The following is a 60948-nucleotide window of genomic DNA, read 5'->3' as shown; positions in this document are numbered from 1 at the left end:
GGGGCGGGGTGGGGTGGGGTAGAGGGCGCCCGACCCGCGTGCAGTGCGCCCCGGTCGGCCTCACTCCGCTGGTAGATGACGCCAGCGCCCGAGCCGGGGGCGGGGCTTCTTGGAGGCGTGGCCTCTGGTGGGCGGGGCGCCACACCTGAGCAGGCTGCGCTTGCGCGGCAGGGCCGCGGGGCGGTGGCTGCGGGCCTGGCGCGGCGGGGCACCCTGCGGGCCCTGCGTGCCGACCGCCGTGGCGTAGTCCCCGCCTCTCTCCGCTCCCCGCGCCTGTGTGGGCCGGGCCGGGAGGATGGCCGCGGAGATGGAGTCGTCGCTGGAGACCAGCTTCTCGTCCAGCTGCGTGGTGTCCGGGGCCTCCGGGCTCCTGCCGCCCGCGCGCTCACGCATCTTCAAGATCATCGTGATCGGAGACTCCAACGTGGGCAAGACGTGCCTGACCTACCGCTTCTGCGCCGGCCGCTTCCCAGACCGCACCGAGGCCACGATCGGTGTGGACTTCCGAGAACGGGCGGTGGAGATCGACGGGGAGCGCATCAAGGTGAGCCGACGGGGGCTGGGCTTGGCCGGATGTCCAGGGAATGTCCGATGGTGTGTGTGGGGGGCTGTCCCGACGGAGGGGACAGTCGGCTGGAGGAAGAACCCCCTCCCACCCCCGGCAGGACACCGCCGCGGGCTCCCTTCTGGCCCTGAGCGGGGCATGGGCCTGGGCAACTTGTTAGTGTTCCCCCAACTTTCATGGACGTGAACTCTCCCTGGGACGGTGCAGATGGTGCAGGTAAGCGGGGAGCGGAGCGCGGCCAGGGGCCACCCGGCAGAACGCCTCCAGTGAGTGTCCCCAGCGATCTTCCCTTCGGCCCAGCGAAAGCCTGGTGCTCCCCGGGGAGCACCTTGCGTGGCTGTGCATTTCATTGGCGTGCTCGGAAAAAATGTTTCCCACCAAAGCATTTCCTGCATGATGAGTTCTAACCGGGTTGTCAAAAGCCTCTTCCTTTCCTTTTCCTTTTCTTTTTTGTGCCGGTCCTGGGACTTGAACTCAGTACCTGAGCACTGTCCTCTAGCTTTTTGACTACCACTAGAGCCACACCTCCACTTCCAGTTTTTTGGTGGTTAGTTGGAGATAAGAGTCTCACTGTGGGGGCTGACTTAGAACCGGGACTCTCAGCCTTCTGAGAGCACAGATCCTGTACTAGTTCCTTCATTCCTTAGTCTTACTGGTGGGTTCTCAGCGTGAACACTGACAAATAGCTGGGACAGTAGGTGGCCAGAGCAGGGGTGCTGAGCACTTGGAGGTTGGAAGGGGGGCCTTGCAGAAGGGAAATCTTAAGCTTCAAGTCTTAGAAGCTTCAGCTGCCTCCAGGTATCACTTCTTAAACTTGAGCCTGGCCTGCTGTTGATCTTTACCACCACCTGCTCGAGGGCAGGGATGGGTGAGAAAGGCCCTACCCTTAAGTCCTTCTGTCCCTATCACTGCCTGAGTATGTAGTAAAGTGCTTGCCTAACATTCATGAAGCCCTGGGTTCATTTCCTTGGTACCACATATACAGAAAAGGTGGGAAGTGGTGCTGTGGCTCATGTTGTAAAATACTAGCCTTGAGCACAAAGTGGCTCAGGGACCGTGCCCAGGCCCTGAGTTCAAGCCCCAAGACTGGCAAAAAAAAAAAAATCTGTCCCACCTAGAGCCTTTCTTTGCTTGTCAATTTTATGCTTTAATTTTTCCGTGGTTCAAGCTTCCTGTCCTTGTTCCCTGGGAGCACTGTATTAGGAAGTTAAGAGAGATTTGTAGAGTTAGCTGTGTAGCTCAGGGGTAGAGGGTATACCTTAGCATGCACGAGGCCCTGGGCTTGATCTCCAGCAGCAAAAAATGGGGTGTGGGGGGGAGTTATATAGATATGGATTTGTATACACTGCAGGGGTAAAAGTAGAATAAGAGCAGGCTGAACTTTTTTTTTTTTTTTTTTGTCAGTCTCTTGAACTCAAGGCCTAGGCACTGTCCCTGAGCTCTTTTAGTTCAAGGCCAGCACTCTACCACTTTGAGCCAAAGTACCTCTTTCTGTTTTCTGGTGGTTAGTTTGAAATAAGAGTCTCACAGACTTTCCTGCCTGGGCTGGCTTTGAACTGGGATTCTCAGGTCTCAGCCTCTTGAGTAGCTAGGATTACAAGCGTCTACCACCAGCACCTAGCAGGCTAAACGTTTTATAAACATCAAAATTAGGTTATGCCCAGAGGCTTGGGAGGGAGAAAGATAAAGGGGCCTCTGAGGTTTGAAAGTTTAGCCTGGGATGAGCAGGAGTTCTGGGGGGAAATGAACAGACTTTGGAGCGCCGCTGACCCAGGTTCACATGTGAACTTGTGAAGGTCTAAGGGCAGGGCTGTGTTTGCGCCTGTTCCCCATGTTCATGGGTTGGAACTTCATCCCTCACTTCGTATGTTAATGCGTGTGGGGGTAGGGTCTTGGGAGCGATTGGATCTTGAGGTTTTATCCTCACAGAAGGGTTAATTCACTTGTAGATTGATTTAACTCATCCTTGGATTAGTGGGTCACCATAACGTGGCCTTTCCTCGTGACACCCTCTGCCATGGTAGGCTGCAGCAAGTGTCTATCTATCACATGCTGAGCAAAGCTGATTCCACGCCTCCAGAACTGTTAGCCAAACAAACCTCCATTGCTTCTAAGTCACTGTGTCTTAGGAGGTGTTCGGCTGTAGTAGCAGAACACACTGAGAACCTCAGTTTTGTCTGAGACTATACAGGTTTCAAGCCAGAGACCCTGGGGTGGTTGAGCACCCTGACTTTCTCACACCCGCAGAGGCTGTTTGTTGTTCTGAAATTTTGGGAGTGTAGTCCCTTACCTGTCAGGTTGGTAGAATTAGATAGGAATGTATGTGTGTACTTGGTACCCTTAAAAAGTCTGTTTGCTTTTCCTGATGGCTGTAACATTGTTTTTGTCCTCATCACTGTTGGTCTTGAGCTGTGTGCCCCAAGAACAAAACAGACATAGAGGAGGGCTTGAGTAGAAAATGAAGTGAAGGAAACTCCCAGTACAGCAGGAGTGGGAAGTGGACCACAGGTGAATCACGTGCAGTCTTAAGAGATTGTCATGTTGAAGGACAGCATACCACTGTCCAGTGTGCAAAGCCAGATGCGTGACTCTGGTGAGGGCTGGAGGGGTCAGTGACCACAGCCACAGGGTGGGGATCTGAGGACTCTGGGTGGATTCTGCTGGTTCAGAAAAATAGAAATTACAGCCCACGCCTGTAATCCTAGCTACTCAGGAGGCTGAGATCTGAGGATCACGGTTGGAAGACTAGCCCAGGCAAAAAAGTCCCTGTGAGACTCTTTTTTTTTTTTTTTTTGTCGGTCGTGGGGCTTGAACTCTGGGCCTGGGCGCTGTCCCTCAGCTCTTCAGCTCAAGGCGAGCGCTCTACCACTTGAGCTACAGTGCCACTTCCGGTTTTCTGGTGGTTTATTGGAGATAGGAGTCTCACGGTCTCTCCTGCCCGGGCTGGCTTTGAACCGCGATCCTCAGATCTCAGCCTCCTGAGTAGCTAGGATTACAGGCGTGAGCCACCAGCGCCCGGCTCCTGTGAGACTCTTATCTCCAATTAACCACTCAAAAACTGGAAGTGGCACTATGGCTCAATTGGTGGAGCGCTAGCTTTGAGCACAAAGAGGCCCAGGGATGGTGCCCAGGCCCTGAGTTCAAGCCTTACAACTGACAAAAACAACAACAACCACAACCACAACCACAACCCCAAACCAGAAAGCCTTTGTTCTGGGCTCCTTCCTCCTGTATTGGAGTCTCCATTGTCCTGAGACCCTGTCCTCCGCACGTTCTCCCCTGTCTTATGCCTCTCTGGCTTGAGATTTTTGTGGTTGAAACTATAGAAATATTCTCAGACTTCTGGATTAGAAAATACAACTGTGGGGGCTGGGAAGGTGGCTCAGTGGTAGAGCGCTTGCCTTGCATGCCTGAGGCCCTGGGTTCGATTCCCAGCACCACATAAGCAAAAAGAAAAAAAGCCGGAAGTGTTGCTGTGGCTCAAGTGGTGAGTGCTAGCCTTGAGCTGAAGAGCTGAGGGACAGCACCCAGGCCCGGAGTTCAGGCCCCACAACCGGACCCAAAAAAAAAAACAAAACAAAAAAAAAAAAGGAAAGAAAATACAACTGTGTTAGAAATGTAAAAGAAGAGGGCTGGGAAGGTGGCTCAGTCAGTGCTTTCCTTGCATGCGTGAAGCTCTGGGTTCGATTCACCAGCACCACATAAGCAGAAAAAGTCAGAAGTGGCACTGTGGCTCAAGAGGTAGAGCGCTAGCCTTGAGCTGAAGAGCTGAGGGTCAGCCCCCAGACTCAGAGTTCAGGCCCCATGACTGACAAAAAAAAAAAAGGAAATTTAAAAGAAGAAATTCTAAGCCCAGCCATGGTGGCTCATGCTTGTAATCCTAGCTACTCAAGCTAAGATCTTAGGATCTTGGTTCAAAGCCAGCCCGGGCAGCAAAGTCCGGGAGACTCTTATCTCCAATAAACCACTCGAAAATGGAAATGGTGTTGTGGCTCAAGCGGTAGAGCACTCGCCTTGAGCTGAAGAGCACAGGGACAGCGCCCAAGCCCAGAGTTCAAGCCCCACGACCGACAAAAAGAAGAAATTCTAAACTTTGTCTTCCTTTTATTGGCAATACTTGGGTTTAATTCAGAGCCTTGTGCTTTTTACTCAAGTGCTTTGCCACTTGAGCCATGCCCCCAGCCAGAAACCTTTAGTGTCTTTTTTTTTTCTTGTCAGTCAGCCTCCTGAGTAGCTGGGATGACAGTCCTGAGCCACGGGGACCTGGCTTGTCTTTTTGTGACTAGAAATGATATGAAAGAGCTTGTTTCCACTGCCGCTAACTTGCCATACAGCTTGTGTACTGTTGAACTGTTCCTGTCCTTTGGCATTATTCCTGTGGAAAGCTCAGAGCCTCATCTGAAAGTGACATTTCTGACAGTTTTTTGTCTTAAAGCTGGAAAACTGTGCATTATTAATAAAGTAATGTTCTAAGTCAGGCCTTGTAATACCAGCACTTAAGAGGTGGTGACAGGCCGAGCATGAGGCCTGGCCAGCTTGGACTGCATGGAAAGACCCTATCTCAAAACAAACCCCTTCCCTGAAAACATGCTAGACATGCTAGACATTATTGTGTCGTACTTGTGAAACTAGACATTCCTGAAACCCTGATTACAGTACTGTCTGTAGGACTAGTTAAAATTTCAGGACATGCTTCCTGAAATGTGAGAAGTCAGTGCTTGCTAATCTATTTTAAGTGCTATGTATGTATCACTGCAAGGAAAATCTGGTGTGCAGGAATTTGGAAATGGAATAGAATTATAAATTTGACTTTGAAATTGAATCTCCTGGCTTTGGTCCCTATGCTTTTTCCTTGCACGTCCAGCGTGTTGCACACCCACCGGCATGCTCAATGGCTACCAGTCAGCTTCAGCTCAAACATCTCCAAAGCTCACTTGCTTATATAGCGAGAAGTGAAGTTTTACCCTATTAAATCTAAGGTGTTAATTAAGGGAAAGTAATAGCTCTCCCCCTTCTTGTATGGCCTCCCTGAAGCTCCTTCTCTCCAGATCTTCAGAGCAGACACATTTGACTAACTGAAACATAGAAAATCTAGGTGAAACTGCTTCTGGTCCTGTGTTACTGTGATTATGAGGTCATGATCACGCTCCTGAGGTGCAGATTCGTGGATAGAGCTGCAGAGGCAGTGTGGAAGAGCAGCCCCGGTGTCCTCCCGGGGAGAAGTACTGCAGACCATGCAGGGGTGCGTAAGTCGCTCTGTGTGTGATGGAATGACATTCTCAGTTTTCTGTTCACCTTCAGATCCAGCTATGGGACACGGCAGGACAGGAGCGCTTCCGGAAGAGCATGGTGCAGCATTACTATCGGAATGTGCATGCTGTGGTCTTCGTGTATGACATGACCAACATGGCCAGCTTCCACAGCCTGCCCCTGTGGATCGAGGAGTGCAAACAACACCTACTGGCCAGCGACATACCCCGGGTCCTCGTCGGAAATAAATGTGACTTGGGAAGCGCCATTCAGGTGCCTACGGACGTGGCACAAAAGTTTGCTGATACCCACAGTATGCCTTTGTTTGAAACGTCTGCCAAAAACCCCAATGACAACGACCACGTGGAAGCGATATTTATGACGTTGGCACATAAGCTGAAGAGCCACAAGCCCCTCATGCTTAGCCAGCCCCCCGAGAATGGAGTTGTCTTGAAGCCCGAAGCAAAGCCGTCTGTGACGTGTTGGTGCTAGGTGAAGGTCTTACATGGTCTTGTCTGGTCTAAAAGACATTGGAAGGTGGGCACTGATAAGTCATAAGATTTCATCTTAAACAGGGGGACCTGGCACTTTGCTGTCTATCATCTGCTTACTTTTGTATTTTGTAGTAAGTTTGTCTGGACAAGTGGAAAGTGAAGAGAGGCTGACTTGTGAGAGTGCGGAGGAGGAGGAGGAGGCTGGAGTGAGCGAGGGGGAACTGCCAGTCACTAACTTCTGTCCAAGGGGTGGACTGACCAAAGACACTGCTTAATACACACTTAGCTATCTGTCAGCCAGATTGAGAGGAAGGGGCTTTGCATTTCACTGTGGTTTCTAAAAAATAGATGCAAAGAATCTATGGTTGGGATTGGCAAATGTGGGTTTCTGGCAATCCTTTCTCTCCCCATCCACTCTGTTTACTATGGATGCAGTGCTGGACTATGTCAGTTTTCGTGTAGTAGCTCCAAGGGCCCACCAACTCTACTTGTGACCCCCCTATGCACTTCTGTATTATCCACTTTTTTTTTGGTGGTGGTAGTACTGGGACTTGAACTCAGGACCTCATTCCTGCTTAGCAGGTGCTCTAACACTTCAGCTATGTCCTTGCTCCTTTTTGCTTTACATTTTCATTTTTGCCTGGGCTGGCCTCAGACCAAATGCTTCTCACATAGCTGAGTGCCACCATACCTGGATTATGTTGTTAAGATGAGGGTCTCACTATCTTTGAGAAGACCTGGTTGCCTTGTACTTCAACCATCAACCTGCTCCCCAAGTAGGTGGATTATAGGTATGAGCCTCTGTGCTCAGCTTCAGTTTTTATGATGTATATACATTTTATAATCAAACAGACTATTCCTGTATAAATTAGCTACTGAAAAAATACCTTGTATTTCCCTCAGTGATTCAAAGACTGTTTTAATTCTAACTCCTTAGAAGGCTGTGACCTGAGGGTCAGAGTTCAAAGACACCCTGGGCAGGGAAAGCCCATTAAACTCTTATCTACAGTTAACCAGCAAAAAGCGAGAATTGGAGGTGCGGCTCAAGTGGTAAAGTGCCAGCCTTGAGTGAAAAGCTGGAGAACACCCAGGCCCTGAGTTCAAGTCTCAATACTGGCACACAAAAAAATTAGGCCCTAGACTTTGCACAAAAATTGTGTACATGGGATGTCAAGCCACACACTTTAACGGAAGTTGACATGTTTTCTGGTGCTGGATATTTTTAAGAAAATGAGGCTAAAAGATGCGTGTTTTCAATATTTTCAGGCTGTAGAAAGATGAACTGAACACGTAATCTAATCTAGTTTTCGTTTAATCAATAAGGTGGTCCTACCTGGATAATTTAGTTCTAAAACCAAGGTAATTCTATTAAATGAGCTAACTAAAAGTAATAGTTGCAAAAAAGTATGCAGTTTGAACTATTAGAGCTCAAATTTGCTTTGTTTGCGCAAACAAACAAATTTAATTTTTCTTAAGTATGCTAGAATATAAAGATTAGAAATTGTTTTACTTTAAATTAATGTGAATTTGTAACTATTTTTATAATACAATGAGACAGCTTAGTAATTGATGGTGTCCTCGGTTAAAGAAGGGAGTCTATTCATTGCTTTTTAAAGCATTTTCTAAAATAAGGGAAAGTTTATAGACTCCAAGATCATCTATGAATTTTAGTACAGCTATGATTTTCTAAAAGCAGCAATTTAGCTATTTCTTTGGGTTTGAACTTACTTATCCTTTACAGGTCTGTGAGAGGACTTATTTTTTCACTTTAGTATTTATTTAAAAATATTTGTATCTCATTTGCAACAATTTTCCACTTTACTATTTAGTGTGTATGTTTTTAATTTTTAAAAGATACTTATCAGATGAGGGGGAATAAAGCTTTTAGGTAGATTCTGGATGTTTATAAACCTTTAATCTACTGTTGAAACCACTTTCAAATTGGTGGTTATCTAACAGCTAATTAATTAGTTTTTAAGTGTAAGTCACACATTTTGTAAATCTGTGAATTTAACTATGAGCTTTAATCAGATATGTTTCAGAAAAAAAAAAAAATCTAAATTTGCAACCCCAGAAGGAAAGTGTGAGGGCTAACAGAGCCAGTGCGTCCCAAGCGTCCCCTCTGCCACGTGTCCTCAGGCAGCCCCAGCTAAGCTGGAACCGTGCTCCCGTCCCGCCCCTATGAAGAAATAAGTCATCTGTGCTACCAAGAAACACTGTTTGGTTTTCTTTGTTAATGGGTTGATAGAAAAAAAAAATCCCTCCTTCCTGGTTCCCAGGTAACATATACGAGTTGAGAGTCCTTAAAACCCCAAATCTGAAACTAAAATTTCTGGATTTGGGATTAGGGATGCACAACCAGTAAAGTCTATGCAGATAGTGGGGTGGGGGGCGGGGGAGCAAAAAAGCAAGGTGCTGGTGGCTCACACCTAGCTATTCAGGCGTCTGAGACCTGAGAATCTTGGTTCAAAGCCAGCCTGGGCAGGAAAGTCTGTGAGATTCTTACCTCCACCTAACCACCATAAAGCCAGAAGTGGAGCTGTCTCAAGTGGTGGAGTGCTAGCCTTGCACAAAAAGGCTCAGGGACCGTGCCTAGACTCTGAGGGCAAGAGCAGGCCTGGCACACGCATACACTCACACACGCACACACCAATCCCCCAGTCCAGTGCAGCCTGCGAGTGTGGGTGGAGGGCATCTAGGCAAGGGGAGGGCAGTCTCCTGTTGGTGAGCGGAAGGCATCTGAGCACCTTTGAGGCCAGGGACTTGAGTTGGGGTGGCTCTTCAACTAAAGTAGAGGGGCCGGACACTGAAAGAAGCTAGCAAGGTAGGTTGTGTCTCAGCTTAGGTTTCAGCTCAGCGTAAACCCGGTCTGTCTCCTTAGACTCCAAGAGCTGGAGTGGAGCAGTGCGTTTCCCCAACCCGGGCCTAGCTTAGCTTCTCTGCATATCTTGTCTGTCTTACCATTGTTGTGCTTCACTTTTTAGAAAACCAGCCACTGCCGTCTGCTTCTGAACTTTCAGATCTGCAGCTCTCCAGAGAGGCTAGCATTGTATGGCCTGAGCCATAGGTCCACTTCCCATTTTTGAGTGGTTTATTGGAGATAAGAGTTTCATGGGGACTTTTCTGCCCGGGCTGGCTTCACACCATGATCCTCAGATCTCAGTCCCAAGATGCAGCATCTAGGATGAACATACCTGGCTTGGCAGCTGTCAAATGCCCGCCCAGACCCAACAGCCAGAAAGGTTAACCAGGTAGTCTCCAAATTTGGGGGAGAAGTAGTTTTGGAGAAAGGGAGCAGAAAACAAGATAGCTGCTCTAGCCCTCGCTATTAGATGAGTATTAACAAGACTGATTCTGCAAGAAGTACCAGCCGTGGGCTGTGGGAGGCTGTGGGAATGGTCTTGGAGACAGCTAGCTGTAATAGCCCGGAAGAGAAAGCTTGAGCTGTGACACTATGATACAGATTTGGGATTTTGCAGAGTTAAAATCCCAACTGAAGGCATCGCTTAGCGTGAGCACCTGCTTAGCGTGCATAGGCACACTGGATTTGATGTCTATCACGTGTGTACACACACACACACAGCCTCAGGAGTTGAAGATAGATTGAATATAAAGGGATGGGCAAATGGAATAATCCCATGATCTAGTTCTCTGTCTCTCTCTCTCTCTCTGCTATATTGGGGCTTGAACTCGGGGTGTGGGTCTGTCCCTAAGCATGTGTCTTCTGAAAAGTCACATAAAAGTAAAAGAAAAGACTCTGCTTTTAACTTCTTTGCTAAGCTTATCAAAGCAGCACAGCATTTCTTCATTAATGAAGACAACAAAGGTTGTTGGGGTAACACCTGCCTGTAATCCCAGAGTTTGGGAAGCTGTAAAGCAAGAGAATTGAAAGTAGAGGCCAGCCAGAACCTCCTAGTATCTCAAAGTAAATTTTAAAAATAATAAAAAGATAATGAACTTAAAATGTAGATTTGCTTAATTTATTTACACTGGTACCAAGGCTAGAAATCTGAGTTTCAGTCTTGCATGGCTTGCTTGTTCACGGCTGGCACTCTTATTACCTGAGCCATACTAATGAACAGAATGAACACCCTAGCTTGTGTGTGTGTGTGTGTATGTTGGTCATGAGGCTTGAACTCAGGGCCTGGGTGCTATCCATGAGTTGCTTTGTGCTCAAGACTAGTGTTCTACCACTTGAGCCATACGTAGTGCCACTTCCCATTTTGGGGGACTTTTCTGCTTGGGCTGGCTTTGAACTGTGATCCTCAGATCTCAGCCTCCTGAGTAGCTAGGATGACAGTGTGAGCCACTGGCACCTGGCCTTTTTTTTTTTTTTTTCTTTTTCTTTTTTTGTTGAGGGATCGAACCCAGGGCCTCATGCATGCTATGTAAACACACTGCCACTAAGCCACATTCCCAGCTCCCAGCCTAGCTTTGTTGCTGGTTATTTTGTAGGTTGTTAAGCTGCAGTTGCTTTTTGTCTCAGAACTCGCTAAGGCTTCTCAAGATGGCGGCTCTGTGATATGTGTGCACACTGGGTGTCCTAGTTCCTCCTGTCCAGCCTCTCAAGCAGATGTCACTTCTTTCCTGTTCCCTCCGCTACTGATAAGGTTTGCAGTTTGTGTGCTTTTCCTAAAGCTGGATTTGTTGATATCTTGGGATTGTCTGATTTTCCCTGGTGTAAATCAGTCAGAAACCCAGTGTTGTCACAAGAAGTGGAGAACATGATGGCCCCAAGACTAAGGAGCTGTCCAGACCTGATTCTGTCTTTCTCCCTGCCAGGCAGGGACTTGCTTCCTGAATAGAGACTTAGAACAGGGTTTTCATCCATCTAAATGTAATGGCATCTCCATTTCACAGTGGGGATGAGATGCAAGCAGGCCCAAGACTTTCTAGGAAGGCACTTTCTTAAAATTATGACACGAATGCTTGCTTTTGTGACTCTCCTTTCATAAGTTGATAGCTAATCATCTGTGGAGTTTAAACTTTTTTTTCTTTTTGTTGGTCATAGAGCTTGAACACTGTCCCTGAGCACTTTTGCTCAAGGCTAGCATTCTACCACTTTAAGCCGCAGCACTGTATCAGGTTTTCTGTTGGGTAATTGGAGATAGGAGTCTCATGGACTTTCCTGCCCAGGCTGGCTTCAAACCCTGATCCTCAGATCTCAGCTTCCAGAGTAGCTAGGATTATAGGCACAAGCCACCAGTGTCAGGCTATTTTTCTAAATTCTTTATTGCAGAGGCTTGAAAACAGGAAAGCAGTGTAAGATAATGAACACTTGGTTCCCATCAACCAGCGTCTACTATATGACAACCACTTCCCCCACTTCCAGCATTATTTTGAAGACAATTCCACACATCCTGATGGCCTGTAAAGATATTTTACCTTATCTAGTCCTACTGGTTTCTATGTGTTTGTTGTTATTCTTGTTCTCTGTTGACTTTAGCTATTTCAGCTCCCAGATTAAAATGGCTTCCTGAGCAGTTTTAACTTCTTGGGGAATCTCCGTCACGTTTTGACAGCAATTAGCATTATCACCAGGCAGAGCCCTTCCTACTTATTTTACCTTTTTTTTTTTTTTTTGCCAATGGGGATTGAACTTGGACTGGGAGCTGTCCTTCAGCTCTTCAGCTCGAGGCTAGCGCTCTGCCACTTGAGCCACAGCACCGCTTCAGGTTTTGTTTATTGGCAATAACAGTCTCACAAACTTTCCTTCCCCGGGCTAGCTCTGAACCAAGATCCTCAAGTCTCAGCCTCCTGAGTAGCTAGGATTATAGGCATGAGCCACCATGCCTGGCTACCTTTTTTTAATTACCTGGGACATCATTGCAAAGCAAACCCATCCAGCCAGGAGCTCAGTGCAGACATCATGGTCTCTGGGGGAGTTGTCAAGAATCAGACCAAGCAGACTCCCCAGTGCAGGGTGAGGGGAAAAGGACCCACAGACATTGCTTACTAGAATGTAAATGCCTGGAGTTGCCATGGAAAAGCCTAATGGAGGTCCTTAAAAAAACCAAACATCAGGGTGTGAAAGAGTGTGTGTGTAAACGTGTGGAGACTGAACAGTGGGATCCCACCCTGCACAACTGAGACAAGCATAAAACAAAAAATCAACTTCCGTTTCTAAAGGGTGAACCGACCCTGGTTTCATCTACTGCGGGCTCCCAACGCGCTGCACGTTAGCCCTTCTGAAATTCTGCCTTCTTTAAAAAGTGAAAAAAACCTGGGAAATGGTGTCTTCATTCAGCCGTGTGAATCTCAGCTGGATGGTAGAAAAGAGCAGGAGTCAAGGACTTCATTTTTGCTTTTGCTGGAAGGGAACTGAACCCCAGGGCTCCCACGCTAAGCATGCGACCCACAGCCCTTCAAGGGTTCCATGATCCTTGGTTTTGCATCTTCTTATTATAATAGATTCCGCCACAAGAGGGAGCTGAGCTGTGAAAACATTCACAGCTTGTTTTGGAGAGCGCCTGTGACTGGCTGGAGAGGAACTCCAGTGTTCACAGGGAGGGAGTCTTTTTTCCTTTTTCTAAGTGATCGTATATGCGATATACTCGATATAGTATAGAGTAATTGTACAAGATAATGGGTTTCATGTAACAGCTTCATATTCATCTTTCATTATCCTCTCTCGTTTCTTCCCCTTTCTCCCTGCTGAGGTCTCCTTCTACTTTCATGTCTTTTTTTTAAATGAAGAGTCTATGGAAGAGAGAAGATAAATGCATTTGTCTCGCTGAACATGACAATGATTTCCAGTTCTGCCCATCTTCCTGTGAGTGACATAGTTTTGCCTTTTTTAAGAAAAAAAAAACAAAAAACCCCTCTTGTTTACATTTCAATTCTGCTCTTTTCTAACGACTGAATAAAACTCCGTTTTGTACACATGCAACATTTATCCAGTGACGGGCATCCAAACTGATTGCATGACTTGTTAAAGTTGGATGTTTGGGGGGTCTCTACTGTGTGTGGGCTCCTCTCCTTTCACATATCTATCTGCCCACAAGTGGTATTTGATGGGTCATAAGGGAGATCTAATGTGTTGGTTTTTTTGTACTAGTCCTAGGGCTTACAATGAACACTATCCCTGAGCTTTTGTGTTCAAGGCTGGTACTCCACCACTTGAGCCACAGCTCTGCTTCTGGCCTTTTGATGGTTATTGGAGGTAAGAGTCTCATTCACTTTCCTGTCTGCCATGGCTCCACACCACGATCCTCAGCTCTCAGCTTCCTGAGTAGCTAGGATTAGAGGCGTGAGCCCGGGTGCTGGGTTTCTATCTAGGCTTCTTCAGCAAGCCAGGCTAGCCCTCTACCACTTGAGCCGTTCTAGTTCCCTTGACCCTTTGCTTTTGATTGAGTTTCAGATTCTTAAAATTACTTCAACTCAGTTTGTACAATTTTTTTTTTAAAGCCCATACTGCTCTTCTTGTGAGGAAGAATATTAGTAGTTTGGCCGAATCTGGTCATATACAGATCTATGTTGGGCAGCAGGGGAACTGCCTCATACCAGTTTGGAATAAGTCCCTTGCTTCAGTTCCTTTCCTTCCATGGAAGGAAGACTGATAAGATGGAGGACTGGGTAACAGGAGGTGAAACGAACAGGAGGTCTGGAGGCCACTGAGGCTCCCGCATCGGCTGGCTCTTCTGACACAGACCCCAACGCTGGTCACGCCAGAGCTGGACTGCTGCCTGACACAGGCCCTGAGCAAGCCACGCTTTCACCTGTCCTCGCCGCTTTGCGTTCTGCAGCGTCTGTAGAGGAAGGCTGGGGGTGGATGAGGACTGATTTGGGAGGAGTAAGACTTGGCTCAGATGTTCCCTAAGATCACCAACACTTTACCCCACTGTTGTACCAAGCCTCTGTTTTCTTTGACTCTTGCATTTAAGTTCTTATCTTTCAGAATTTCCTTAACATGATGATAGTCACCGTTCAATGTAGCAAATGACCCTAGATTCATGTCACATCTCCCTGGCTCTTAAAACAATGCCTTGAACATGGTGAATAGCTAGGAATATTTTTAAACAGCTCACAATGTCAAGTGCATTTAGTAATTTAAATATACACATAATCGTGTTGTAAGAAAATCATGACTACTTTTCTTCCCTCATTGGCTAAAGAAGACAACCACAAATGATTGTATATTTTGTTTAATACTTGCATTGTTTCTAAAGCGCGATTATAGCGATCTTTAAATTGACTTTTCATTACAAATATTTGTCAAGTTTTGTTTCAGAAACATTTTTCCTACTCTCTTGCACATGCGCCCAGACATACTACAAAAAAATTCATTCGTAACACAGGAAGGGCAAACATGACTCATGTAAACATCTTCCATAGTTTCCCATAATTTAAAAAAAGCATAGAATTCTTAGATATTGAATAAGGCTCATAGATTTAGTTCAGATTTCACAAAAGACCCGAAGTGCTTGGTAACTCGAAGGGGTTAACTTCTGGTTGAGATCAATGCTGACTGTGTTCCCCTGCGCCCCACTCCACGGACACACCTCACAACCCAATAAACGCATTTCAGGATCAGAGGAGAACAGAGAAAACCCAAGAGGAGAAACATTTGAGATAGGGAGCCAGGATCATGGACGTAACTTTCTCATAGGATCAGCAAGCACACTGTAGTCCCTGTAGTTTTCCCATCCAGGAATCAGGATGAATTAGAGTAACCCAAAATGTAACCAACATAGGTAGGGTTGGGTACAGTGGCAGATGTGTTCATATTGCTAGCATACACAGTGAAAATTTGTCACTTGATGTTTTATTATGTCCAGGACTAAAGAGGGAAAATCCCCACTCAGTCAAATTCATGATAGAGGAGGTTATTATTAATTTGTTCCTCTCTCTTTTTTTTTTTCCCCTGTAGCTCAAGGTTAGGCATTGGGAGGTATGTCTTAGGAGATGGGTGACGGGTCTTGATGTTAAAATGACCTCTAAGGGCTGCGTGCAAGGTCACAGATAGGAAGCCGGGGTTCTGCAATCCAGGACATGTCTCTCTCTCTGGCTAGAAGTTGGGTCTGAGGTTCATAGTCTTCCAGAGCTGAGACAGGAAATGGACTGTGCTGAGAATGGGGTCTCTGCCCGGGGGGAGGGGGAGCTGCCCCCCTCTTTAGGAGACAGAGATGGCTGGAGAATCTGACACCCCGCCCGGGTCTGTGCCCTGCAGCAGCACCCTGAACTTGGGCCCTGACAGTGAGGGAGTGCGGGGATGGTGGCTGGGGAACGGAGGTCACGGCCAAGTCTGGCTTCGGATTCTGTTGCCCTGCAAAGAAATTGTGCTCCGGATAACTGCACCGTGTCTCTAATGCCTCGGATTCGCTCTCGGGCCCCGGGCCCTCGGGAATCCCTAAAAGGTAAACACACTTCCGTTAGCACCGAACTTACCACCCGCAAGCAAGCGGCTGAGGCACTGGGAGCCTACGGGGCCCCTTGACACACACAGCGCCCAGAGGAATCTGTAGGCTTTGAGTTTAAAAATCAAAATTGATCTGCATTATATCTCAGTAGACTCAGAATTCTCACCAAAAAAAAATTTTTTTTGTCATGTGTTTAAATAGCACTGGAATAAGTCAACTTCATTTAAATATAGTCATTCAACCATGAAAATATTTCATACAAACATCTATTTACATACAAACACATTAAAATTTGTGAAAGGGGTTTCTACCCCCTGTGGTTGTATGGCTTGAAATAGTTTCATTGCTTTGAATATAGACGCACACATTTGGCAAAAGAAAACTTGTAAAATTTAGTATTTTAAAAACAAGAACAAAAACAAAACAAAACCCCTGGCATGGAGGTTCCAAATTCCTGAAGGGAAAAAGTCAAGGAAAAAAAAAACCCCAACCCCCCAACCCCCAAACAAAACCAGCCCCCAAACACAATCTATCAAGATACCTCAAGTACATGTAAATTTAATATATTTTGTCAACCTCTGATCTGTGGCAAAGAAACATGGAAACTACCTGTTTGGCGAGGTAGTTCTGCTTGTTTTTCTAAAAGACAAGATGTCTGGATTCTATATCACTATGAAGACAGAATTGGAGGCAGCTCCTTGAAAGAAAATAGAAAACCTATCTACCTTCTTAGAAGAATGCGTTTTTCGGTGAGTGATTGAAGTTTTTTATGCCTAGTAAACGAAAGGTACTAAAAGTGCCACACGTTCACTGTCCACAAAACCCTTGAACCTGCTGTTGGGGCATGTTTGTGTTTTGACTTGCTGGGGTGAAAGCCAGGCCAGGTACCACACTGGCACCAGCCTGACGCACGTTTACGATATCACTTAAATATTGCAGATGACATTTGGCTGTGCTGGCTTTTTTGGGGAGAAGGGGGGAGGACTGTTGGTGAGAAGGAAATAGTTTTTCAAGTGTAATGAACCCCAGAGTGCAAAGAGGGTGAACTCTAGTCCCACATGGGTTCAAAAAGATCTTGAAAAACAACTTTCCTTCTTGGATGCTCAGAGAGATCCAGGGGGAGGCAGGGTCACCTAAAAACGGGGTCTGCAAACCTCTCCAGTCCTTCTTGTGTGCGGTCTGTGGATGTCCTCAATGCTGGCTGGAAGCACCATCTTTCCGGTGACTTCTGGGAGTCTGAACCAGTGCCTGCTGGGACCTGCTCCTAACTAATACAGGATAGTATCTTGTCACAGGAAAGATGCGACGGGAAGGTCTGCTCACACGGGAGGGGATGCAGGCGGCTCTGAGGGAGCCCCATGGAAGACATGCACGTGCAGGCGCCCGCTGCTCTGCGGGAGTGCGAGGTGCGTCTGTATTCCCTGGATGCCTGGGCTCAGCCGTGTTTTTTGTTGTGATGACAATGCCATTGCAGTGACCAGATGCAGCTGCTTCCTGCCCATTTCCTTCCACAGCCTCTGTGTGTGTGTGTGTGTGTGTGTGTGTGTGTGTGGAGAGAGAGAGAGGTGGAATAATTCATCAAGGGCTTTTCTGCTTTAGGTCAAAACACTCTTCCACAGCAGTTAATTCCCACCCTATTTCTCTATCTAGAACTGAACTTCCAGCCTCTCTCTCTCGTGATGAAGTTGTGGGGGGGGGCTGGAGGGGGAATAGCAGTTAGCGATGTATGTGGATGTGTGTATGTCTTTATGTGAGAGAGAAACAGAGCAGGAAGGAAGTAGGAAAGACAGTGGACAGATGTGTGTGGGAAAGCAGGAGGACAGAGGCAGACAGACAGACAAGAGCGCTGGAGTCAGTGCCGAGGGACAGGGGCCCAGGGGAGGGCCTGAAAGACATGCAGAGAGCCCGCGGGGGAGAGGCCGGCACTGCAGGAGAGGAGCTCAGAGCCCAGACAATGGAGTGCTGGGCTGGGCTGGTTCCCGTGGACCCCCAGGCCCCGGCTCTCCTCTGAGTGCAGAAGAGGAAAGGGATTGCTGGAAGACACAGGGAGTGTGCAGAGTGTCCCGGGGAAGCCAGGGGGAGCTTGGCTGGGTGTGTGGTTCCCAAGGGGTCTGAGGGTGGCTGGGTTCAAGCCAGCATGCTGTCCTATGGCGTCACGGGAGTGCTAGCATTCAGTGTCACCAGCATGCCATCACTCAGTGTCTACTCACTGGCCAAATCTCCACTTACAATTCATCCACCCCTTTTATGGAAACATTCAACTTGGCTCCAATGGGAGAGTGCAGTAGCTCTTTAGGACAGAAACCGGGCCCTGCTGGAGTCATGAGCAGCCGCTGTGGTCCAGGAAAGCCAGCCGGCCGCAGCCTGTGGTTGGAGGGACTGGCAGCTGCTCCCGCCTCCCTGCCCCACTCCCTGCCCAGCTCCAAAGCCCAGCTGACTAGATCCGATGAGAGCCAACTTTCTCCTGGAGACAGCCATCCACCTCTGCCACGTTTCCATGAACCCTCATGTGTCAAACACCCATGAGAACACACTGCAACACATTTCAGTGGACTGTCATATGTGAGCACACACAAGGCTCCGGCTCATCCAACAGAGGGTCTCTTTCCAAAGAACAGAAGTAACCCTGTCTTCCTAACTCTTGATGTGAAACCTCTACTCAGTTCCTTTCGTGGGACATCTTTCTGGAAATCCTGACCAGCTGCTCTCCCGGGAAGAGCTTAAGCTTCCAAACAGATCCAAGTGCTTCTCTTAGAAACCACCACAGCTGCAGTGCCAAGGGGCCTGGGACAGACGGGAGGTCGGCGGTACTGGGCTTGTCCTGAGGGCTGCGTCCTCCATCTGGGGACTGCCCGACTGGTCACTGTGAGCAGCTGGCCAGAGGAGGGGGCAAGGAGGACGGAGCACTTTCACGAGAGCCTCGCTACGAACCCAGCTCAGTGTGACCCAGCTGACAGCCAACTTCCTGCTGTCCGAGGCCTTACATTTCCTCTACACCCGCAGCATCCCTCAGCTGGCTTGCTAACTCCTCGAAACTTGCAAGGACTCAGCTCTCAAGACTGAACTACTCAGGCGAGGCAGAGCAGTGGCTTACAGGGCCACACCCTCCTGCCCCCCCTTCTCCCCCCTCCTGCCCCTCCTCCAAGCAGCAGGAGCAGACAGCGCATGGGCATGTGCTGAGCGTACTTAGGAAAGCCCCAACTCTCAGAATTCATTCGGAGCCTTTCCAGTAAATCACAGATCTAATGTGCTGGCCTAAAACACAAGGGCTTTCCTCCCGCTTTCTGAAGTTGGAATCTCACCGGGCTTGCGAAATGGCCAAAATGCTACGGATGCTGTTGCTTTGAAACTGCACAGGTGTGAACTCAGCTAAGGATGCTTCGAAGCAATAAGAGCTTTGAAATGACCATGATGAACAGTTTTTAGCATTAAGTTTTGCTTTGTAACTGACAGTCAGTATGTCTGCCTTCATTGTACTGATTTCAAAGAAATTCTTGAATTCTAATGCAGAATTCAAGGTTTGCTATTTGACTTTTTAATTCAATGACATGTCACAAGCCAGACTGCGCTAGGTTTATGTACATGTAATGTGTACCCAAGAAGAAAGAAACTTACTAGCATTATCAAAGATACTGGAAAAGTGCCACAATTGCTGCCTAGAAATACTAATTGTCCTTTCTTCCTTCTTAAAATATACATATATATATATGTGTGTGTGTGTGTGTGTATATATATATATATGTATATATATAAAACTCCTCCATAACAATGCAAACAAAGTAAATTCACTTCTTCTCACATCTGAAAGCAAAGATATCTTTGTTTACATGCGAGAATAATAATTCTATAATAATACCCTGGCCCTAAGAGCCAGTACTTGATATTAGGACATAAGACTGAAATGATGGTATAGAAACAAAATCAGAGATGCAAGCCCACTCAGGAGTTTTCTCATTCCAGGATATCTAGGCGAGGGAGTGGGTCCCAGCAGAAAGTGGCTTCTTTCTGCCTACTAGAGGGGGAAAAATCCCCAAACCAAAGCCATTCTAGTATAAAATACAGATCAAAGGTTAAAAGGCAAACTACCATGTTTAGAGAGTGAAGATCTAATCGTTTTCTCTACCCTCCACAGGGCACATGTGCAAATGTGTCACACATTTTACACTGGCCATAGGAAAAAAAAAAACATGGAAAAACCAACAACAGGATGGAACACATACCCCTTTCTTCCTTTAGTCTGATTATTTGGCATCTCCAAAGGTGGTCCAGATTTAGACCCAAACCGCTCAAGAGCATCATGCTATCTTACGTCAAGTGCTCCCAATACCTCTCAGCGGGACACCGTGGTGAAGCTACCTAATGTTAAGTCGGGTATGAGTAATACAGTCAAACCTAGTTAGTATGCGCGAGGAAGTGGTGCTAACTCGGGAGGAGGGGCTGAAGTCACAGCGAGAGCCATCCCCGGTCGTCCTGTTGCGGATGAAAGGAGTGCATAGATCCAAGTCTCTTCCGGGCGTCTGGCCCCAAGGCCCGGCCGCTCACTTCTGCTGGGTGGCCTGGAAGGCCTTCAGCCCCACCCGGTACCACTCGGGGGCTTCGGGCCCGCTCTTCCCTGGGGGGCTGTGCTCATAGCCGTAGGCCACCGTGAGCTCCTCCTCCGCCTCTACAGCTCGCAGGGTGCGGATGCATTTGATGGGCCCAAACCGCGGGTGGACAAACCTGGGTGTCAAGACGCACGAGGTCACGGGCCAGCAGCTCTGGCCTCAGCCAGGAGCACCCTGCACACAACACCTCAGCCCCGCCCGGCTGCGTGTTAGAATTTAGATTTAACAACACCCGGCCAGGCATGGCCTGCTCACGGTCTAGATGCACTGCTCTGCCTTCCTTTCCCAGCATATCTGACATTCTGTCTCTCTCCTTTTCCTCCCTCCCTACCTTTCTTTCTGGGCTGGTACTGGGGCCTGGGCGCTCAAGGCTAGTGCTCTACCGCTTGAGCCACAGCTCCACTTCCAGCTTTTTGGTGCTTAATTCGAGACAAGAGTTCTCACAGACTTGCTTGGCTGGGCTGGCTTCAAACCTCAATCCTCCCATCTCAGCCTCCTGAGTAGCTAGGATGACAGGCTTCAGCCACCAGTGCCTGGCCATTCTATTCTTTCTGGATTGGAGCTTTCAGCCCACTGCGGAGGCCTATGGCCCGGCTTCTTGGCACATCCTGGGGGAGCAGCCATCTCTGAGACCTAGGAACACCTTTCCAGGCCCTTCCTAACCCCAAGCCCCGAGGCGTCAACCGGCCCTGCTGCCGCCGAGCGTCACTTACGTGTCGTAGATGCAGTTTGGAGTGAAGGAGTGGTTTGCCTTGTGGCCCAGGGAGGCACAGTACCTGGTCACGTGGTTGTAGGGCTCAGGCACGTCGATGACCGTCTCCTCGTCCAGAGAGAGGGTGTTGCCGTTGAGAGCCCAGTCCCTGCTGTCCACCTGCGGACACAAGGCACGTGTTGGGGGCCGCCCGCTCTCAGAGGGGCAGAGGTCCGCCGACGCATCAACATTCACCCGCCGCTTCACGGCGCCAGCCCGCCAGCCCTCCGCACACGGATGGAGTAACACACCGCGCAGCTACTAGCTGGGCTTCCTTATTCTACCCAGAAAAGGGAGGCTCCTATTCCTTATAAGGACACACAAAAATGCAAGCAAAGAGCTCCGTCTAAAAGGAGACCCAGAAGAGGCGAAAGGAGAGAACAGAAAGGGAGGCAGGAATGCGCAGGGGGCCGTGTGTACTCCAGGAAAAGGCCTGTCCCGGCCCCAGGGCTTCCACCGTGAGCAGCCGCCAGCCACCAAGACAGTGGACGTTCCCACCCATGACCAGACCCATCATCCACAACCCTCCAACACACCTGGTGAGGCCTCTCAGCTGGGCACCGGTGGTTTACACCTGTTACCTGAGCTAAAGAGTCTGAGACCTGAAGATCAAGGTTCAAAACCATCCCAGGCAGAAAAGTCCATAAGACTTATCTCTAATTAACCAGCAAAAAGCTGGAAGTGTCAGCTCAAGTGATAAGAGTGTCAAGCCTGAAAGGAAACGTGTTAGAAATACTCACCTCTTGGTGTGTAATTCGGACTCCGTTATAAAAAGACATAACAGTGTTAGGACCCACGGGTATCTTGGAAAACAGTCCTTCTCCTGCACTGGAAATGAGGGACTCGGCCACATACACCCTGAGAAGAAGAAGAAGGGGGGAAAAAAACCAAATCATGATCGCTTTGAATCCAAAACTAGGACCAGTTCCTCATTATCCAATAAAAGAAGGAAGGCAAGAAGAAATCTTTAATAAACCACAATACAGAAGCACTGAGAGCAGAAGAAATGGACTATGAAATTAACTCATAAAGCTACTCAGTAGAGGGGATAAGGGCATTTGTATTTTTGTTTCTCTTGCGGGTTGTTTCAGCTCAGAGTTAATTAGCCAAGTTTGTCAACACCAGGCAGTAGGAAAGACCTGTTTTAAATACCAAGATGAGTATGTTATATGAATGAGTGACAGCTAAGAGGATAGAGCCAATAAAAGGACTCCAAGCAGAGGGTGGCTAACTAGTAAGACCTGAGGTCAAAACTGGCTTCTGCTCATTTTTGTAAATAAAGTTTTATTGGCACATGGCTATTTGGTTCACACTGGGTCTTCCTGCTGCAGCACTAACTACAAAGGCAGAGCGGAGTAGCTGCATTAGAGACCACAGGGCCTACAGAGCCTGAAGTATCTACCCGGTAGCTCCTCACACACAGGCTTGCAAGAAGAGAAAACCCGTGGTGGCTGTGGAGTTGCCCACATTCCACCTCCCGCTCTCAGCTCTGAGACAGCCAGGCTGCAATGACCGTGTTTAGTGGACTGTATGTTTCCTTCCTGGACTGCAAACCTCAACAACTGGTTCCAATTCTGTTCCTGCTCTGCAACAGGACTGCACATCCCGACCCCGTGGTGAGTCCTGAGCTGCCGCAGCGTCTGCCCCGGCATGCTTGGTCTGTGCTCTGCTTTGTCAGAACAGCGACCGGAGGCTGCCTGCATGCCGATCTCAGGTGTTCGGGAACATGACAAGTTCCCATCCACCGCCTGCGGCTTCCACCCACTCCGGGAGACTCTGCTTCTCCTGTCTGAGGCTTGGAATAAACACACAGGAGACAGAGCTGAACCCAACTTCAGGCCTGGGGTCCAGCCCTGTCCAGCTGGGCCTCACGGATCCCTAGCAAAGGTCTGGCTGAACCTACTGAGCTCCGGGTGTCAAAGAAAACGTTTGCCTCCAGAAACAGCTGACAGTCTTGAGAATATTAGGAGGCAGGACTGTCACCATGAAAACAGAGAAGACTGGCACCTATACTTTCAGCGCTGTTATGTTTTGGGGTGAATGCAGAGCCCCAGCCCTCCCCGCTTTGTAGTGTGGCCACAGCCTCCAGCCGTCTGTTTTCCTGCCGTGACACTGTGCGCCGCCCCGCATGAGCAGGCAAAGAGAAAAGCAACCTGAGGTGGGGTCTTTACTTAGAAGCAGACGGGTCCGAGGGAGAGGATCTGGGGATCTTAGGGAAAGCCCCTTCATGCATGCAGGGCTAGAGAACAAGTGTCTAGAAAGCATCTCCTACATAAGGCAAGAAGCGGAAATAGAACTTGACCTTCTGAGTGCGCTTCTAGAGCCAGGGCCTCGTCTTGTGTGGAGTGGAATGCTTTCTTACTTCTCATTGTTTGTTTCTAAAGTCCTGTTTCCTCAGAATGGATAGAGTCCAAGCCCTGTGAATTGGGCTTAGGAGAAAAGGAGGCGTTCCTGGGGTGCAGGGCATACTTCAGGAGGGTGTGATGCCCCCCAGAGGGCCGTGCGGCTGTCAGCACCAATAGAGGCACCAGAACCCTAGGGAATAGACCCTGGGGGGGCGGGGGGGTCACAGCTGCCTGACCCAGTGCCTCTCACCTCAAGCATTTCACTTATTTATTTATTTTGGTGCAGGTACTGGGGCTCGAACCAAGAACCTGGGTGCTGTCCCTTTTTGTGTCAAGGCTAGTGCTCTACCATTTGAGTCACAACTCCACTTCTGGCTTTTGTGGTTAATTAGAGATGAGTCTCTCAGACCTTTCCTTCCTCAGCTGGTTTCAGACCTCGATCCTCAAGATCTCAGCCTCCTGAATACACTAGGATTGCAGGTGTGAGCTAGCAGCACCTGGCTTTCCCTAGTCTAGAGCTTTCACCGCATGAGGAACTCATGAGAGGATCTGGGCTTTACAAGGGGCACCACCCCTGCCCTCCCCTGCCATGAGCACCCCATCCAAACGGGAGGGAGCAAAGCGCCCGGCCTCACAATACCCAAGTAGTTATCTGGAGGATCTGCAAGGGAAAAGGACGCCTCCCAGAAGGGCTGCGCTGAGCGGGAAGCCACAGGGCGCTGAGCTCCCACCACGGGGCTTCTAACCTCAGGACACCCGCAAGCAAGGCGGGAAGGAAAGCCTTACCTCTCCGATTCGTAAGGGTCTGGAAGAAGAGCATTGGTGGAGATGCAGGATGAAGTCGACTTATCAAAGTGGTACACAGAACCTAAAAACAAACCGAATGTCAGTGAGCGGGACCCTTCTCTGCCCCCAGGACAGGAAGAGCTAATCAACTACCGATGTTGTTCCCCTCATCCCAGGGAGGACAGCGAGTCGGGGAAGAGGTGCCCATCAGTGTCCCCCTCCACTGTCATTTTCAAAACAACCCACAACCGCCAGCTACATCTCTTAAAATCCCTACCTGCTTTTTTCTTTTTGGAAGGGAAACTGACCGTTATTGAGCGCTCACAGGTGCACACAGCTGGCCTTGAACAAGAGTTTCCACCACAGTACCCACCCACTCCTCACACCAGCTCTGTGAGGTAGGTATTGTCCCCATGTTTGTCAGGTGAGGAGGAGGAGCCTCAAAAGAATTAGGCAGTTTGTCCAAGGGCAGAGGACTAGGAAAACACCAAGCCACGACTGAGCAGCTAAGTCTCAGACTCACTCTCCTGCCTGCTCCTAAACCTCCTACCCCTGCACTTCCCACCTTGGGGGGAGGCGATCCGTTCCTGTTTGCTTTTAAATCTTCATGCAAGCAACTTAAACATTGCTTGAGTGCTGAAATGGTTTGTTTTAGGTCAGTCGTGGGGCTTGAACTCTGGGCCTGGCGCTGTTCCTCAGCTCTTCAGATCAAGGCAAGTGCTCTACCACTTGAGCCACAGTGCCACTTCTGGTTTTCTGAGTAGTTTATTGGAGATAAGAGTCTCACGGACTTTCCTGCTCAGACTGGCTTTGAACCTCAATCCTCAGATCTCAGCCTCCTGAGTAGCTAGGATGACAGGTGTGAGCCACCGGTGCCCAGCCTGAAATGTTTTTTAAATCATGAAAATGGTTTGCTATGGCATGTTCAAATTTCTTTGGTCAGACCAAATTGGAAAATAGTTCTGTTTCTTTGTGGTTTTCTTCATACCAGATCATCTGCGAAATCTAACACCAGAGCCCTGGCAGCTGGCTTCACCTCGCCAGAATCAAGGACAGCACTCTAATAAAGCCTAGCAAAGTCATTTCACTTCTGAGATGGTAGTTCAGAACCTAACCAGAAATGTATTCCAGAAACTAAGGCCTGCGGCTCTCCTGGGATTGCCTTTAGCCCCCCAAAACCCTCCTCTAGTATAATGAAGACACAGGGTGTCCCGAGAGCCCATCAGGAGAGAAACAGGATTGGGAACTGAAGAGCTTACTCCTGCAAAGTCAATTATTATCACTAATAATCCCATTATGCAATTCTTTAGTGGTTGCCCATAGTTACCAGGCCTGCCTGCCTGCCTGCCTGCCTTCCTTCCCTCCTTCCTTTCCTTCCTTCCTTCCTTCCCTCCTTCCTTCCTTCCCTCCTTCCTTCCTTTCTTCTTTTGGTACAATCCAAACCAATCCATGTCTAGGAACCTGACCTTTTAGTACGTATATATATTTTTTTCATGCTGGTCATGGTGCTTGAATTCAGGACCCAGGTGCTGTCCCTGAGCTTTTTTGCTCAAGGCTGATGCTCTTCCACTTGAGCCACAGCTCTACTTCCAGCTTTTTGGTGGTTAATTCAAGATAAGAGTCCCACAGACTTTCCTGCCTGGGATGGCTTTGAACCTTGGTCCTCAGATCTCAGGCTCCTGAGTAGCTAGGATTGTAGGTGTGGGCCACTGATACCCAGCCCATTTAAATATTTTGAAGAGGGGATTTAAGTCAGGGAATTGCTCATACAGGAGACAGAAGAGCAAGGAACCATGTGGAACCCAGAAATGGGCAGAAGTTGAGGCTGTGTGGGGTAGCAGGTGCTGTCTGGGATTCTGCTGTGAGTCAGGCAGGAGGTGGCAGCCAGGCTGCTGGCAAGATGTGCTGACCAGACCCCCCCCCCCCCACGCAGGGACATTCACCTGCTTTGGCCAAAGTCAGACAGAAGTCTGGGGAGAGGCAGAGGCTCCCACAGCAGGAGCAGGCAGAGGAAGGGTTTAGAGCAGATCCGGGAGCAAACAGCAACGGGCCAGGAGACGATCGACAACAGGGAATTAATTCAAAAGAGAAAACAACACTCACTTGTTTCTTAAGCCCAACTCTCCCGTTCTCACGGTGCCAACTCTCATACCTCGTGTCTCCTAGGCCGGCACTCGACCGCTGAGCTACATCCCTGGTCCTGACCCCAAGGGCTGTGTGGAATTCTCCGAACACCTATCTCCTCCCTTACACTGAAAGTTTCATCATCAATGTCCTGTGAGTGCCAACTCCAGGTGACAACGCCGCACCGGCCGGCCGGCAGAGACCCAGGGGAGACACCGCTCCTCATGCGACGTCTTTCGCTACGCAGTGCTTCTGCCAAGACGAGGAAAGCAGCACAGCCATGTCACTGGGCGAAACCGTAGCCAGCTTCTCCGTGGCCTGCCTCAGGATCCGATCTAGAATCCCACCCTGCATTTGGCCCTCTTCAACTTTTAACTATATATATATATATATATATAAAAGACATTTAAGGCTATCCAAGTTGGAGCTACACGTAAATGAATGATTTCGTATTTTTGGAGAACTTTGCTTTGAAAAATCTTCTCCCTGTTCGAGTTAGACGAGTGTAATTTAGGCTTACTAAGGCCTAGATTTATTAACTTCTCTTCATAACCCACCCTGGACCAGAAATCCACGCATCCAGGCTTTGCCAGAAATTGGACTAATCTGGAGAGCTTTCTTAGGCGGTGGCACTCCACGCACGCAATCCTGGTTTTTCTACTGTGCATTTTCCTGGCTTTCTTCAGCCAGGTGACTTTTACACCCAGAAGACAAGGTCTCCAGGCGGCATGTTGTGTGTGGCCGCTGTGTTCACTGACCGCTCCCGTCACAGAGCATGCGCAACCCCTGCTGCGGTCGGTGCGCCTCTGGAGAGTTCTCTTGCTTTGTGTTCTGGTGTCAGTGTTCTGGAGAGGCAGCCATTTAAAATGCATTGAGTTAGCGACACCAACCGCGTCCTGGCTCCTCCCTGCGTGGGAATTTCCCATCTACATCCTTGTGACGGGACTCTGCAGACTCTCCCTCGGACACATCAGGGCTCTGTCTCACGTGGAGCTCGGCCACATGATCTGCTCTGAAGAGCGAATGGTAATTCTGAGCCGGGCACCGGTGGCTCACGCCTGTCATCCTAGCTACTCAGGAGGCTGAGATCTGAGGATCGAGGCTCAAAGCCAGCCCAGGCAGGAAAGTTCGTGAGACTCTGAGCTCCAAAAAACCACCAGAAAACTGGAAGTGGCGCTGTGGCTCAAGCGGTAGAGCACTTGCTTTGAGCTGAAGAGCTGAGGGACAGCGCTCAGGCCCAGAGTTCAAACCCCATGACAGAAAGGAAGGAAGGAAGGGAGGGAGGGAGGGAGGGAAGGAGGGAGGGAGGTACAGACATCACAGGAATCTGCTTATGCAGACACATCAGATGCACCCTGAAAAATTCTTGCCCCAAATCACCCCTGGGCCTTCAGCCTAGGCCCTGTCACTAAGGTTAACACTCACAGCGGATGGAAACTGACTGAAGCCTCAGGCCAGGCCCTGGGGGGCAGCTGGTTAGCTGTGTGGCCACTGTGTGGCCAGGCGCAACCCACTAAGCTGTTGTACACCATGGGAGGAGCTGCGGAGGCAGGGCGCCTCTCCCTGCCCGGCCGGCGGCGGCGGCTCCAGCTTACCTCCAGGCGTCAGTTCGAAGTGCGGCCTCCCCTCTTCCGTGGACAGGAGGGTGGCCAGTTTTCCTTCGATCATCTCTCCGTCGATGAACTTGCCGTAGAGCGCCGTCCTCTCGTCGGGGTACACGTAGGCTATCTTCTCCCCCGTCATCTCCCCGTCCTCGTTGACCTCTCCCACGAGGCTGCCTCCGTCCTGCCAGGAGAACCCCAAACATTCTACACCCGGAAAATATTCTACACGTTCATCTCCAGTGCAAGAGCCTCTCCCTGCTACCTGCGCGCTACAGTGTGACAATAACAGCGCTCTGTGAAGTTAAGATAGGCACTCTTCCAGGGCCTTACTTCCAAAACGAGTTATGATTTTTTTTTTATTATAAACTTCGCCTCCTCGCAGTCTGAGGGGAGCACAGGAGGGGATCACTGCATTTACCTTTCCTGGTTCCCAGCTCACAAAGCCTTCTGCTCTCTGGCTCCCCCTGGTGGAGAGTGGAGCATTCGGGACTTAGACGAGAGGCAGGCTGCTACCCGCGGACGCTTGAGCGTTCACAAGATCAGGGTTGCTCCAGTTACTCTGCCTTATTTTTTGCTCACCCTCTCCTGAGTCCTGAGGACCAGCACCACCCACAGACTGCTGCCCCAGCTCCTCTTTCTGCGGGGAGCTGGTCCCTGTGGCTTCCTACCTGGCCCTGCAGTAACACAACAAGCCCCTCCAGTGGGACCCCCCCATGTCTCCTCCTCATGGATTCCTCCTGCCCACGGAGACCATACTCAATGCAAGGATGAGCAATCAATTTAGATGGCAAGATCAACAAACAGTGGTGCAGTACAGTTTGGGAGCGGCTGGATACAATCTTTCCTATGAGAACTAAATAATAAAATCATTAATAACTGTCGCCACGCCTCCATCTCATTCTCTAGGCTGAAGGAATTAAAGGCCATGTCTTCCTGCTGCTGTTTTTCTTTTCTTTCCTTTCACAATACATCTAACTTGTCTCAATCATGATAAAATCATATTGTTTTCTTTTTTCAAAATGAGTGTAAATAATAGCAACGATGAGACCAACAGTGTAAATCAGTAGTAAATAATGCGGGAGATGTGCCCTGTACATCCTGCTTCAGCGACGGGCTCTCAGGTTGCACAGCTTCCCAAGTTGTAGCACAGAGAACACATTTCACTGTCATTATTATTAATTAATTATCTATAGCTATAGCTGTATCTTTATGTCGGCCATGGGGCTTGAACTCAGGGCCTGGGCACTGTCCTTCAGCTCTTCAGCTCAAGGGGAGCACTCTACCACCTGATCCACAGCACCACGTCTGGTTTTCTGAGTGGTTAATTGGAGAGAAGAGCCTCACGGACTTTCCTGCCCGGCCTGGCTTTGAACCGTGACGCTCAGAGCTCAGCCTCCTGAGCAGCGAGGGTGCCGGCTCAGGCGCTGCTCCTCTGCACAGCGCGCTTACCGGGAAGAAGACCCAGCACACGCCGTGGCGCACATTGTCCTTGTACTGCCCTTTGAAGATGAGCCTGCCGTCGGGGTCGCACTCCTGCGCCGGGCCGTTCAGCTCCCCGTCCACGTAGGAGCCCTGCAGCACACCCCCGTCCTCGTAGGTGTAGATGCCCTGGCCCTGCAGGGCGTCGTCCACGTAGAAGCCCTCCAGGGTGCTGGGAGAGGGAGAGGGAGAGGGAGCGCGTCAGAAGAGACTCAACACAGCCACGTCTGGGATAAACCCATCACACACAGCACGCAGCGATCCTCAGGCTTCCGCTGCTTATTCAAAATTCCATCTGAACTGGTGTCTTGGATTTTTATTTGTGGATCCCGGCAAGCCTACCTGAGCAAAAGCTCAGGGACAGTGCCCAGGCCCTGAGGTCAAACCCCAGGACTGGCCAAACAAAATTTAAAAGTAGTATTGGATGCTAAACTTGGGAGACAAGTGCTCTGCCAGTGGAGCTAAGCCCCCAGGTGAGGTTTAAATGGGAGCTCATGCTTTCTCCTCACCATCACCACCACCATCACCACTACCCACCACCATCACCATCACCACTATCACCATCATCACCATCACTACCATTACCACCACTATCACCACCACCATCATCACCACCATCATCACCACCATCATCATCACCACCATCATCACCACCATCATCACCACCACCATCACCACCACCATCATCACCATCATCATCACCACCATCATCACCACCATCATCACCACCATCACCATTATCCACCACCATCATCACCATCATCACCACTATCTACCACCATCATCACCATCACCACCACTATCACCACCATTACCACCACTATCACCACCATCACCATTACCACCATCATCACCACCATCACCACCACCATCATCACCACCACCATCATCACCACCATCATCACCATCATCACCATCATCACCACTATCCACCACCATCATCACCACCATCATCATCACCATCACCACCATCATCACCACCACCATCATCACCATCATCACCACCACCATCACCATTATCCACCACCATCACCACCACCATCACCACCACCATCATCACCACCATCACCACTACCCACCACCATCACCACCACCATCATCACCACCATCATCACCACCACCATCATCACCATCATCACCATCACCACCATCACCACTACCCACCACCATCATCATCACCACTATCACCACCATCACCATCACCACCATCATCACCACCATCACCACCACCACCATCACCACCACCATCACCATTATCCACCACCATCACCACCATCATCACCACCATCACCATTATCCACCACCATCACCACCACCATCATCACCACCATCACATCACCACTACCATCATCACCACCATCACCACCACCACCACCACCACCATCATCATCACCATCATCACCACCACCATCATCACCACCATCATCACCACCACCATCATCACCATCATCATCACCACCATCATCACCACACCACCACCATCATCACCATCATCATCACCACCATCATCACCACCATCACCATTATCCACCACCACCACCACCACCATCACCATCACTATCGTGATCACACCATTGTGACCACCATCATCAAATCCACTGTTTTCCTAAGGTCCTTTTCAATATTCTTTAGCAGCTTAAGAAATTACAAGAATGGTCTTTCAGTGGTTGATTTTTCTGGCCTCAGCATCTAAATCAAACAACTGGAAAATGTAGAGGAAATTTAAACATCTTTTTTTTTTTTTTTTTTGTCAGTTGTGGGGCTTGAACTTTGAGCCTGGGCACTGTCCCAGCTCTTCAGCTTAAGGCAAGTGCTCTGCCACTTGAGCCGCAGTGCCACTTCTGGTTTTCCGGTGGTTTACTGGAGGTAGGAGTTTCATAGTCTGGCTGTCTTTGAACCGAGATCCTCAGATCTCAGCCTCCTGAGTAGTTAGGATGACAGGCGTGAGCCACCGGCGCCTGGCTAAACATCAATTTCAATTAACTATTTTCCTCTGTACTACATGCACTAGCCAATTTAACCTGCTTTACTAGAACTTTTTTTTTTTTTTTTTTGCATGGGACTTGAACTCTGGGCCTGGGCACTGTCCCTCGGCTCTTCAGCTCAAAGCTAGTGCTCTACCACTTGAGCCACAGTGCCACTTCCGGCTTTTTCTGCTTCTGTGGTGCTGAGGAATCGAACCCAGGGCCTCATGCATGTGAGGCAAGCACTCTACCACTGAGCCACCTTCCCAGCCCCTTAATAGAGCTTTTATAGAGTTAAGTTTCCAGTAATAAATTAAACTAAGAAATCTAACTTACAAAGAAATGGAGAAATTTTACAATTGCTAAACATATCCTAAATACACTAACTATTTTACGAATGCACTGCAATTTACTCATATACTACTGCATTTTCAGTCAAAAAGTCATGTCAGTATCCACCTACACAAGAGTTACTAGGGACGTGGTGCTGGCTTTTCTCATGGCTGAGGAATGCTTTTGTCTAGGGTATAATTGCATTTCCTTCCTTCCAAGAGGAAAGCTTGAAAAGGAATCACAATTCAACTTTAAATCCCCATCTCTAGCCTGATTCTCAGTGTTCAAACTGTATTTGAAAATATTTTTATGACAATATATATTTTCTCTTAAAATATTACAAACTCAAGCAGCACACAGCTCACCCCATCTGCTAGAGATGCAAGCGTCAGCATATATTTCCTCTTAACTATGTAGACCCCACGTCACAGAAAGATGTTTGCTCAAAGGATAGTTAGTGAAATTCAGTTTTGCTCTAGGATTAAACCAAGCTGAAAAAAACTCGAAAAAGTGAAACACCTATGAGACATTCACACACCACACACCATCCACACACCACATACACCACACACAGCCATCCACACACCACACACACACCACACACAGCCATCTACCATCCACACACCACACACCGCCATCCACACGCCATTCACACACCACACACAGCCATCCACACACCACACACCATCCACACACCACACACCACACACCACACACCACACACCACACACCGCCATCCACACACCACACACCATCCATCCACACACCACTCACACACCACACACAGCCATCCACACACCACACACCGCCATCCACACACCATCCACACACCACACACCATTCACACACCACACACCGCCATCCACACACCATTCACACACCACACACCGCCATCCACACACCACACACAGCCATCCACACACCACTGACACACCACACACAGCCATCCACACACCACACACCGCCATCCACACACCATTCACACACCACACACAGCCATCCACACACCACATACCGCCATCTACACACCATTCACACACCACACACCATTCACACACCACATACCGCCATCCACACACCATTCACACACCACACACAGCCATCCACACACCACTCACACACCACACACAGCCATCCACACACCATTCACACACCACCCACCACTTACCACACACCTGCCAACCACCCACCATCCACACACCACACACCCGCTATCCACACACCATTCACACACCACACACCACCATCCACACACTACACACCGCCATCCACACACCACACACTGCAATCCACACACAGCCATCCACACACCACACACCACCATCTACACGCCACACACCACACACCACACACCGCCATCCACACACCTCCAGCACCGTGCTCCTGGACTTCCCTGAGTCCCACACTCCCAAAATAAGCACTGAAAACACACTGATGGGTCTGTTACAGCAGCCACACTGACAGACACCGTGGTGGCGTGCTGGACATGTGAATGCCTGTGTGTGCGTGCGCATGCACGCGTGTTTTGGTTTGGTCTACAGTTGCTGACTCGTCCTGTCTCCTGAGGTGCCGTCCCCTGTGGCGCCATCTTGGAGCTGGCCGTGCCCAGTGAACTGTCTGCCCGCCTCGTGTGTGGTGTGGGTCAGCGCACCGCCTCTCTCTGGAGGGGTCTGGAGGGGTCCTGCCTGCACCCCACCCTGCCTGCATCTGGAGAGAGAGGCCTCTTGAGGTCTCAGCCCCGCCGGCTGGAAGTCCTGCCTGCTCGGAAGTCTCCGGCGCACACCAAAGCAGGGTTTGACGGCTCGGGGTCAGCAGTGCCGGCCAGCTCCTGTGGGACACGGCCCGCCTAGCCTATTCTAGAACTTTCCAGAGGCATCGCATCAGTGCTGTGGCTGCTCAGGCAAGGAAGCAAACCCGAGGAGGGGTTCTGAGGACCCCGGGGACTGCTGGCTGGCAGGGGCACAGGCGGGACCCTGGGGGCCGGGCCTGGCGCCCCGAGTGTGAGGAACGGCAGGCGTGGGGACGGGCCTCACCCGCGGGGCCTCTGTGTGGGACCCGCGTCGCCCACAGCACCCCAGCGGCACTGTCTGCCTGCCGCTGCGGACGCTCACAGCTCGCCAGACCCAGTGTGAGCACGGGAGGGTCGGACACAGAGCTGTGCTCCTCCAGACGCGCCACCCTGGAGAGGCCGGCAGGGCCGGGCCCGGCTGGCAACCGCAGCGGGGGAAAGAGACGTCCTGGCCAGGGTGAAGCTTACAATTTGTTAGCCAAAGTCTAGTTTTAAACAGTGGGAAAGAAAAGGTTGGAATTAATCACTGAAACGAGCCCGGTGCTGGTGGCTCACGCCTGTAATTCTAGCCACTCGGGAGGCTGAGATCTGAGGATCTCAGTTCAAAGCCAGCCCAGGCAGAAAAGGTTGTGAGACCGATTTCCAGTAATCCACCAAGAGCTGTGACTCAAGTGGTAGCGTGCTAGCCATGAGCACAAACAGCTCAGGGACAGTGCCCAGGCCTGGAGTTCAAGCCTCAGATCAGCGTGTGCAAGTGTGCACACACACCCCAACAACTTTTTCCGGGCTGGAGTTGGAACTCTGGTAGTCTATGCCTCGTATACACAAGGCCCTGGGGTTTGATCTGCAGCACTGCGAAGTAAATTAGTAAATAGAAACAAAGCTCAATGACAGTCTGTGCTGAGTGTTATTGTTTGCGTTTGTGTTTTGGGGGGACAGAGTCTCACTATGTGGCTCAGGCTAGCCTCGACTGGAGATCCTCCTGCCCCGGCTGCCCCCACCTGCGGGCATTACGAGTGTGACTTCTTTTGTGTGCGTCATCTCTTCCCGCAAGCTATCAGGACACCCCCAAATGAGGCAGAAGCGGTGGGAGCGGAGCACTACCTGCCATCGAAGAAGAAGAACTTGCCGCGTCCGTTCTTCTCCCCGTGGACGAAGTGGCCTTCGAACCTGTCCGTGGAGGAGTAGGTGACCGTGCAGGGCCCGTGTGGCAATCCGTCCTCGTCCAGTTGCCCTGGGAAGAGGGGACAAAGGCAGCGCTGAGCCCGGCCTCGCCCTGCGCCCTCGGGCCCGAGCCCCGGCCTTCCCCCCCATCCACCCCCCCCCCCCCCCAGCCCCGGCCTTCCCCCCATCCCCCCCTCCCCCCCCCCCCAGCCCCGGCCTCGCCCCCCGCCCTCCGGCCTTCCCCCCCATCCCCCCCGCCCGAGCCCCGGCCTTCCCCCCCATCCCCCCCCCCCCCCCCGGCCCGAGCCCCGGCCTTCCCCCCCCCCCCCCTCCCCCCCCCCCCGCCCGAGCCCCGGCCTTCCCCCCATCCCCCCCCATCCCCCCCGCCCGAGCCCCGGCCTCGCCCCCCGCCCTCCGGCCTTCCCCCCCATCCCCCCCGCCTGAGCCCTGGCCTTCCCCCCTTTCCCCCCCCCCCCCCCCCCCCCCGCCCGAGCCCCGGCCTTCCCCCCCATCCCCCCCGGCCCCTCGGCCTGAGCCCCGGCCTCGCCCCCCGGCCCCCGGCCACGCCGCCCGCGGGCACGGCCTTCACCTTCCCCGCGCTGTGGGATTGTCACGGGTGCAGCGTGGACTCAACGTCCGGCAGTGTGTCGGGACTGGACACCGCGTGCGTTTACCTGGGGTCGAGTGGTTTTCAGGAATTACCGACAGTGTCGCCTGGTGACCAGATACTTCCCCACACAGTGACGCGTGAGCACTACCTGCCATCGTCCCCAGCTGGGTGCCAGTGGGACAGTTCAAGGGGACCCACAGCGTCCTGCGGATCTGCAGCCCCCCCCAATCACAGCCCCTGCCTCATCCACCGCCAGGACCCCCGCCCCAGCCGACACGTGGGAGGGATGACGTGGCACAGCTGTTTCCAGAAGTTACTGACACTCCACCGTCCCATCTGTCTAGACCCCACTTCACCCAGGACATCGTGGGACTCCCAGCACAGTGCTCCCTGGAGCCCACCTCCTGGAAAGAACGCTTGTGCTGGGCGTCAGTCAACCTGTGCCTGGATTCCTCGGAGTCTTCCTTCTTTCTTCAATAGCCAGAGCTCTCTGGCTGTCACACTCGGTGGCTCTCACCCCGCGGCAGAGTTAGAAAAGCCAAGCAGTCCACGCAAGACCCTCCCGGGAGCGGGGACCTCATTTCCACAGATTCTAGTAAGTCTGCCCGATGGTGTATGGACACGGCGGTCTGTCTGCTCCATTCTCCTCTCTCATTCTGGCCTTACAAAATGAGCACAACCGGCACGCACGCATCTTCTCTCCTGGGTCTAGAATGACCAAATAGTGACACGCCAGTTTCCCTTTCCTATCCTAAACGGTCACTGTCCAGTCACCATGTAAAGAGCTTGGCTCTTGGCGTATGTCCTCTTCCTTCCGCTTTCTTCTTGCGTGTACTAAAATAGTTCCACCCAAGATCTTTTGGAAGTGTGATTATTTTAGCCAGCCCTGGCCGGTAACGGACATCCCGTTAGTTACACTCATGTAAGGACCGAAGCCGGAGAACCATGTAAAGGCCTCCTTTAAAAGTCCAAGCACCCAGCTGGGCACCGGCGGCTCACGCCTGTCATCCTAGCTACTCAGGAAGCTGAGAGCTGAGGATCATGGTTTGAAGCCAAGCAGAGCAGGAAGCTGCAGACGGTTGTCTCCAATTAACAACCAAGATGCTGAGAGCAGGGCTGTGGTAGAGCACCGGCCTTGAGCGAAAAAGCTCAGGATAAATGTGCAGGCCCTGAGTTTAGGAGTGCATGCACACGTGTGTGTGTGTGTGTGTGTGTGTGTGTGTGTGTGTGTGTGTGTGTTCGCATACAAATGAAGCAGTAAGCAGGAATTGGTGTAAAAAGTGGTTTTGCTACGCCATCTGAGAAAGGCAACCTGGAGGGCTGACACTCTCATCAGCCACCCTCACCTGCCCGGCCCCATTCCTGCTCTCTGCTCAACCACGGCAGGCCTCCGCTCCCACCAGCAGCCACCACTAAATGTTCTAGATTGTTCTATTCCAACAGACCTGCCAAAAGGATGTGCTATGGCCTCCTAGCCTCTAACTCTATTTGGTGCTTTGTGTTGCTTTCCCCAGCGATGAGCTCAGGGCCTTTCATGTGTTTTGTCTGGCCTTTTAGTAAAGTTTAATGTTAGTCTTAAAAAGGTAAAAAAAAAAAAAAAAAAAAAAAGACTGCACATAAATAAGTTAAAAAATTATTTTCTTCATTTATTTGCTCTCTGCCTCCAGTCCATAAATAAGATTTTGTACTAAAAGCAAAGAACTGTTCCAAAATAGAGAAAGGTAAAGCAGGGTAAAGCCAGAGGGCTCACAGCACGTCGCAGAAGCCCCGTATTTCAGGGTTTATGCTGAGATACAACTCGTGGACTCCAGTCAGCTATGGAGAGGTATGAGAGGGCGTTCTGGGATAAAAGGGTAAGTTTGCTGGGTTTAATCCTGATAAAACAAGATTTGTCGCAAAGGAAGAAAGCCAGAAAGGGTTCAGCAGTGCCTCCAACCTGGCTTTTGTATTTCTATTGTTATTGTAAAGGTGATGTACAGAGAAGTTACACGTGCGGCAGTCAGACAATGGGTACATTTCTTTATGGACAGTGTCACCATATTCTTCACTCTCTCCCGGTTTTTCTTTCCGCTCCCCACCCACACGCTGTACAGTTCACTTTCCACACGGTGTCTAGAGAGCCCCACGGCTGTATCTGTTCACCTCGGTCCCTCCGTTTCTGTGTCCAGCCTGGCTTTCTAATGGGTGTTTAGGAGATGGAGCTCAGGGATTTTTCTGTCCTGGGTCTCAGCTTCCTGATTAGCTAGGATTACAGGCGTGAGCCACCAGCGCCTGGCTTTCTTGGGTATTTTTTTGCAGTGGGGTGGACAGCTGGTGTCCTGTCTGCAGTCCTGCCCTTACATATTAAACGCAGACGCCGAGGGTCAGAGGGACTCTGACACGCATTCACCTGCGGACCGGAAGTCCTTCTGAGCTTCGACGTCATCTTCGCCTCACTGCTCTACCTCACAAAGTCGCGTTTAGAAAGTGGGTGGCAGAGGGCTTCTCTTTTAGGTGGTGATTCCAGCCTCAGTCGAGGTGGGCCCACCGATCGCAAGGCGTCCCTTCCCCATGGCTACCTCTGCCTTCCAGAAGCCCCAGGAGCCACAGCACCAGTGTCTCTCCAATCTCCCAGGGGAATTGAAGTGGTAGTTGTAGCCAGAAATAAAGGCAGGAGTTAGTTGGTCTACTGGCTTTTGTCTGGGCTAACAACATGGGTCGTGACTGAAGAGGAAAATGAAAACATTAACTAGTATGCAATGCAGGGACACTAAACACCAAAACATGTTTTCAGGTTAACTAGTGTGCAATGTAGGGACATTAAACACCAAAACGTGTTTTCAGGTGGTGCAGAGACATGAGAGAAAACACAGATCACACAGCCCAGGAACACTTTAATGCCTTAAAATGATTTCTCCTAACATGACGAAAGAATAATACTGGGTGGAGGTATAGCGCCATAGTAGAGCATCTGCCAAGCAAGCTCAGAGCCGAGTTCAATTGCCAGAATTGGGGTGGGGGTGGCAGTTCATATCTGTAATCCTAGATACTAAGGAGGTTAGACCAGGAAGACTATGTTTCAAAGTCAGCCTAGGTGAAAAGCCTGTAAGACTCCAGCTCCAATTAGCCAGCAAAATCTCAGACTGGAGGTAGGGCTCAAGTGGTAAAGCACCATCCATAAGCAAGTAAACTGAGTAAGAGGCCCTGAGTTTAAGCCCTGGTAGACACACGTGTACATGCACGCACACACACATAAATGATATTTGGCTGGGAATGGTGGTGTGCTTGCTTTGCATCAGGCTCTGGGTTCCACAAAATAAAAGAAATTCCAAGAATATTACCCCTTAGAAGAGATGGTAAGTAAGTAGTCTCATAAAGAATTAAGATACTCAGAAGTGGCGCTGTAGCTTAAGTGGTAGAGTGCTCGCCTTGAGCTGAACAGCTGAGGGACAGCGCCCAGGCCCAGAGTTTAAGCCCCACAACCGACCAAAACAAAAAAAAAAAAAGAATTAAAATACTTTAAAAAATCTTTCTTATTGATTATAGAAACATAAAGTAGAAACAAGCAAATATAATGTGCAATTATTATCTCTGACCCTGTATACAGTGGGTTATTTAGAATACATGACTTCTTAAATAGACCACCATAGGTACAGTAATTCATTTCAAAATGAGCCTTTTCTACAAGGGCCAAGAAATTAATAGAAGGTAGGAACTAGGCTTTGGTTTTCTTTTCCTACCAAAACCAATGGCACATGATATAATTTGATGCCAGTCATAGGAAATAATTTGGAGAATTATTGTCTGAAGATCTAGTGATGATAATTCTGTTACTGAAGTAGATTCAATTTCCTTTCTTTTCAGGAAAACCATTCTATCACTGTATAGCTAAAAGCTTTTGTTTATGAAGTGTTGTTAGGAACAAATTAAATTTATCCATTTGCATTCCTATGAATTCATTGTCCTACCTTTGACTCAGGTATAAATATCAGAAGAATCAAGTTAGTCTCAGATGAGAATATTTACTAGTATCTTGAAATGCTTTCATCATGGTAAAAAGTTCATTTATTTCAGACTTAAAAGTTTGGGCCTGGGGATGTGGCTTAGTGGTAGAGTGCTTGCCTAGCGTGCATGAAGCTCTGGGTTCGATTCCTAAGTACCACATAAATAGAAAAAGCTGGAAGTGGCGCTGTGGCTCAAGTGGTAGAGTGCTAGCCTTGAGCAAAGAGAAGTTCAGGGATAGTGCCCAGGCCCTGTGTTCAAGCCCCAGGACTGGCAAAACAACAACACAAAACCCCAGTTAAGTTTGTTATTCCACTTTTGATTGGAGAAATATGGTAACTGTGAACACAAACTTTCATGTCAATCCACCCCACCTGCCCTCTGCCCTGCCCTATTTAGGAATAAACTCTGAAGGGACACTCTCAGTATGGCCACTTAGAGACAGTGACAACAAAGGTGCCACGTCTCACAGCAAAGGCACTGATCCTAACAAAAGTCTTGAGCTGGAAGTGTGACCTAAGTGGTAGAGTACCAGTTGTAATGGACAAATCCAAGCAAGAGCATGAGGTCCCTGAGTTCAAACACTGGCACACACACACACACACACACACACACACACACACACACACACACACACACAGAGTTTCAACTCTGCCCATTGGGGGACTGAGGTCCTACTGCTTCTTCCAGCAGGGCAACAGAGAGAATTCTGACACTTGGCTTCTCTTCTTAGAGAGAGAAAGGCAGAGACCGACTTCAAGATGAAAGTCATTTCTCACAAGACATGGGGCCTTTGACCCTCCCCTGACACTTGGGAGGTTCGCGGGCTGCTTGTGAGAACTAGGAAGTCGGTTAGACCACAGAAAAACTCCTCTGGGCTTGTTTGTTTCCTTTGCATCCACAGGATGTGTTCCATGAAAAGCACTAGAATTTAAGATTAGGATTGATCAAGACTTCCATCCCGAATATGCAATAGCACCAAGTAGTGTTCCAAGCAGTAGGAAACTGCTTACAATCTAAACAATGATGCAAACCCTCCACCTCCAACTAAATTATAACCACGAGACTTTCTAAGCCAAGTAAAAGCAGGAAAGAGAAGAAAAGTGATTGGACTACTATTCCCAGGGCAATTCCCCTGCCTGCCTGCCTCCCGCTTCTATGTGATGCACCAGGGCCTTGAACTCAGGGTCTTGCTAAGCTTGCTCTACCACTCCAGCCACATCCCCAGCCCTGCCTCTTCTCTAGGATTCTTGTTGCAATGCTGTTTGGACAATAAGAAGATCGTGTGATTTTTTTTTTTCCCATGATGGTAATAGGCAATTTAATGGCGAGGGAAATTGGCCTGCAGATGAAGAACAGTGATTTGGGTCTGGCCTGGGAGAAGCGGTTCCGGCTATCTTCATTCAACTTCCCGACCATCGCAGGAGGACCCGACCCCAGCTCCCACCAGGCCACTTCTCAACAGAAAAGCCCACCCCTCCCGCAGACACCACCCGACACCCGCTGCCAAGCCTCTGGCGGATGAGGCAAAGGACTTGTGGCCAAGATAACTCTCACGGGACTGCTTTCAAAATGAAGTTCCCAGCACATATCCTGTCTTTCCCCAGTTACAACTGGGGAGAGAAACCTTAGTCCTTGCTCAGATTGAGGTCAGGCTGTCCAAGCCTGGTCAGCCCGAGGCCTGGCCGGCCGGCCGGTCCCCAGGCCAGTCCCCGCCTCTCAGTGGAGGGCACCAGGCCCAAACAGCAGAGCCCCGAGGGCTGGCAGGCCTGCTGCCCAGAGCTCCACCCGGCTGAGCAGCCAGAGGAAGGAAACGCCAAAGGAACGACTCACAGATCCGCTCTTCCATTCTTCTAAAGATGATCTTCTACCCAGCAGAGGGAGAGCTTGTTTTTCTAAAACTCCCCGGAATTACTTTGGAACGAGTGTCCCTCCTTTTCTAATCAGGGCCAAGCTGCTGAGGGCCTCTCGCTGTGTGTGTGTGTGCGCTTTTCTGTCTGGGAGTATGTCTGCCTCCCAGCAAGGACCCCTTACATACACTGCTGATTTTGGAGACCGGATCACTGCTAGGACAAAACAAAGCAGAATAACACTAAGATGAGGCGGGCTTATGGACGCCCAGGCTTGTCTGCCGTGTGGATCATTCAGGACAAGTGGAATTGGATCTTTTCAGGGCAATTCTTTGCGAGAGCTCAAGGATTAGTTAGGAGGGCCATAGTCTTCATGCCCCTGGAGCCCAGGAACGCGTCTGCCCTGGGGAAGCAGCAGGGCTGATTATTAGAGACAGGCAGGCCAGGATGGGGGGGGTAGGGGTTGCTAATGAAAAGATCCTCAACTTTTGGGGGGTGGGCAGGGGGATACTTAGTGGCTTGTTTTTGGCTGGTCTCTTGCTCTGAGGAGCTGATACATTTTCTCTGTGTCTTCTGCGGCTTCCAGGCCATTCTGGATTTTGTTGTTGTTTTCCCGGTCTGCCCTGATATCTGTGCATTGCACAACTGCACAGAGCTCTGGGGTTTGGCCCCTGGCCCACCCCGCTCACCTCCATGCTCATCCTCAGGACTGCAACCCATCCTCCTGCTCCTTTTCCCCAGCCAGTTGAGTCCTGAAAGAATTTTCTGGATGTACTTTGGGTCTTCACTCACAAAGGTCCTTTCTCAACCTACCTCTGAGCCACCTCCGCTGGGAAACGGCGTCCAGCGGCCTCCCGAGGCCGTCAGGAATTGTTATGTTACTTCCTTCTGGTCCTTCACTCCTTTAGAGGCGGGAAGCTTACTTGAAATGACATCAGACAGGCCCCCCCCTTCCCCCGCCTCTCTCTCTGTCTATGGGGAGGAGGAGACGGGTGCAGCATTACATAGTCTTGTTTCCAGGGACTCTTAAGGAGCAATATTGGGAAGCTAAACATAAACAACCCTGCTCTAAGCTGATGAGCATTTGTTTTTGTTTTGCTGTGGTTGTTAGCCACCGCAGAGGCTGGGGGCAGTAGCTCCCACTTGTAATCCCGGCTTACTCAAGAGGATCGAGAGTTCCGACATTGGCTCAACAGTGAGAGGATGGCAGAAGCAACCTCAGGGCCTGCACCCAGCGCTCAGCTGGAGTTTCCAGCCCTGCAGCCCAGCGCCTGCTGCTCCCCAGCAGGGGGCGGGCAGGGGGCACACAGGCAGCCGGAGCCTCCTCCTGCCTGTCCCTGCTCCTGCCCCGCCCCCAGGCCCATTCCCTGTGGGCACGCGGCCGTCCACCTTCACCAGGATGCAGTTCCACCCGGACAGAGAAATCCAAGGTGCAGGTGATGTAGCAGACGCTTCAGCTCCAGCCCAGATGACACCAACTCCTTCTCCAGCGTGTACTCGCAATGCACATGGAGAGAGAGGCTGGAATCAATCCTCTTTCCCAGACTGTTTTTCTGACACACACTGGGCCCCAGGGGGCTGAAGTGGTTTACGGGGCCGCTTCTCCATGTGGTGACTCTTCAATTCCCACACTTTCCTGACTCATCAAAAAACAAATGTAGGCAGAAAGTTTGGTTGTGGGGCCGGGGCCGCGGCTCTGGAAAGGCTGTTACCCGTTACCCTCCTCAGGAAGCGTCCTAGGATCAGAGCTTAATTTCTCTGCAGAATCAGGACGATCATAATGTTCATCTCCCAGAGCGGAATGGGTAACATCTCAGAAGCACTCAGCACAGAAGACTCACACCACTGCCTGGTGCCTGTGGCTCACACCTGTCATCCTAGCTACTTAGGAGGCTGAGATCTGAGGACCAGGGTTCAAGGCCTGGCTAGGTAGGAAGGTCTGGTTAACCACCAGCAAACTGGAAGTGGTGCTATGGTTCAACCGGAAAGAACACTCCCCTTGAGCAGAAAAGCTCAGGGGCAATGTCCCAGGCCATGAGCTCAAGCCCCACAATGGACCAAAAACCAACCAAACAAACAAAAGAGCTATACAAGGGCAAAGCAGAACACTGGAACCCTGAAAGCAAGGCTGAAGTTTCTGGAGAGAGGTTGGGAGATGGCATTTAAAACACCGAGTTACTCAGACTAGTTTCTCTGGGAAGAGGTGGTACGTGCTCACACCGGTCCACCTTGTGGGGGGTGGGCATGAGGCCCAGGGCCCAGGGCGGCTGGAGAAGGGCTTGTGGGTGTTGTCTTCAGGCATTGTTCAAGTCTGGGGCTGAAAGGCCTCCAGGGCTCAAGCAATCCTCTTACGTCAGCCACTCAGGAAGCTGGAATTACAGGTATACACGACACTACTGGCTTTTCTAAGAACTGGTTTTTTTTTTAGGTCAGAGACCAGAATTTCAACTCAGTAACTGCCGCTTTTGCCCACTGGTGTTCCACCAACTGAGCCACGCCGCCAACCCAAGGATTTTGAAAGCTTAAAGGCTGCTTTAGGGATGGGGGTTTAGGGGTAGAACACCTGCCTAGCAAGGGTGAAGCTCTAAGTTTGGTTCTCAGCGGTGCAAGAGAAACACACACAAAAACTAAAATGAATAAAAATTACTCCAATTGTTTCCTGAGGGGTATGGCTGAGTGACCCTGTGTCCCGGACATTCCAGGCTTCAGCAACTTGTCCCAGCACGGTTATTAATGATGTCCCTCTTGCTCCAATGATTTAGGGCACTGATGTGCAAACTGACCCTATAAAACGGCATCCCCTAGAGACTACCTGTGCCAATCCCAATGGACAGTCTCAGAACCAACATGGATTCATTTCTTTTTTCTTTCTTCTGTGTGTGTGTGTGTGTGTGTGCACACACACACACTAACACTGGGTCTTCAACTCAGGGCCTGGATGCTGTCCCTGAGCTTTTTCACTCAGGGCTGGCACTCTACCACTTGAGCTACTTCCAGATTTTTGGTGGTTTACTGGAGGTAAGAGTGTCATGGAGTTTCCTTCTGGTGCTGGCTTTGAACCTGGATCTTCAGATCTCAGCCTCTCAGGGAGCTAGGATTAGCAGAAAGAGCCTGGCCCCAATTGGACACACCTGTAAAGCACCTGCTCACACTCTGCCAAGCCCTGGGAAAGACCATGGACGGGGGCCGGAGCCACAGCCTAACCCGAGGACCATATACATCCGGGCCCTGACTTCTAAGTCACAGAGCGGGTGGTTTTATCTGCAGAACACAGCCTGTCACGAAGGAGCCCTGTTAAGTTTTTACAAGAAAAAGCAAACGTCTGAGGGCCAAGGCTAACCAGCTGAGAAAAGCATCTTTTTCCTTCCTGATGGGGAGGTTCAAGAAGTCAGAAGCTTTTCAACGTAAAGGATTCCTGTGAACAAGCTCAAGAAGGGCCTTTGGGGCGCTGGCTCTGAGTTCACCATGGGGGGGGGCCTCTAAAGTTAACATCAACAACCACCACCAAAAAGCGACCCCCCTTTAAGTTGGTTTTGAAGTGAATGAAGAACTGCAGTTTCTGAGTGACGTCTGACCCGTGCCTTCCAGCGTTCCCGCATCTCCGGGCTGTGTGCTCGTGAAACACGTGTGCTTGTGAAAACACGAGCAGCACTCTGGCCCCCCGTGCGCCCCAGCCCGGCACCCCCGGGCGTCCCGGCCCCGCACCCCCGGGCGCCCCCAGCTCCGCACCCCCGGGGCGCTCAAGCCCCGCACCCCCGGGCGTCCCGGTCCCGCACCCCCGGGCGCCCCGGCCCCGCATCCCCGGGGCGCTCAAGCCCCGCATCCCCGGGCGTCCCGGCCCCGCACCCCCGGGCGCCCAAGCCCAGCACCCACAGGCGCCCCAGCCGCGGCCACTCCACTGGCCTCTGGTGTTGCGGGACCTTGTCTGTAGAAAGCACGAGGACGGTCCACCGGGGCGCTGACTAGCGGACCACGCGGCCACCGAGCGCTACCGGGCGGGCCGGCGGGACTTTCCGCGCGCGGCTACCGAACCCCCGCGCCTGGGGCAGCGCACAGCCGGTGGCAGCGCGGCGCCGCCGCCTCGGGCTGCGCAACGAGCAAAACACAGGAAGAAAAGAAAAACAAGAGGCGGAGAAACTCCCGGGAGCGGGGCGGGCGGCGGGGGCGGCCCTCCCCGCGCCCCGAAGTTGGAGGCGCCCCGCGGCTCGGCCGTCCCACCGCGAGGGAGGGGGCGGCGCGGGCCGGGCCCGCCGGGGCCACGCGTGTTCGAGCCCCTCGATGCCCCGAGATGACTTCATCTTCCCGGAGGAGCGGCCGCGTCAGCCACGTGCCCGACCCGACCCCGTGCGCGCCGCGGGGATCTCCAGCCCCCAGACCCCGGCCCTCCGACCCCGGCCCCGATCCCCCGACCCCGGAACCCCCCCCCCGACCCCGTGCGCCCCGTGGGGATCTCGGGCCCTCCGACCCCGGCCCCGATCCCCCGACGCCAGCCACCCCCCCGACCCCGTGCGCGCCGTGGGGACCCCGGGCCTCTCCCCGACCCTGGCGCGGCCGCCCCAAGAGTCTCACCGCGGAGCTGGGGGCGGCTCCTCGGAGACCACCGGCGGCGGGGACGGTGCGTCCCCCTCCGTCCCCGCCGCGGGGAGGCCAGGGCGCGGGGCGGGCTCGCAACTCCGAGCCGCGGCGCGGGGCTGGCCAAGCGGGATGGCGCCGCCGAGCGGCCCGGGGACCCCCAGCCCCGCGGAGCCCCACTCCGGGCGGTACCACGCCGCGATCGGACCGCGCCGCGCGACCCTCGCCCGCCACCCGCGCCGGGGACCCGGGCGGCCGCAGGCCCGACCCCGCCGATCGCCCGCCGGGCCCGGGCCGCGGGCCCCGCCCGTACCTTCCACCGCCTCCTCCACCATCTCCTCGTCGCTGTCCATGGCGGCGGGGGCCCGGGCCGGCTCCGGGCCGCGCGGCTGCCTCCCGTCGCTCGGGTCTGCGGGCCGCGAGCGATCGCTGGGGCTGAGCCCGGCGAGTTTGGAGGAGGCTCGGAGGGGGGAGGAGGGGGAGGGGAGGAGGGCGGAGGAAGGAGCGGGAGAGGGGAGGAGCCGGGGCTGGCGGGCGCGGCGCCCCGCAGCCTTCCAAGCCCGCGGCCGCGGCGGCCGTGGCCGTCGCCCCCCGCGCTGCGCCCACCGCCCCGGCCTCCCGGGCTCGGGGGCGCCGCCGCCTCGCCAGGGCGCAGCTGATCGCTGAGCTCGCGCGCGCCCGCGCCCGCGCCCCGCCCTGCTGATTGACAGGGCCGGGTGCCTTCCAGGGCCGACCCTCGGGGAGCCGGGGCGCCGGAGCCCCCAGCCTGCAGGCGCCCCGACTTTCTCCCGCCCGCACCCCTTCCCCCGGCGGCCCTCCCGGGCCCGGCGCGCCCGGATCCCGCCCGGCCGCGGCCCCACCCGCCTTCGCCTCGCCTGGCCAGGCCCCGAAGCCAGCGGCCGCGGGGACCCGGCGCGCGGCGCAGGTCCGGCCGCTTCCCCCGGGCCGCGGGGGCCGCGGAGGGGCGCCGCCGTCTCCGCTCCGGTGCCAGCCGCGCCTCCGAGGGGGACGCTGGGCCCCGGCCCGCCGCCCGGTCACCGGGGCGCTGCCGCGCGCTGGGGCCGGCGAAGGGCGTCGTGAATAACGGGTTAGGAGGTGCGGGGCTGCGCGGGGCGCCCCGCGGGGTCGGGGTGGGGGAGGAAGGGAACGACAGCCGCGGAGGTTTTCGGAACGCGGGGCCGGGGCTGAGGACGGCCGGGGACCTCCCAGCCCTCCCCGGCCGCGCGCACGGCCCCCGCAGCGCTGGAGCGCCAGGTTTAGCCAGACCGACGATTGAGGGGGTGGGGGTCCCCGGTACCAGGCGTCTGCGGGGGGTGGAGGGGAGGCCCAGGCCGCCGGGCTCCGCTCCTCCCCGGCTGTGGGACGCCAGGCCTCGCCGGGCAGAGCCTTTGGCACGGGCCGGACCCCTGAGGCCTGGCGCCTTGGGTGCAGACACCCGGCCCGAAGGCCCTGCGGGAGAGCCTCCGAAGCAGGATTGCATCCCCCCACTCCTCTAAGCCTCGCCTCGCGTTTGTGTGCTGGGTTTTTTTTTTTGTATTTTTTTTCTAATTTCCCCTTTTACATGTCCCCCCTACCCCCCTCCCCGTATTATACTGATGGCAGAAGCACACCAGACTCTCGCTCCCCCAATTTCCAGTTTACTTTCGGGGATAAGAAGAAGCTGAAGGCTAAAGGGGTGTGAGGGGAGAAATCTGCCTTCAGAACACAGCGTGGAAAAGCGGCCAGAGGGGATTCGTCATACCAATGGAAACGAACAAGGAGACCTGTTGGAAGTGTTTTAGGAAGGGGAAGGGAGTGAGCCAGCAGGGTTGAAATCAGTGGACTGTGTTGAAAATGTGTGTGGAAATGTAGCCGTGCAACCCCTCCCTGTATAACTAGTGTAAACTTAAAAAACAAACCACACCGAGAAGCTGGCTCATGGGAGAGTGGGGAGGGCTGGGAGGGGGTGATGTGGGGTAGGGACAGGTCCCTAGGGTCCTGCTCTGGTCTTTAGGTGGAGAGGAGGACATCCAGCAGTCCCCTGGGTGGGGAGAGGTCTTCCTAGTCCTTCCTGCCGGTGGTCATTTGCCCTTGAGAGCACCTGGGACCTGTTCCACAGCCTCCACCTGGAGGCCGGCCTCCAGAGAGGGGCTGGAAGGGAAGCAGAAGCAGCCTGGGCTTTCCTGCTGCAGAGCAAGCTGCAGTGTCAGGCCTGCACGCTGCAGGGCCCGGCCAGGGCCTGCAGCTCTGTGGAGTTAGGCAGCAGCAGGGCCTATCCTCTCTCTCAGTCCTCCTGGCTTTGGGCCCACGGTTTGGTAATGCCTTTCGGCCTTGTGTTCATGACACATGTTGGTAAGTCATTTTGTGTGTGCCCCCTCTGAACAGAGAGATTCTTATTAGTAGCCCCAAACCTCACACAGTGTGGGGGGCACAATGTGGGCTGGGCATTGCCAGCGATAGATTTGCTGATAGGAATCACAGTGTGGAGTGTGTCACGAGCTAGATCCGCTTCCCGTGTTTGGGCTAAGTGCTTTGTTTCAGCTCTGGTCTGAAGCGCATGCTTGTGGTGTTTGTTCTAATTTCCCACATCGACTGGCTCTGCCTGCAGTCAGGCCTTTAATCCCAGCTCCTCAGGAGGCTGAGGTCTGAGGATCACTGTTTAAAGCCAGCCCAGGCAGGAAGTCCATGAGACACTTCTCTTCATTTAACCGACCAAAGAGCCAGAAGTAGGCTGTGGTGCAAGTGACAGAGCGTTAGCCTCAAGCACAAAAGGTCCATTTGTTTTTACAAGCTGTACTTGCTGCATTTCGGAGAATCAAGTCTGTGAACTCACTGGCGTTCACACCAGGAAACGGTGAGTGAGAGCTGGCCTGGTTGGCTGTTAGTGATTCCTGGTCTTGCTTCGTGGGTCAAGGCCCATTAGGACCCCCAGCAATCCTCCAGTGCGCACGCTCATACTCGTGGTCAGGGAGTCTCCCAGGCCTGCCCTCCAGCCTGGCTCCGCCTGCACCGTTTGTTTGTACAGCCTGTGAGGAGAAAGGAGAGCAGAGTGAAAGAACTCTGAAATACTCCCGTCCCACTGGCCCTGCCCGCTCCTTAACAGGATGATTTTCTCACCAGTTTGATGGAATTTTCACCTGAACTGGTTTGTTGCTGCTGGTGATGGTTTTTTATTTTTGCTTTGGCTGTTTGGAGTTTGGTTTAGGCACTGGGTTTGAACTCGGTGCTTGTGCGCGCAGGCATTCTAACCATTTGAGCCACGGCTCTAGCCTCCCTGCTTTGAGATAGGGTCATGCGTTTTTTGTAGGGGAGAGGCCTGGCCTGTGGATCTGCCTTCTGTGGCCTCCCTTCTGTGGCCTCCCAGGTAGCTGAGATCACCGAGATCACCGAGATCACCGGTGATCACAGCTCGCCTCACACCTGGCCTGGGGGGTGAAATGTAGTCATTAGCTGCTCTTTCCTCTCGGCCTGGCCAGGAGAGCCCCTCCTCCTCCCTCACGCACAGAGTGTCTGTGATTCTGTGCCTAGCACCTTGTAAACATTTTTTGTTTCAGCCAAGCACTGGCCAAGCTGCTGGGTAATCAAGTACCCCAGGCCTTAGTCTCCCCCCATGCACAGAAAGACTGGACCATGCCAGGTCTCGCTCAGGGCCTCTTAGGGGGCAGCTGTCCTGGGAGAGAGATGAACAAAGTGTGAGGGCTGAGACACAGAAAAGGAGAGAGGGGGAGAAGCCTGGACAACTTTGTGGCAATCTGTTCAAATCCTGGGTTATCTCCTCCTGAGGCCTCAGACGGGAGCGGGGAGGCTGTGGATCACTGAGCCACTAATCACTGGCTGGGGGCAGGGAGGACGGAGGGAGAAGGGCAGGAGGAGGCTGATCAGGGAAGGCTCAGTGAAGAGGAGCACTTCAAGGGGACCACATGAAGGGCTGGAGCAAAGGGGGATGGAGCGGGGAGCATTCATCCTGCTGGAAATAGACGCAGCCGGAGAGGGGAGGGGACTCACAGATCCAGGCTGACCTGATTTGGTGACAGCGACAGGAAGTGCAGGAGAGACCGTGGAGAATAGCCTGACTGGAGGAAGAGAATTAAATCATGAGCCGACGGAGCAGTTGCTATGGCATTGCCATGCCTCTGCCACGCAAAGCTTCCTCTGCTCTCCTGCTCCGTTCTTCTCACCGCGCGTTCACGCCGCTGCAGTTTACCCAGTAAACTGAATTTAGACCCTCGGAGACCTGGGGGGACGCGGATGCAGTGGTTCAGACCGGTCTGTTTCTGGTCAAGCTGAGCGAGTGTTCTTCTCCACGGTGTGTTAGGGTCTTTTGCTCTTTGCCTTATGAGACATAAAACTCCTCTGTCAGCCTTGGGTCGGATGAGGCTGCCAGGCGTTGTTAACTCGAAAACAAAAAGACAAACTGCAGTTTACACGGGCGAACGGCCTTTGAAATTGCTCCAGAAAAATCAATGGATTATGGATTGCACGAATTTGAAAAAGAAATATAAGCATCATCAACACCAAACGTGATTTGAAATGCCACTTCGCTTTACTGCTCGTTAAGAATAATTTTCTTGGGTTATAATGAAGATGATGGGTCCTGTGATCAGTGAGTGGGTCCTAGGCTAATGTACACACGGCAGGAGTCTGGCGCCCGGCATGCTCTGTTGATAGCCTCATACCAGCATACGTGGAATAATATTTCCCTTTGACTTATTTATCACAAACGGTGTAACAGTCCTCATTGTACTCACACTAACCGGACCTCGGAGTGATCGTACATGCCTAGATTATGACTGACAGGTCAGAATGCTCATGCTGTCATGGGGAAACTGTGTCTTCCATAGATGAATGCATTGGACAGGATGAATTACACCCAGGAGTTTGCTTGGCTGGGTGGGCTTAGAAGAAAGGAGATTCTTTGAGTAGTCCACCAGAGAAACTGTCCTGATACAATGTCACCTCCCCTCCAGCCCTGCGCACAGCCCTGTCAACTTCTGAGACGGGGGCTTCTTCCTTCTGTGTTCTTCCTTCAGTGTGACTTCTCCATCATTCCACGGCGCCAACTTGACCAACCCTTCCTTCCTTCTGTTCTTCCCTCCTTCTTTCCCTCCCTTTCTTTCTCACCCTTCCCCCCCCCCCCCCCCCACCTCCCTCCTTTCTTTTGGTCCTGGGGCAAATCTAGGGCCTCTAACACTCCTCCAAATACTTTCTCTACTACTGAATGCTATTGTCATTTTAAAAGCCTTGGTCCACAGCCTGTTTCTGTTTTCCTGATATTAGAGTCTTGATACTTTCATGGGAATTTCAGATACCCTCAGCCAGCCAATTGCTGTCTGCTACTGAATTCTACCCAGGTCTGTTTGGTGTGTGTGTAGATTTGCCTGACTGGCTCCCAGGTTTCAGGGAAGTGCCTCGTGTTTCTTCCTTGGCCACTGCAGGTGGTCTGTTCTTCCTCAGACCGCATGGAGTTTAGCTAGACTGGGCGTGAAGACCCACGTGGCCTGGCCCGGCCACGGACTGAGCTTTCCTGGGCGTGCGCCTCAAAGCTGTTTGCCATCTTCCCGGTGGGAGAGGGCAGGTTGCCCTTGGCAGTGACGACCGGGCAGTGATGTTTCACCTTGAGGATACAGAAGCATCTACTGTGTGCCAAATGTCCTCCTCCTCGTACCAGTGGAAGGTTTCAAACTCAGTATCCAGAAATGAGAACTCCCAGAGAGTCCTGTAACGGAGACCCATCAGGGACAGGTTAGTGGAGTGTTTCCACGGCCCCGGACACCACGGAAGTGACAATGACACCGTACTCAGATGCCCTCACGCTAGGCCATGCCTTTCTGGGGTTTGCCTTGGCGTCTTTGAATCTCCTGTCTGTCAGCTTATGTGACATCTGTGAATCCTTTTTGCTGAATCCAGGAAAAAAGGAGATAGCTGAGCGTTTGGAATGTCAGATATAAAGAGCCGGTGCAGGCTTTTCTGTGCTCAAGATGAGCACCAGTGTGGCCAGATTTGGAGTTTTACATTGCAAGTTGAGATTTAAAAAAAAAAAGAAGAGAAAAGTAGTAGGCTTTGAACCTGGGACCTTGTGCTTACTGAACAGGCACTGGGCCCTGGAGCCATGCCTTGGGCTTGGTTGTCTCTCAGCCTGCCTGGGAGGACCAGTTTTTCTCATGGAGAGACGGAGTCTTGAGGACTTTTCTGCCTGGGCTGTTCGGGAGCTCCAGTCCTCCCAGTTTTAGCCTCTCATGTAGCCTGGGGTGTCGGGGCAGTGCGGGGCTCAGGTGGGGGTTGAGAAGCGGGGGATGGGCTCCTGAATTCTGATTTGAACTCAAGGCCTCGTGCTTGTAAGACAGGCACTTGATGTACAGCTCTGGCCCATGTGCCCGGATGTGAGGAAAACCTCGTAGGGGTTAACTCAGACACCAGAGGCTGGAGAGGCCGTCTTCTCTGTACAAAGAGGTCATGCTCCCAACCATCTTTTGTGTACGTTATTTGTTTCCAACACAGAGTGCATTTTTTAAAATCTGAAAACAATGTTCCCAGACTTAGCCCACAAAAGCCCATTTACTGCACAATGCTAACGAGAGAAAAAGACATTGAAAAGCTAGGGAACCGCCACGGGAGAATGAATCAGAAACAACAATCAGAGTGTTTATCTTGAGTAAACACTTTTCCTACTTCAGGATCGACTTCAGCTCCCAGCAAAGGAGATGGAGAAAGCAGCCACGTGGGCCCTGTGGTCATTCAGAGGGTAGAGTGGCCACGTGGCTTTTCACCGGGGAGCCCAGTCCTGAAGCCCCTGGGTCCCAGGCCCCGGCCCCAGCCCTGTCAGCAGCATGTCAGCTTGTCTGAGCCTGCTGGAGCAGACATTGCTGCAGATCCGCATGCACCAGCGCCAGCAGGGCCTGACGCCAACGCTGCCATCTATTGAATTCTTCAGGGTGGAATGAACATAATGCAGGAGAATTCATCCAGAAAGCTGAGAGCTGAGGCTGGGTGCCTCCTGAACTTTCTCAGGGAATGCTCGCCAGGGTAATTGAAGTAAACACTGGACAATACATCTTCTACAACGATAGCTTCCGTTTTGTTCTCGTCATTCTTTTAACCCCAAGGAAACTTCAGACTCCCCCACTGGGTCTGTTTTTGTACTGTTCCATTGAGGTAAATAACTTTCATCTCCAAAACATATGGGAGGCCGCACAAAATGTGTTGTGTAACTCTTTCTGCTTTATTACTATTATTATGAAGTGGTTGTACACAGAGGTTACAGTTGATCAGTCAGGTTATGAGTCTAGTACTTCCTGGCCAATGTCACCCCGTTCTTTGTTCTCCCCCTCTTCCCCTCCATCCCTACCCTCAGCGTATCATGTGATTTCAAATAAGAAAGTGTTCTTGCCCAGCCCTGTGGCTCACATCTGTAATCCTAGCTACTCAGGAAGCTGAGATCTGAGGACTGTGGTTCAAAACCAGCCCAGGCAGGAAAGTCCGTGAGACATCTCCAATAAACTACTCAGAAAAAGCTGGAAGTGGCCTGAGCAGACTTTGGGCTAATTAACAGGTGATTAGCCTTGCAGTTAAGAAAAATCTCCACCTGCTCATGCAACATGATAGTCCCAGTTTGAGCTTAAAGGGACAAGACTCCCCTGCCCAGATCCTGACCTAAGGCAGATGCTATGATGTTAGCAACTTTAAGGTGACAGATAACTTCCAGAGTCGGCAGGTCCCTACAGTTATCTCCCTTCTCATCAGCAATGGTAGAAGAAGAGAGTATGTCCTGAACTTTTCTAGATCCTGGTGATGTGAGTGGACTGATATTCCACATGGTCCCTAAATGAAGTGGAAACTGAGTTGTACTGGTTCCCTCAAAATGTACACGGAGAAAGCCTTGCTATGCCGGCGGTTCAGCCGCTCTGGCTGGCTGCACTTCCTGTTCCCGCAGTTCTGCAGGTCAGGGCAGCCTTACCCACGTGCAGAGACGATCCCAGTGACTAGTGAAAACACTTGGGAAATCTAAACCCAGAAATATCTTCTGACTTAATTTTCATAAGCAAGAACAAACGGAAGGACTGCGTTACTGAGACTAAATCAGATTTGCTTTCTATGAAAAACTAATGTTCGGATTTTATTTTCCTTTTCTCATGGCCTAAGGTATGGGTATGGCTGAGGAATGATCTGAATGCAACTTCACGAGTGCAGGTGGAAAATATAAACCAGGGAGTCAGCTTGTGGAAGGGTGTCCCTTCTAGCTGCACTCTGCTACTCTGAGCTGTCTTATTGCACACTCCACTACAAAAGTAAAATCATGTTCCAAACTAAAAAAAAAAAAAACCTCCCCTGTTCAATGTGTGAGAGGAGTTGATGATGCTCAGTTCACACCCCAATAAAAACCCCAATTCTGAAGATCTTTGGGGCTTACTTTCAAGCCTGCTTGTTCTCTGAATCTTCAGAGTATACTTTCCTTGGTTCTAAGAAACCTCACCTGTTCTCACTAAACTACCTATGTATCTGTCCGTGAATTCCTTCTCTAGAGAGGCTAAGAACCTCTAGAACTTCCCTAATCCTCCTGGAACACTAGATCCAATCTCCACCGCTATAGAAAACCCAAACCAGCCAGGCGCTGCTGGCTCATGCCTGTAATCCTAGCTACTCAGGAGGTTGAGATCTGAGGATTTCAGTTCAAAGCCAGCCCAGGCAGGAAACTCTGTGAGACTTTTCTCTCCAATACACCACTCAGAAAACTGGAAGTGGTGCTGTGGTGAAATTGGTAGAGAGCTAGCCTTGAGCTCAAGAGCTGAGGGACAGTGCCCAGGCCCAGAGTTCAAGCCCCATGACAGACAAAACAAAACAAAACACCTAAAAACAAATTTAAGAAAACCCAAACCACAAAGAAAGCAATTCAGATGTAGAGGCTGAGACTGTGGTCCGGGGACTTAGTATCTATCAGCATGTATGAGGACTAGGGATCAATTCCCAGTACTGGGGGAAAAACAGAAAGAATATTCAGTTATGTATGTAGAAAAACACAAATTCTGAAGCTGATTCTGATTCTGCATGAACTTGAAAGTGAAGACAATGCTTCATTTAGAGAGGGAGGCTTTGCTTCTGGGAGGACTCTGCGGAGAACATTTCACATGGTGGTCTGTTGTCAGGGCTCAGACATCTGTCTGACTCCCATCCAAATGTACACCAGACAAGCTCCGCCCCTCTCCAGTGTAGCGGAGCTCCTCTGTGGATCTAGACTGGAAATGGCCATCAAATCCACCCTTGTGATGTCTGCTCTACAGTGGAGAACAGCACCTCTTGATTCGCCTGTAAAGTCATGCAGACCTAGACGACCTGACTCAAGCTCTGTTATTAATAAGCCAGTGACTGGGGTCTCCAAGACCCCATTTGCTCATCTGTAACAGGAGAGTAATGCTGGGTTACGGTTGGGGATAAGGTCTGGAGCACCTTGGACCCGGTAGACAGCATGCAAAGGAAGTGCTTAGCAGTCACATTTTGGAGGAGGCCTGTCTTCCGATACGCTGTATGAGATCTTCTGCATTATCCTCCCAAGCACAGGACAACAGATCCGTGCCTCATGAGGGTACAGGAAGAGCTATGATTTGAATGTGGTGCTAGTGCTTGAAGAGTCAGAAATCTGGCAATGTCTCTTTCAAAGGAAAGGGGTTTCCACCATCTCTTCTCCTCTCTGATCTGACTCAGTGTTCGGCATAGGAGAAGCCGAGGTCCTTTGCCGGGGAAGGTGAAGTGGAGGGCCCAGTGTGCAAAAAGCAGAGATGGATCTGTGGCGCCAGGGCCACGGATGGCCGTGGGACAGACACAGTCTCTGCAGAGGAAGCTGAACAGAAAGAGGAAGGAAGAGGAGCCTCCTGCTTCTTAGAATGTTGCCCAAGCCAGCCTGCTGTGTGGACTTAATTTTACATTTGAGTCTCTTATTTTTATGGATAGATGAAAGCATATGTATTTATGGGCACATGTATTTATGTGATGTAATGTTTCTCTCCATGTTGAACTTTGAATTCATTCCCTAATGAACGACAGGCCCATTTGGGAAGGATGTTCTCCAGGATGGGTAGAAAACCATGTCCTTCCTTGCCAGAAAATTGGTCAAGCGTGTTTGCAATAGGTCAAGAGCAAGTAGAGCTGTGGCTCAAGTGGTAGAGTGCTAGCCTTATGCAAAAAAGCTCAGGGACAGCACCCAGGCCCTAAGTTCAAGCCCCAGGACTGGCACACACAAATGCTAAAAATGACAATTACTCCCCTCAAGTTTTCCGTATTCCTTTTAGCTGCAAGGAATTTACACTTCTAGAGTCCAGGTCTTAGCTGCTCTTGTGTCTTGCTTCAGACTCTTTATATGTTTCTCTAGGGGGAGGCTTTAAACTTCTTCCTGTAAGGCAAGAAGTCTGACCTATTTGTTTTTGTGTGGGTTTTTTTTTGTTTTTTTTGGTACTGGTACTGGGTACGGGGACTTTAACTCAGGACCTGGGTGCTGTCTCTTAGCTTTTTTACTCAAGGCTGTCATTGTACCACCTAACCCAAACTTCTACTTCTGTCTTTTGCTGGTTAGTTGGAGGTAAGAGTCTGTTGGATTTGCCTACTTGGGTTGACATCCAACGGGATCCTGAGGTCTACTGATCCTCAGTCTCCTGAGTAGCTAGGATTTCAGGCATGAGCCACCAGCACCCAGACATCTGTCTGAAAAAAAAAAAAAAGATCAGGATCAACTCTAAAGCCTTGACTGGGTTCGGAGAGACCCTTGGGAGGAACAGTCTGGGTCCCTGGAGAGGACTCGGGTGGGCTGCAGGTGGTCACTTGTCTTAGTAGTTGCAGAAGGGTAAATGCTGAGTCGGTGTGAGCGAGCTCTTCTCTGAAGACAAGGCCTCCCGGTCTTGGATTTATCCCCAGCCCATTATGTGATCCTCAAGGCTTCTAGGTTCTTTGATACAGTGATTGTCACTCAATAACTTACAACATTAGCAAGGAATTTTCTAGACCAAGTATAGATCCGGGTCATGTCCTTTCTCTGAGCGTTTGTTGATGATGTGAAGGAAGGTTGTAGGAGCAATCTTGGCTCCTGATCCTGATAAAATTCTACATCCCCAGAAGCTACGGCCCCGGGCAGCATGTGCCGGGGATTAATATTCAACCTTCACGCAGCTGCCAGGCAAGCCGCTTACATATGCATCAAGCCCACCTCTCAGGGGAAGAATGAATGCATTTGCTCTTTTATCTTGCATCTTTGATCCAGAAAACCTTGTTGCACACCCAGGAATAGTGAAGAAACAACCTGCTTCCCAAGAGCTGCCAGTGCAGGTGGGGTGTGTGGGATCTGGAGGTTTCTTGCAGGGGCCAGTGCTGGCAGAGAGATTGTCCAGGAGGTGACGTGATCAAATCCTAGGCCAGCTGAGTTCAAAAGTGTGCCTAGTATCGTTACCCGTGGCGGGACGGGTTGTAGATGATCCCTGATTCTTGGGTGCAAAGGTCCTAACCTTAGCAAAAGGGCCAGGAAGGGTAGAAATGCAGGGAGGAGTGATTTATTAGCCAAGCAAAAAATATACTTTGGAGTGAGAGGTGGGTGTGGGCCGTAGCCAAGGCTTGTAGCACTTCCTGTTCTTGCCTTTCTTTCTAGAATAATAGTTTATCATAGTTACCCTTCATTTGTTCGGCCACGTATCTGGCTGGGGTACTGTTTTGTTGTTGCTGCTCTCTTTTTCTTTCCTGTGGTGCCAGGGTTTTGAACGCAGGGCTTCAGACTTGCTAGTCAGACACTCTGGGCTTGAGCTCTTTTTGCTTTAGCTATTTTTGAGACAGGCTATCACTTTTTGTCCCGAGTGGCCTAGGCTGTAATCCTTCCCTTTACACTTCCTGTGATAGCTCTGAGGACAGCTGTGTGTCCTCATGCCTAACTTTTTCCTATTGAGATGAATCTTGTCAACTTTTCTTTTCTAGACTGGCCTGGGTTCCAGTCCAGCTCTCAGCCCAGGTCCCCGAGAAAAATCCGTGTAGTTGCATGCTGCTATTGGTTCAGATGGGCCCCTAAGAACCTTTACTTTTTCTTTTCTTTTCTTTTAAACCAGGGCTGGTCTGGAACTCTCAGCCTCCCGAGTAGCGAGGGTTCAAAAACTTTGATCAGAGGCAGGTGCTGGTGGCTCATGCCTATCTAGCATCCTAGCCACTCAGGAGGCTGAGATCTGAGGATTGCAGTTTGAAGCCAGCCGGGGAGGGAAAGTCTGTGAGACAAGATTCTCACAGAAAAATTAAGGACAGAAGAAGTGACATTGTGGCTCAAGTGGTAGATGCTAGCCTTGAGCAGAAGATGCTCAGGGACAGTGCCCAGGCCCAGAGTTCAAGCCCCAGGACGGGCAAAAAAGAAAACAACAACCTCCACAAACAAAACAGAAAAAAATAAACTTGGATCGGGATAGCCATGTGAGTCTAGGTAATCATGAAAAAGCTTCTTTACCTCCCCATCTTGTCACTCAAGTTGGCAAACTAAGGGTCTGGTGGCCTTGATGATGCTGTGGGAGGGCTATGTTATTATACGTAGGAGCATTATTATTACTTTTATTATTACTACTTTGAATGAGCTCTTCTCTAATCTTTCAGAGTTGGGGAGCTGGCCAAACCTGGTCAAGCACTAGGGTCTGCTGGCTATGTCTGAGGCTCTTTCCTTCCTGTCTTCTAGGTCCTGTGGCAATTCAGTCTGATAGCCAGTCTGCATGGGGGAGGAGGGTGATTAGGTTGTCTGTGCCCACACAGGATAATTAAAGGCTTCAGTATGCTGAGCTGGTAACAAGACAGGCGAAGGCTTCTGGTTTCTGGTTCTTCAGGTTTTGTTGCCTCTGCTCTGCAGCCTCTTGAAACTCCAAATGGAGTTAGGATCAGCTACTACGGATCTACTGCTGGATCTACTGCTGGGTGGCTCCGCCTCGACTTTGCTCATTAAAGGAACAGAACGGCACAGCCCAGCTTTCTTCCTCTAATGCCAAACGACCCCAAGGCATCCTGGAGCAAGGCCTGAAAGATGGCCGCTTTCCCCGGAGCGCAGGAATGTGCTTCTTGTTCCTTCAGAGGTCGGTTTTCTGCCGTGGGTGGTGCGGGGGAGCCTGGATGGGCCGAGACTCCAGCTGCCGGTCAGCAACTGTGGGCTATTTATGGCAGGAGGGGCGGCCAGGAAAGATGTCCTTCTCTGGGAGTGGTGTTGATGAGTCAGCAGGAAGTGGCTCTGGCCGACTGAGGGAGGGGGGAGGGACTCTTACACCCCCTTCCCCCCACCGTAAGAATCAAGTCCAAAGTGATCAGTGTCAGAATCTCCTGGACCATAGCTCAGTGGTAGAGCACTTGTCTAGCATATGTAAGGCCCCGAATGTTAACCCCCGCCCCCCACATACACACAGTGTGCCCACACTCACAGATTGCTAGGCCCCATTCCAGAGTTTCTGATCCAGGCTGTGTCTCAGTCAGTTCGGGTGCTGTAACACAATGCTACAGAGTGGGTGAATTAACGGACATATTTCAGGGTTCTGGAGACTGAAGATTTCACCTGTGGAGCTCTGGTGATGGGTGTATGGTGTGGTTGTTCCTGGCTTGGGGACAGTGTCTTCTTGCTGTGTCCTCGGTGTGGTGGCCAGCGAAGGCAGCTGACTTGAATCTCCTCGAGGAGGGTGTCATCCCAAGGGAAGGCTCTCCCTGCGGGACGGCCTCCTCTCATGTCCCAGCTTCTGCCCCCAACAGAGGAATCTGGGGGACACAGACATTCAGCCCACAATAGTAGGTCTGGAGTGTGGTCTAAAATTTTTATTTCTACTCAATTTCTTGGATAGGTTTATTCTTCTTAAATAAGTGATTTTAAGACTCTAGCTTTTCCAATGAACAAATCTTGAACTATACTCAAAGGTAAAATATATACTGTTTTTCTTATCATTACTTATTAAATTATCTAGCCCTTCTTATTTATGGTAGACAGGGTTTTAAACACAATTGGTCATCTCAGTCATTTTTTGATTCTATTCTCTTGGTTTGCCCTTGTTTTTTTTCTTCCTTCCTTCCTTCCTTCCTTCCTTCCTTCCTTCCTTCCTTCCTTCCTTCCTTCCTTTCTCTCTCTCTCTCTTTCTTTCTTTTTTTTTTGTCCATTGTGGGGCTTGAACTCAGGGCCTGGGCACTGTCCCTGAGCTACTTTGCTCAAGGTTAGTTGAGCCACAGTGCTGCTTCTGGTTTTCTGATGCTTAATTGGAGATTAGAGTCTTACAACTTTCCTTCCTGGGCTGGCTTTGAACCGCGATCCTCAGTTCTCAGCCTCCTGAGTAGCTAGGATGACAGGCGTGAGCCACCAGCGCCCTGCAACCCTCGGTTTTTCTCATCATACCCTGAAGGTTAAAGCTGCAAAGGTGTTTTAACAACTTCCTTCGCCTGTGTGCTAAACAGGGCTCAATTGCACTTCATTGCAATTCAGGTGGAAATGAAATTGGAAGATGGATCTTCAAGTCCTGAGTCCACTTTTTATCGATAACCCAATGGATAACCCACTTTGAGTCTCACTTTGGTTGACGGATGTAGGACTGCATTCCATGATCTCGCTATACCTTATGTAATGCGTTACATGATCTCTAAGGCCCTTTGCAATTCAGGACACTAAGGAATTTGGAGTTCATTTTAATTAGACTGGTTAGAGGATTTCTAGGCTGACTCTAGCTTGGTGTGGGAACTGGAGAAGCTCAGTACAGCCTTTGCCTTGAGGTTTGACACAGGACGGGTAGCATGCAGGCGGCCCTAGGGACCTAGTGCTTCACCTTTTGTGGGCAAGGCACCTGAGTTAGGTTGAAGGAATGACAAAATGGTGCCGGTTCCCTGGCAGAGAGCTCCATCCTGACAAAGGCAGCTCCAGGCTTCACCCTTCTTTCTCCACTCAGGGGGTGAGCCTCTCTCCTGGGATCTTTCCCTGGGTGGCTGCCTCTCTCTAGGGGATAATGAGACCCTAGAGCTTAAAGACCGCTGCTTCTGTGCTTGAAGGTTTCTTCAACAAATCTTACTTTAAATTCACACTGTGAACATTGCTGATGTGCACACGTGTGTCTTTCTTGCATATATATATATATATATACATACACACACACACACACACACACACACACATATATACACATACTAGGCAACAGGTGTTACACACAGCTCTCCTGTCATTCCCAGAGCATGCTTGATGGTTGTGCAAATGTTTTCCATTCCATAGATGGTGGCAACAGGAGTTAAGGAAACTTCAGCAGTTTTACCCAAAGGTCACATTGCTGGGAGACACAGTTAGAAGTTGAGTCTGAATTGCTCCATTTCTCCACCTGTGATTTCTTAACCCTCCGA

At 51.1% G+C, this 60948-nt stretch overlaps 2 protein-coding genes across 4 annotated transcripts; one reads left to right on the top strand and one right to left on the bottom strand.

Moving 5' to 3' along the window:
* Positions 1–247: 247 nt before the first annotated feature.
* Rab33b (RAB33B, member RAS oncogene family) lies at positions 248–27841 on the top strand. Of its 3 annotated transcripts, XM_042701575.1 has the most exons (4): positions 248–544; positions 5867–6307; positions 22946–22950; positions 27831–27841. In XM_042701575.1, the coding sequence occupies exons 1-2, from the start codon at positions 296–298 to the stop codon at positions 6305–6307; spliced, it is 690 nt and encodes a 229-aa protein (XP_042557509.1). In that variant the 5' UTR covers positions 248–295; the 3' UTR covers positions 22946–22950; positions 27831–27841. The 3 variants fall into 3 exon arrangements, with proteins under 3 accessions (XP_042557509.1, XP_042557508.1, XP_042557507.1); XM_042701574.1 differs by lacking the exons at positions 22946–22950; positions 27831–27841 and adding an exon at positions 13006–13289 and having other exon boundaries at positions 5867–6352; XM_042701573.1 differs by lacking the exons at positions 22946–22950; positions 27831–27841 and having other exon boundaries at positions 5867–7371.
* Setd7 (SET domain containing 7, histone lysine methyltransferase) lies at positions 19436–46058 on the bottom strand. The gene is made up of 8 exons (XM_042701572.1): positions 45938–46058; positions 34552–34681; positions 29332–29533; positions 27874–28063; positions 24155–24236; positions 21764–21881; positions 20986–21143; positions 19436–20387 (listed from the first exon to the last, which is right to left on the bottom strand). Exons 1-8 carry the CDS (start codon positions 45975–45977, stop codon positions 20207–20209), a joined length of 1101 nt encoding a protein of 366 aa, XP_042557506.1. The 5' UTR covers positions 45978–46058; the 3' UTR covers positions 19436–20206.
* Between the last annotated feature and the right edge of the window lie 14890 nt (positions 46059–60948).

The sequence above is a fragment of the Dipodomys spectabilis genome, unplaced genomic scaffold, assembly GCF_019054845.1.
Source record: "Dipodomys spectabilis isolate Male_0828 unplaced genomic scaffold, ASM1905484v1 ptg000297l, whole genome shotgun sequence".
Classification (NCBI taxonomy): domain Eukaryota; kingdom Metazoa; phylum Chordata; class Mammalia; order Rodentia; family Heteromyidae; genus Dipodomys; species Dipodomys spectabilis.
This window is presented reverse-complemented; position numbering and strand designations above follow the sequence as displayed.

Coding starts and splice junctions, on each gene's coding strand:
- Setd7 (XM_042701572.1), bottom strand. CDS start 45,977: ATGGACAGCGACGAGGAGATGGTGGAGGAGGCGGTGGAAG. Junction 34,682..45,937: donor GGTGGAGGAGGCGGTGGAAG/GTACGGGCGGGG, acceptor CCCTCTTCCCAG/GGCAACTGGACGAGGACGGA. Junction 29,534..34,551: donor TTCTTCTTCTTCGATGGCAG/GTAGTGCTCCGC, acceptor TCCCTCTCCCAG/CACCCTGGAGGGCTTCTACG.
- Rab33b (XM_042701575.1), top strand. CDS start 296: ATGGCCGCGGAGATGGAGTCGTCGCTGGAGACCAGCTTCTCGTCCAGC. Junction 545..5,866: donor TCGACGGGGAGCGCATCAAG/GTGAGCCGACGG, acceptor GTTCACCTTCAG/ATCCAGCTATGGGACACGGC.